This window comes from Macaca fascicularis, chromosome X, assembly GCF_037993035.2.
Source record: "Macaca fascicularis isolate 582-1 chromosome X, T2T-MFA8v1.1".
In the NCBI taxonomy this organism is placed as follows: domain Eukaryota; kingdom Metazoa; phylum Chordata; class Mammalia; order Primates; family Cercopithecidae; genus Macaca; species Macaca fascicularis.
Window position 1 is genome coordinate 101,390,814 of NC_088395.1, and position 72,089 is coordinate 101,462,902.

The 72,089-nt window shown below is 43.0% G+C and overlaps 2 pseudogenes across 1 annotated transcript; both read left to right on the plus strand.

Moving 5' to 3' along the window:
• Positions 1 to 12,277: 12,277 nt before the first annotated feature.
• LOC123571178 (homeobox protein NANOG-like) lies at positions 12,278 to 60,525 on the plus strand (annotated as a pseudogene). Its single transcript, XR_010584097.2, has 5 exons — positions 12,278 to 12,403; positions 54,239 to 54,387; positions 57,530 to 57,792; positions 59,053 to 59,139; positions 59,273 to 60,525. The product of XR_010584097.2 is annotated as a homeobox protein NANOG-like (transcript).
• Positions 60,526 to 70,359: 9,834 nt separating this feature from the next.
• Positions 70,360 to 72,089, plus strand: part of LOC135969107 (uncharacterized) — a 5,519-nt pseudogene continuing 3,789 nt past the window's right edge.

Consider the following 72,089-nt stretch of genomic DNA (forward strand, 5'->3'; position numbering starts at 1 on the left):
CTCAGACAAAGGTGGAAAGGCTGATGGCAGCATGGCTCAGGGAGGGAATGTTGCTACTACTTGGGATGAGGAAGCTGCTTCTTCTGTCCAAAATGTTCATCAGAGTTTACAAGATCAGTGTCTCCAGCTTCATCAAGATCCCCCCCACATATCCCCATACCAAGTTGCAGGGTCCTATAATTTTCCCATCAATGCTGTCACTTTAACAGTAGACACCTGACGAGGCTGTACATGCATGTTTCATTTCGGGTCAGCCAATTGCATGATCAGAGCTTGTGTCTGTTTTTCCACAATTTCAGTTCTTTCTCTACAAAAGATAAGACTCTCACTCAGGGCAGTCTGAGCAGATTTGATGCTCAGTATCTGCTTCTGATGCCGGGAGTTAGAATCCCTGAGTTCATCATTTTCTTTCATCACTTTGTCCACTGAACTTAGGAGCAACCAACCAACTTCATTATGTTTCTTGGTTCTTCGCATGTAGTCAAAGGTATTATGTATAGAGTCACTAAACTCCTTGCAACTCACGAGCGGTGAATCAGGAGTTCCAAATGCATTAATTTTGCCTAGCTTTCTAAACAGTTCACACCAAGGTCTCTCAGTGTTCTCCGTACTATTAGAAGTAGAGACCTTAGCATTTTTTAGTCTAACAATATTAAACAGCCAACTCCAGAAACCCCAAAATGAAACAACTCTATCCTTAATATTCTCTTCCTCTAGTCCCACTCCTGGTACCAAAATCCATATTAGTCAGAGTTCGCTAGAGGGACAGAACTAATAGGATACACACACACACACACACATACACATATATGTTTATTATATATATATAATATATATATCATATATTATATAGAATGAGTTTATTATATATATATCTAGATATATATTTTATATATATATATGAGTTTATTAACTATTAACTCACACAATCGTAAGGTCCCACAATAGGCTGCCTGCAGGCTGAGAAGCAAAGAGAGCCAGTCCAAGTCCCCAAACTGAAGAACTTGGAGTTGGATGTTCGAGGCCAGGAAGCATCTAGCATGGGAGAAAGATGTAGACTTTGAGGCTAGGCCAGTCTTGTCTTTTCAGATTTTTCTGCTTGCTTTGTATTCTAGCCACACTGGCAGCTGATTAGATGGTGCCCACCCAGATTAAGGGTGGGTCTGCCTTTCCCAGCCCACTGATTCAAATGTGAATCTCCTTCGGCAACACCCTCACAGACACACCTAGGATCAATACTTTGCATCCTTCAATCCAAGCAAGTTCACACTCAATATTAACCATCACAAACATGATAAAACAAAGATAATTGAATTTCAGTGAAACAAGTAGTTTTAAAAATTTGTCAATTGTTTGAATCATTTTTTTCATCATTTTTTATCATTTTTTTCTATTGTAATCTTACTTTTAATTTTGTGCATTCAGAACTAATATGAGTAAAATTACCCTAAATTTATCAGACATTTGGGGGAGAAAAATATGTATTCATTTAAGTAATTCAATTGTAGCTGTTTTTATGTGTAGGTCAGTAACTACAAATGAAGAACTCTGATCGAATGGAGGAGAAAAAGATTAGTTTTGAGTAGTATTGATTAAAAAATATTTCATGGAACAAATACACTTTGAACTGAAAATTTGGGTAACATTTATGACTAGGTCTTTTGTCTTAAAGTTGAAGATATTGGGTAAAATCCTAAATGGATATACCAGATCTCACAGTGCCAGCTCTTTTACAGTAAATAATTTGTCTGTTTTATGTTCCTGGTTCCTAAAACAGAACCTCTAATACTTTTGGATTTCCTAAGTGATAGAAATATCTTTGTTATTCCCGGTAGGTCACTCAGACCACACCTGAATTTATGTTAATGAGATGACTCATGATGGACCCGTAGGTCGTTGCAAGATGGGTGCTGGCCATGCTGAAAAGACCAAACATATGATTTGAAGACTGGATTTCTGAGCCATGTGATATTGGTCTGACCTCCCAACCTCCAGAAAAAAGAGAGGAGTGGAGATTGAGTTCAATCACATGGCCAACAATTCAACCAATCATGCTGAAGTAATAAGACCCTTTAAAAACTCTGGACTCCTGCCATTTGGTGAGCTTCCTGATGGGTGACACAAATCGATGTGCCAAGAAGGTAGTAAATTCTGAGATTACAGAAACCTTTCATTTTGGATCCTTCCGGACCTTGTATATGTTTCTTAATTTGATTAATCCTAATGTGTATCCTTTTCTTTCTTTCTTTTCTTTCTTTTTTTTTTTTTTTTTTTTTTGAGACAAGGTTTCACTTTGTCACACAGGCTGGAGTGCAATGGGTGATAGTAGAACACTGCAACCTTGAATCCCCTGGACTCAAGTAATCCTGTTGCCTCAACCTCCTTAGCAGCTAGGACTGCAGACACACACCACTACACCTGCCAATTTCTTTTACTTTTTACTTTTTTTTTTTTTTTTGTCGAGGCAAGGTTTCAATATGTAGCACAGTCTAGTCTGTAACTTCTGGCCTCAAACTATCCTACAACTTCAGCCTCCTAAACCACAGGAAGTACAAGAATGAGCCACTGTGTTCAACATTTAATTTGATTTCTTTATAATAAAACTGTAATAGTAAGTGTATCACTTGCCAGATTTCTATTTGTTCCAGAAAATTATAGAACCTGGGAGAAGAGCAGAAACCTCTAAATTTGTTGCCAGTTTATCAAAAGTTCAGGTGACCTGGGAAACCCAGAACTAGTGAGTGGTGCCTGAAGTGAGAGGAGTTTGTCAAAGACTGGGTCTTTAAACTGTGAAATTTGACCTAATTCCAAATAGTGTTAGAATTACACTGCAAAATCCATAATTAATTAATTATTATATATTGTACATACTATTCTAGTGCAAAATACTATATGAACAGTAGGTAAGACACCAGCCAATAGAAGCAGAGAGAGAAAATTAGAGAGAGTAAATTTGAATTATCCCTGTAGTTAGATATGAGTAGATACAGGAACTGGTCCCAAAGTGAACTCATCCACAGTCCAGTGATTGCTCCCCTACAAAAACAAACAAACAGACAAACAAACAAAAAACCCACCTAGTGTTAATAGAATATTGCCTTTGTATTAATTAGTTGAGTGACCAATGGTGATACAATCAGCTTCTTAGACCTAATAACAAAATTGTTATCTCTTGGCCCAATAAAATACATGGAGTAAGCAATGATTGACTCCGAAATTATTTTTAAAAAGAATTCAATAAGAATAAAAGACTGAGAGCTATTTCTGCAATGGAAAAGCTACATTATATTTTTCAGTTTCATATAGGCTGGTTGTAAAATTATATATTAGTAGAAGAAAATAATAAAACAAGTTTTGGGTGTCTATATATACCTTTATCCAGAGCTTATCATTTAATTAATTCAACTGTTGCATCAATGATATATTTTTAAAAGCTTTAAGGCTTCAAATCACAGACCTAGAACTGCTGAATACTGAATGTAAAAATATGCAGCAGTATATTGTAAAAGCTGAATAAAATAAAATTTCCTTCCAGGATAACTAATAAGAGTCATTTTCAAGCCATATAACAAACATAGAGATCTGTTTCTCTGAAATACATCATCTACAACAACAATTTTTCATTTTTAATTTCTATATACTTTAGCTTTTCTCTGAAATCCTATGAAAAGGAATATGGAAATAGCATGATAAACAGATTTACCAATGCATACTCAATCTCTTCAAAAGCATTTCTTTAACAGATTGTGTTAGTCTGATGAGTTGTTCCAGTACTGGCAAACTATTGATATTCTGAAGTATTTGTTACCAACAATTTCAACATATGAAATTGGAGATTTTGGCCGGGCGCGGTGGCTCAAGCCTGTAATCCCAGCACTTTGGGAGGCCGAGGCGGGCGGATCACAAGGTCAGGAGATCGAGACCACAGTGAAACCCCGTCTCTACTAAAAATACAAAAAATTAGCCGGGCGCGGTGGCGGGCGCCTGTAGTCCCAGCTACTCAGGAGGCTGAGGCAGGAGAATGGCGGGAACCGGGGAGGCGGAGCTTGCAGTGAGCCGAGATCGCGCCACTGCACTCCAGCCTGGGCAACAGCGTGAGACTCCGTCTCAAAAAAAAAAAAAAAAAAAAAAAAAAAAGAAATTGGAGATTTTTTTATTATGAATTTTGGCTTCACTATTACGTAAAGTAGTTTCTTTTGAGTTGAATTTAGGACTATATAAAACAGATATTTTAAAATGCAAAATGTGACTAATTCAGACATTGAAAATAAATATCCTTTATATTTTTATCTAATACTTCAAGATACATTGCTTATTTTGGATTGGATTTTACTATTTTATAACAGGGGGTGCAATGAGAATATTGTGTAATGTTTGGTAGTTTTCAGTTACTGAAACGTTTTAATACAATTTCTCCCTCAATGGAACAATTTGTGTCTGAATGATATTATCCATAAGCTAGAGACCTGGGAAGCCTATTAAATATTAATCAATAAGTAAGTTAAACAACTCTAATTTAAAATAATATGCTTAAACATTATTATCATAGTAGTGTAAAAATTAGTAGGCAGGTGAGAAAATTCGTACAAGACAACAGTTGTAATTTTAACATGAAACCAATAGATGACACTAGAGGGTAAGAATTGCAAACTTTCTTTTTAAGTCAGGAAGCTGGATAGTTGCCTTATTATGTTAGTTACTAAACTGATACATGCTAATACCTGCTGATAGGTGAGTATGAGTGGAGAAAAAAGAAACTCCATAAAAAACATTGTTCTAACATATATATGTATATATTTACACATACGCATACATACATATCTATTAGGATTACTTTTGGAGTACAGCCTAAACTAATAGACACAGCGGAACAAGAATTCAGAATAAAATGAAATATATGTTTATTTTTAAAAATTGCCTTTTCCTTCATTTTAGCATATCTATCATCACACAAAATCACAACACAAAAATAAACGTGAATAGTGCATAAGATTAGAAAAGAAAGGAAGTCCATCAAATGCACTAAGTAGAATTCTATTCATATTTGCATTATGAAGAACATTCATTTGTTGACTTAAGATAATTTTAGGTGTTAGAATAAGAAGATAGTAATTAGTCTAAGACATGAGTGTGAAATGTTAACAAAAATAATTTCCTGGAATTCCCTATATATCATTATTTATTGATAGATCCTAATTCCTTGTATGTAGACAAAACACATGTTTAGGTTTAATATGTATAGATATGTTTGTAAGTCACAGATCTATAAATTCGTGTAAACAAAAATGGAAAGGAGACAGGAAAGGAGTAGTAAAAAGTGAACTTAAACTTACTGACAATTCCGTACCAAACACTGTGCTAGGCAATTTTATATATTTAATTTATTTCTCAAAACAGTTTGATTTTGAAGATGAGATAATTGTCCCCATTTTCCAGATGAGTAAAACGAACCTGAGACAGGTTAAGCATTGTGCCTAAATGATAAAGCTAGTAAATGGTAGAATTGGGACTCAAACACATTAGGATTTATTGGAGACAGGAGTTTATATTCCTTTTGCTTTACTAACATGCATCTCAAAACTCACAGCCATACATAAGAGTCTATAGATTTCATTGGTTGAAAACACGAGGAGTCATGATTGCTTCATTTTGCATATTCACGTGCCTCTTAACTCATTTTATTAACTATAGAACCACAATTAGATCAACTTAAGAAGTAAGTACTACTTTATTTCTGGGTAAAGTAGCGATCCTGAAATTGCTAGGGGTCAGATTATTTATATTCTAGTCCTGGCTCTGACACTAATTAGATGTGTGCCCTTATTCATGTAATTTAGCCTCACTGAAACTCAGTTTTCTTGTCATTAAAATAATGACAGTTAAAATAGAGCAGCATTTCAAAAATCTTTAATTACTAAATTTTTTTTTTATTAAAAAAATTAAGGGAAATTCCAACTTATAAAATAGATAAAAGTAGAATTTGGATGGGGAACGACTTCCAATGTTGGGATCCCAAAATTCTGCTTTATCGGCCTTTTCCTCTCAATTCCGCTCAGTAATCCCTGAGGCAAATCTATCAAGTTAGAAAATCATTGTACTAAACCGAATCTAGAGTTAATTTCAGCTTGAAAATTTTATGATTCTTCGATACTTGATTTTACTAATCCAAAAACATTTCCATCTGATATTGGTAGAATTAGTAGACTTTATAAATGTTATTTTTATAAAATATAATTGCAAAAGAGTCACACTCCAAAAAGTTTACTTGTCTATAAATATGTTTATTTTTTTAAAAAATCCTTTTGAACTGCTACTATGACAACAACTATGTTGTATGCACTTAAGTTATGATGGTGAATAAAAGCAGATTATTCTGTGATCTTCAATTTTATAATCTGGTTAATGAAGTAGACATTATTAAAATAATCAAAATCACCAACAGATGATAATTATAAATTTTAACACAATGTATAAAAATAAGAGTAATATAGAGTTAGGATATCAAACTTATTTGATCAAAGTGACCTCTCTAGAAAGATATGGAAATATTTCCTGGAGAAATTTATACTTGAGTTCAGGAGTGTAATATAAACAAGAGTTAAAGTAGGAAGGGAGACAGAGAGGTTCTTTATGAGAGGGAGATTAGTGAGTTAAAGTCACTGAAGGAAGGCCAGAATGGCTGGAATGCAGATAATGAATGGGATCATGAGATCAGATGTGACTAAAGAAGTTGAGAAGGACCAAACCATATAGAGTAAGGTGTACTCTTTTAAAGAGTTTTAAATTTATCCAGTAAGATTTGGAACCTGCTAAAGGGATCTGGAGTAAAAAAAAAAAAACTTGAGATAACCCAATAAAATAAAGAAAAATAAGCCACCCGAGAAATTAAACTTTTCTGTCTAATCATTATGTCAAAATAAGTTCTGTGGTCTTCTGGAAAACAAACGGAAGATGAATAAAGCCAGGCCATATAAACAATACAGGAAGAGTTTCTCAATGTAGTAAACTTGACCTTTCACCACTTTCAAAATTCTGTGAGAAAAGAGTTTTAAGGGTTTAATCTATAAGCAATACTCAAATAAATAAGGTATCATTAGCTAAGACCAAGTGTGTCAGTTCCTCTAGGTATCATCATTCTGCGTTCCACTTAGGGATATGAACCTCACAGAACCTTTATCATTGTAATCTGTGAGTTAGAATACTATGGCTCTCACTACTAGTCTTGACTCATCTCCTGTGCCCTTGTTAACCTTTCAACAATGTGCTCTCCTGCAATCCTAACATCATTGAAGATTTACCACATTAGCAGTTGCCCATGAAGAGAATAATTTCAAACTATGTGGTCTATAAAGCACATATGGTTTTAATTACATGCCATGTACAGTATATTTATTTGTCAGGGCCTATGTAACAAAATACTACAAACCACATAGCTTAAACAACAGAAATTTATTGGCTCACAGTTCTGGAAGCCGTAAGTCTGTAATCAAGGTGTAGGCCTAATTAGTGCCTTCTGAAGGCTATAAAGAAAAGATCTGTTCCAGGCCTCTTTGTTCATAGATGACCATCTTTTTCCTTTGGTCCTTCACATAATCTTACATTTATGTGTGTTTATGTCTGTCTCTGTGTCCAAATTTTCTTTTTTTCTAAGAGTAACAGTCATATCGGACTACGGTCCTTCCTACTGACCTAATCTTAACTAATTACATCTGCAATGACCCCATTTCCAAATATGGTCACATTTTGTGGTACTGGAAGTTCGGAGTTCAATAAACAAATTTTGTGGAGACACGATTCAATCAACAGCATATAGTAAGTATATTTTATGTGTATTGTTTAACTCCAATGTATATTTCTAGTAAAATATTTTATGTTTCAAATGAGTTCAAAGTTTTAGTGTTATTATCCAGCATGTTTCCAAGTTTCATATAACTGTCATTGTGTGAAAGAATTTAGTTACCTAAGGACTCTCATGGAAAATGCAAGATGGATAAGATGCTCAGAACAGCATGTATTCATGCATACCGTAACTTTCTGCGTAGCATGTATGCCCATAGTAAAGACAAGGTAACTTACTTCACACAGAAAATGATCACAGTTGCAAAATAAGATATACATTATTCTAAAATTGGTATACCTACTAATTGTAGACATTAGCAAAATTGCACTATTTTATAAAAAGTTGTATTATGGCTTATAATTCAAAAAAATATTAGCTGGGAATAAGAAGTCACCACTATTTTGTATTAAATTCTATACATTTTTTATTAAGACATTCTTAGACAGAATTTTTGTTTATATTTTATGAGTTTATTATGGTTTTAAGACAGGCACAGTTTTTTTGTATACTAATCTTGTACATAGTTAACTTGCTAAGAGTCCTAATACTTGTTTATTTTTTGTTTTTAATTTTTAATTTTTGTGGGTACATAGTAGGTGTATGTGTTTATGAGATACATGAGATGCTTTGATACAGGGATGTAATGTGAAATAAGCACATCATGAAGCATGGGGTGTCCATCCTCTTCAGGATTTATCTATTGACTTGCAAACAATTGAATTACATTACTTAAAGTATTTAAAAATGTATAGATATGTTCTTATTGACGATAGTCACCCTGGTGTGCTATCAAATAGTAGGTTTTATTCATTCTTTTTATTTTTTTTTTTACCCATTAGCCACTCCCAAGCCCCACCACCAGCCCCCACTACCCTTCCCAGCCTCTGGTAACCATCCTTCTACTCTCTAGGCCCATGATTTCATTGTTTTGATTTTTAGATCCCACAAATAAGTGAGTACATGTGATGTTTGTCTTTCTATGTCTGGCTTATTTCACCTATCATAATAATCTCAAGTTCCATTCATGTCATTGCAAATGACTGGACCTCATTTATTTTTATGGCTGAATAGCAATCCATTGTGTGTATGTACCACATTTTCTTTATACATTAATCTGTTGATGAACACTTAGGTTGCGTCCATATCCTAGCTATTATAAACAGTGCTGCAACAAACATGGGAGTGCAGATATCTCTTCGATACACTGATTTTCTTTATTTTGGGTATATACTCAGCAGTGGTATTGCTGGATCATATGGTAGTGCTATTTTTAGTTTTTTTGTAGAACTTCAAAACTCTTCTCCACAGTGATTGTACTAATTTACATTCCCACCAACAGGGTACAATGGTTCCCTTTTCTCCACATCTTCATCAGCATTTGTTATTGCCTGTCTTTTAAATGTAAGCCATTTTAACTCAGGAGAGATGATAGCTCGTTGTACTTTTGATATGCACTATTCTGATAATCAGTGATGTTGAGCACCTTTTTGTAGGCCTATTTACCATTTGTGTGTCTTCTTTTGAGAAATGTCTATTCGAATCTGTTGCCCATTTTTTATCAGATTGTTAGATTTTTTTTCCCTATAGAGTTGTTTGAGGTTCTTATATATTCTTGTTATTAATGCCTTGTCAGATGGGTAGCTTCCCAATATTTTCTTCAATTCTGTGGGTTGTCTCTTCACTTTGTTGATTGTATTCTTTGCTGTCCAAAAGCTTTCTAACTTGATGTGATCACAGTTGTCTGCTTTTGCTTTGGTTGCCTGTGCTTTTGGAGTATTGCTCAAAAAATTTTTGCCCAAACCAATGTCTTAGAGATTTTCCCCAATGTTTCTTGTGGTAGTTTCATGCTGTGAGGTCTTAGATTTAAGTCTTTAATCAATTTTTATTTGATTTGATTTTTGTATATGATGAGAGATAGGGGTCTAGTTTTATTCTTTTGCATATGGATATCCAGTTTCCCAGCATCATTTATTAAAGATAATGTGTTTTCCCCAGTGTATGTTCTTGGCATATTTGTTGGAAATGAGTTCACTGTAGGTGTGTGGATTTCCATTCAATTGGTCCATATGTCTGTTTCTATGCCAGTACCATGCTGTTTTGGTTGCTATATCTCTGTAGTATAATTTGAAGTCAGGTAATGGGATTCCTCTTGTTTTCTCTTTTTATTTTTTAAAAATTTTGTGGGTATACAGTAGGTGTAAAAATTTATAAGGTAGATGAGATGTTTTGATACAGGCATGCAATGTGAAATAAGCACATCATGGTGAATAGGATATCAATCACCTCAAGCATTTATTCTTTGAGTTACAAACAATCCAATTACACTCTTATTTTAAGTTATTTTAAAATGTACATTATTATTGACTGTAGTCAACCTATAGTGCTATCACATAGTAGATCTTATTTATTCTTTCTTATTTTTTTTTTAATCCATCAACCATCCCTACCTCCCACCCCAATGCCCTCACTACCCTTCCCAACCTCTGGTAACCATTCCCTCAGTTTTGTTCTTTTTGCTCAGAATAGCTTTGTCTATTCTGGGTCTTTCATGGTTCTATATAAATTTTAGAATTTTTTTTCTATTACTGTAAGAATGTCATGGGTATTTTGATAGGGATTTCATTAAACCTCTAAACTGCTTTTGGTAGTATGAATATTTTAACAATATTAATTTTTCTAATTCATAAACATGGAGTATTTTATTTATTTTTTTGGTGTTCTCTTTAATTTCTTTCATGAGTGTTTTATAGATTTCATTATAGAAATGTTTCCCTTTGGTAAGTTAATTCCAAGGTATTGGATTTTATGTGTGGCTATTGTAAATGATGGGATTATTGTTTTATTTTTTCCACACTGTCACCTTTGGTATATAAAAATGCTACTGATTTTTGTACATTATTTTGTATCCTACAGTTTTACTGAATTTGTTCATCAGTTCTAATAGTTTTCTTGTGGACTCTTGAGGTTTTTCCAAATACAAAATTGTATCCTCTACAAGGAAGGATAATTTGAGGGCTTCCTTCCCAATTTGGAAGCCCTTTATATCTTTCTCCTTTCTGATTGCTCTAGCTAGGACTTCCAGTATGTTGAATAACAATGGTGACAGTGGATATCCTTGTAGTGTTCTAGATCATGGAGGAAAGGCTTTCAGTTTTCTTCATTCAGCGTAATACTAGCTGTGGGTCTGCCATATATGGCTTTTATTATGTTGAGTTATGTTCCTTCTATACCTAGTTTTTAAAGGGTTTTTTTTATCATGAAGGGATGTTAAATTTTATCAAATGCTTTTTCAGCATTAGGTTAAATGATCATATGGCATTTCATATTGTTGATATGATTCATCACATCAACTTGAGTGTGTTGAACCAAACTTGTATCCCATGGGTAAATTCTATTTTATCATGAAGAATGATCTTTCTAATGTATTGCTAAATTCAGTTTGTATTTTTGAGTATTTTTGCATTAATATTCATCAGAGATATTGCCCTGCAGGTATTTCATTTGTTTCTTTGTTTTGATGCCTCTTTGTTTGGTTTTAGTATCAGGGTAATACCGGCCTCTAAGAGTGAGCATTGAAGTATTCCCTCCTCTTCTATTTATTTGAATATTTTGAGTAGGATTGCTATTAATTCTTCTTCAAATGTTTATTAGAATTTAGCAGTGAAGTCATCAGATCCCGAACTTTTATTTACTAGGAGACGTTTTATTATGGCTTCAATATCATTACTTGTTATTGATCTGTTCAGGTTTTGGATTTTTTCCTGGTTCAGTTCTTGGCAGATCATATGTGTCATGGAATTTGTTCATGTATTCTAGATTTTCCAATTTATTGGCATATAGTTGCTCATAGTAGCGACTAATGATCTTTTGAATTGTTTCAGTGTCAGTTGTAATGTCTCTTTTTTATTTCTGATTTCATTTCTTTGGATCTTCTCTCTTATTTTCTTAGTCTGCTAAAGGTTTGTGAATTTTGTTTAACTTCCAGAAGGCAAACGTTTTGGTTCATTGGTCTTTTTATTTTTTTTTTCCATTTACATTTTATTTATTTTGCTATTATCTTTATGATTTGTTTTCTTCTAATTTTTGGTTCTGTTTGGTTTTGATTTTCTTTAATACGCATCATTAGATTGTTTATTTTTAGTTGTTCCCTGTAGAGGACTACGTGCTTGCAAACAGGGTGTTCCCGATAAGTCCTGCTCTTGCAAACGAAGCAGGGCGTTCCCAATAAGTCCTGCTCTTGCAAACGAAGCAGGGCGTTCCCCATAAGTCCTGCTCTTGCAAACGAAGCAGGGCGTTCCCCATAAGTCTTGCTCTCGCAAACGAAGTCAGGGAAAGGTCAGAAAAACAACAATGTGTCTTGTGACTTGGTAACATTCCACAAACGACTGTATAAAATAAAGCAGAGCCCGCGATTCGAGGCGGCCGCCATGTTTGTCTTGTCTTGTGTTGTCTTGTGTGTTCATTCCTTTGTTTAGGAAACACGCGGACCCCAACATCTGGCACAGCGAGCAGGGTCCGTGGCTCCACGAGAGCAAGGAACCGGAGGGGGAACACCCCGGGCAGGTAAATAAAGAAAGGGGGACCCATGGGAAAATTATGGGGAATTCCACCTCTCTGGCCTCTGAATATTTGTGGTTACTGCAGGGACTGTTGATGTCTATAGGAGTAAAAGTTAGTTAAGGAACATAAGACTTTGAAGTGATTGTTTGCCCATGTTGAACAACATTGTTATTGGTTTCAATATCAAACCAAAGTGCAGTTAAATCGAAAGGAATGGTTACAAGTGGTTAAAGTACTGCGTCGAGCTCATCAGCGAGGGCAAATGATGCCTCTGACTTTGTGGACTTTGTGTGTAGTTCCATTATTCAGGCATTAGAGTTACTTGAAACTGACTCAGAGCATGGTGATACTGCCACAGGAGGTGAGGCATCTGAAGCTTTAGAGAAAAATAATCTTAGAGAGGAACATGTTTATGCCCCGGTTGTTGAGGACAAGGAATTGGAAAAAGAGCTAATGCCTCCTTCATCTGAAGGAAATTCTGATTTGCAGCACATTTTAGAGATGTTACAACAGTTGTTAAAATTGCAATATACCGCTGCTCCTGTTTCTCCTATCTCTCCGCCATGAGCCTTCCCTGTTACCTTCCCTTCTGCTAAAAGGATTTCCCTTTGCCTCCACCTCCAACCTCTTTGCCTATGTCAGGTCAGGTTTTCTCTGTGCCTCTTCCTCCTGTAGGAGAAAAGAAGGAATCGAAGGAAAAGGATGATTTCGAGGAATTAGATTTATTCCCAATAACACGGGCTGCTTTTGGCCCCAATGCTCAGTTCCCAAACGGTGGCCAGAATGTGACTTTTACAGCCCTACAATTTAAATTTTTGAAAGAAATGAAAGCTACAATTTCTAATTATGGACCTCAATCACCGTTTGTCCTTGGCCTTCTCGATTCCTTCTCTTCAGAACATATGATGATCCCTATTGACTGAGAAACGTTGGGACAGGCTGTCCTTGATCGTTCGCAATGGCTTCAATTAAAAAGTTGGTGGTGGGAGGAAGCAAAAGTACAAACTAAAAAAAATGCTACGCGAAATCCCCCAGGGCTACTGAAGAGCAGCTTACGGGTTCAGGACAATACGCCACTCTTAATGCTCAGGCAGGCCTAGATGATATTGCTCTCACTCAGATTAAAGCCTTGTTTATAAAAGCGTGGACTAAGGTTGGAATAGTGGGTAAAACTTCTTTATCTTTTGTAAAGATCCTACAAGGAGCCACTGAGCCGTATCCAAATTTTGTAGCCCGTCTTCAAGATGCTGTATTAAAGACTGTAGGTTCAGGCCTTGCTGCTAAAATTCTTTTGAATACTCTGGCTTTTGAGAGTGCTAATCCTGAGTGCCAAAAATTGCTGCGTTCTCTAAAAGCTAGTGGAGCTGATTTAGCTGAATACATTCGGGCTTGTGCAGGTGTTGGAGGAGCTATTTACAATGCTCAATTGTTTGCTGGGGCACTTTCTAAGGCTTTAAAAGGCAATTCTAAACAAGGTATATGCTATCAATGTGGGAAACCCGGTCATTTTAAAAAGGAATGCCGGAAAAAATTAGGCTCTTCTGCTCTAAAAGAAAAAAGGCTACCATCTGATATGTGTAAACGATGTGGCAAGGGTCGACATTGGACCAATGAATGCCGTTCAAAAACTGATAAAAGTGGGAATGTACTGTCACCCCTCTCGGGAAACGGGAGCCGGGGCCCGCAGGCTTGGGGCCCCAACAACTACAATGCAGGCCTACCCCAGTACCCAGTAAGCAGTGGCTTACAACATCAAGGAATGACCTCGAGTCCTCCTTAAAGACATCTTACCCTACCCTAGTTTCTCAGCTTTATGCTGCCACTAAGCAGAGTGCCGCTGCTGACCTAGCTATTGTCCAACCTTATACTTTATCTCCTAATAGAGGAATATATAAGCTGGCTACCGGAGTGTGTGGTCCTTTGCCAAAGGGACATGTAGGACTTTTACTAGGTTAAAGCAGCAACGCTATGCGGGGGTTAATGGTGGTCCCAGGAATTATTGATCCTGATTTTACTGATAAAATCCTTATTATGGTACAAGTCTCACAACTTATGCACCTAGAGGCAGGGAAATGTATTGCATAATTGCTTTTATTGCCTTTTTTTCCTTTCTTATCTAGAGATGTGTCTCGTCAAGGAGGTTTCGGTAGTACTGGGAAAACTGTTTTCTGAGAAACTTTAGTTTCTGATCAAAAATCTTTATGTTCATTGCAAATTAATTGAATACTTTTTGAGGGGTTAGTCGACACAGGAGCGGATGTATATAATAATGTTTGGCTCAATGGCCTGATCATTGGAAAAAGAAACAAGTATCGGTTACTCTATCCAGCCTAGGTACTGCTTCTATAGTCTACCAAAATGTCGAGCCCCTGAGCTGTGTAGGACCTGAAGGACAACAAGGAAAAGTGTTCTTTTATATTGTTCCCATTAATATTAACCTTTAGGGCCGTGATCTTTTACAACAATTTGGTGCCTTTTTAAGCATTCCTCATATTTCTTCAGCTGCCAAAAATATGATGTTCAAAATGGGCTACAATCCTTTAAACTCTTAGCCACTGTCCACAAGCCTCAAACTTTACAATTGAAGTGGAAAACTACAACTCCTGTTCGGGTGGAACAGTGGCCATTATCTAAAGAAAGACTTAAGGCTTTAAAGAATTTAGTTAAGGAACAATTGGCCGAGGGGCATATTGAACCAAGTACTTCTGCATGAAATTCCCCTGTGTTTGTCTTGTCAAAAAAAAAAAAAGGAAAATGGCACTTATTAACTGATCTTAAAGCTGTAAATACTTGTATTCAACCTATGGGGACTTTATCCCCTGTAGCAGAAGAAGAATTGTCATTTGTAGAAAATAGAATTAGTGAAGCTCACCTTGATTATATTGCACCCAATCTTCCACTTTCGTTGTGTCTTTTTCATACTCCCCATTCGCCAAGGGCCGTTTTACACCAAGATAATAATATTCTGGAGTGGCTGTTTTTGGCTAATAAAGCCATTAAGAAAATTCACCCATATATTGATAAATTGGCTGAATTAATTATTAAAGGACGACATCGAGCTCGTCAGTTGCTTGGTGCTGACCCTGTAAAAATTATTACCCGATTATCTAATCAATACATTGAATCTCTGCTGGAAACTCATGAGGGTTGGCAAGTGGCTTGCACTGAGTATACTGGTTCTTTTTCTCAGCATTATCCTAGTAATAAATTGTTTGCTTTTCTGCAACAATATTCTTTACTGCCATATAATCCTATCTCTTACACTCCAGCTAAAGGTCCCACCTTTTTTACTGATGCTTCAAGCAATGGAAAGGCTGGATACTGGACTTCAGACAATTCAAAAATTTCTCACTATCCATTTAAATCAGTACAACAAGGAGAACTTTTTGCCATTCTTATAGTTCTACAAGACTGGCCTCAAACCCCTTGTAATCCAATATGCTGTATATGTAACTAAATATATTTCTCAGACTTCTTTACCATTATTTCCTCAAACTCCTTTACAAAAATTATTTTCTTTATTATTTGTAACTCTTACTTCCCACACTGCCCCCCTTTTTATCACTCATATTCGTTCTCATTCAGCTTTGCCAGGACCTTTATCTTTTGGCAATAGTCAGATTGATTCTTTACTTATTGGCAGTGTCCAACGGGCTCAGGATGAGCACCAACTACATCATACTAATAGTTTTCTATAACACGCCGTCAAGCCCAAGCTATTGTCAGAGCCTGCCCATCTTGTGCTCCTATTATTGCACCTTTTTTAAGTCCAGGTATTAATCCTCGAGGCATTCAACGAAATCACATTTGGCAAATGGATGTAACTTATGTTCCTTCCTTTGGTCGTTTAAAATATGTTCATCATACTATTGATACGTGGTCACATTTCCAGTGGGCTACGCCATACCCTCTAAAAAGGCTGACTCTGTTATTACTCATTTACTTACTTGCTTTGCAGTTATGGGAGTCCCTACTGAATTAAAAACTGATAATGCCCCTGCTTATTGCTCTCGAAAATTGGCTGCCTTCCTCTCTTTATACCATACTCATCATTCCACTGGTATTCCATTTAACAGTCAAGGTCAAGCAATTATTGAAAGAGCCAATGCTACCTTAAAATTACAACTTTTAAAGCAAAAAGGGGGAAATGGGCGAGATTCCCCAAAACATCAAATTCTGAAAGCCCTTTTTACTTTAAATTTTCTCAACCATTGGCGCCAATTACAGCAGTCTGCAGAGGTAAAACATTTTCAACAGCCTTTAGAAAAGCCACAAAACAGAAATCTGTGGGTGTATTATCCTTCTTTACAAGGGAAATATTTAAAAGGAAACGTTTTACAATGGGGCCGAGGCTATGCTCTTGTCCGTACAGGTGCCGGAGACGATTGGTTTCCATCTCGACGGTTGAAACAGTGCCATGGCGAAGAGAAGCTGATCCAAAGAGTTCCTGAAGGAATTCCAGGAGCCAAATCTGAGCGCTCAGAGAACATTCACCTTCGGAACTCGACGTGCGGAGCCCCCAACAGGGGGACAACTGAAACAGTGAAGAAGCTGAAGGGGTTGTTCAACAAGCTGGGCAACCCAAAACCCCACTGACTTTATTCCTGGCTATGCTGGCCGTAGTAAATTGTCAGGTAACAGCTGGAAAATTTACATACTGGGCTTATATTCCTTTTCCAACCTTATATCAAGGTGTGGCCTGGGGAGACAGAGAAGTCCCAGTATTTACTAATGATACTGCTTGGATGCCATCGCCTTTTTTAAACCAAGATCCTGAATTAGACACTGGCACAGTAAATAGTTCATATCAATTTGGGGTTGAAGGGTTACCTATATGTCTTGGGGGTAGTCCGCATTGTCTGCATCTTTCTCATGAGGCTTGGGCTGTTCGCTAAAACCATAGTCATATCTCTGCCTTTACTATGATTGTTGTGGCTCAAAGTTTCAAGTATAATCATACTGCAGTACTTGATGAAACTCTGCCAAGTACATTATCTTTATGCCCTATCCCTGATGTGTCCGGAGGTGTTTCCCAACTAGAGTGGACTAGATGTAGAAGTAGTGGGCCACGATTGTTGTTAAAAGTAAAAGGGAAGAGTCGTAAATACCTTGTTACAGATTGGAGTGTACATGATTTTCAGACTAAATTCAACCATGTCAACCTGCGTTGGCATATAGGTAATCACAACATCGCTGCAGATGGCAATGAAACTATTATTTGGCATGATGGTGGTCTATCACCCCCTATGCCACATTTGGCTAATACCTCACAAATACAAGGTCATATTTGGAAGTTGCTAGCTGCTGGTAAACCAATGTTCACTTTTGTGGGAAACATGTCCTTAAATCTTACTAATATTGCTAACCCTTTCCATATATCTTTGCATCGAAATAGTTCTAGATATGTTATTGCATGTGTAAGAAAGCCTTACTTGTTGTTGACAGGAATTTTTAAATGGGATAATAATACAGGGGTGGTTAACTGTACAAACAATTGTACATTCTTAAGTTGTATAAATACTACTTGGTGGAATAATAATTGGAATGAGTCTCATTCCGATTTATATATACTAAGAGCCAGAAAAGAAACCTGGCTACCTGTAAACTTAACACGTACTTGGAGTGAATCTGCTGGGGTTACTCAAATTTACAAGGTTATGCAAGATCTTGTCCACCGCAGTCGGAGGATGGTTGGAATCGTCATGACCGCGGTGATAGGCCTTGTAGCAATTGCTTCCACCGCCGCTGTTGCTGGATTAGCTCTACACCAAAGTATACAAAATGCAGAATTTGTGCAACAATGGCATGAACAATCACATTTGTTGCGGCAGCAGCAACGAGACATAGATGCTCATTTGACTGAACGAGTAGATAATCTGGAACAAGTGGTTTCTTGGTTGGGATATCAGCTAACAGTGTTGAATACCCGAGTTTTGTTGAAATGTGATTGGAACACTACCCAATTTTGTATTACTCCTGTTCCTTTTAACAGCACTGTACATAATTAGACTGAGATAAAGAGACTTTTAATTGGTCACAATAATCTTTCCCTAGAAATACAAGAATTAACACAGAACATTTCTGAAACATTTTGTAATCAGTTACCGTTGCTGACTTGTGCAGATTTGATGACTGGTATTGCACACAGTTTGACGTCTTTGAACCCTATGAGTCCTGTAAAAACTTTGCTGACCTCTGTTTCTAATAATGTATTCATTGTTGTTCTTGCCTTTGTCATTTTCACAGTCTGCTGGAGACGGTGCCAAAGGGCAAACACCGAATCCCAGCGAGCCCAACATGTAATGATGGTTTTAAAAGAAATTCAAACTTGTAAATAAGGAAAGGGGAAATGTAGAGGACTACGTGCTTGCAAACAGGGTGTTCCCGATAAGTCCTGCTCTTGCAAACGAAGCAGGGCGTTCCCAATAAGTCCTGCTCTTGCAAACGAAGCAGGGCGTTCCCCATAAGTCCTGCTCTTGCAAACGAAGTCAGGGAAAGGTCAGAAAAACAACAATGTGTCTTGTGACTTGGTAACATTCCACAAACGACTGTATAAAATAAAGCAGAGCCCGCGATTCGAGGCGGCCGCCATGTTTGTCTTGTCTTGTGTTGTCTTGTGTGTTCATTCCTTTGTTTAGGAAACACGCGGACCCCAACAGTTCCTCTTTTTTAATGTTCTTATTTTGGATTAAGTTTACAGCTATAAACATCCTCCTTTGAACTGTTTTTGCTGTATCCCATAGATTTTGGTATGTTGTGCTTCCGTTATGATTTGTTTCCAAAAATTTTAAATTTCAATCTTAATTTCTTCATTAATATACTGGTCAATTGGGAGCATAGGGTTTATTTTCCATGTGTTTGCAGAGTTTTAAAAGTTCCTCTTGTTATTAATTTCTAGTTTTATTTCATTGTGTTCCAAGAAGTTGCTTCATATTATTTTACCTTTTTTGCATGTTTTTTTATATATACTTTAAGTTCTGGGATATATGTGCAGAACGTCCAGGTTTGTTACATAGGTATACATGTGCCATGGTGGTTGGCTGCACCCATCAACCCGTCATCTATATTAGGTATTTCTCTTAATGCTATCCCTTCCCTAGCTCCCCACGCCCTGACAGGCCCCAGTGTGTGATATTTCCCTCCCTGTGTCCATGTGTTCTTGTTGTTCAACTCCCACTTATGAGTGAGAACATGCAGTGTTTGGTTTTCTGTTCCTGTGTTACTTTGCTGAGAATGATGGTTTCCAGCTTCATCCATCTCCTTGCAAAGGACATAAACTCATCTTTTATTTTTATGACTGCATAGTATTCCATGGTGTATATGTGCCACATTTTCTTTACCGAGTGTATCATTGATGGGCACTTGGGTTGGTTCCAAGTCGTTGCTATTGTGAATAGTGCTACAGTAAACATGCATGTGCATTTGTCTTAAGAGTAGAATGATTTATCATCTTTGGGGTATACACCCAGTAATGGGATTATTGGGCCAAATGGTATTTCTGTTTCCAGATCCTTGAGGAATCGCCTTACTGTCTTCCCAATGCTTAAACTAAATTATACTCCTACCAACAGTGTAAAAGTGTTCCTATTACTCCACCCTCTCCATCATCTGTTGTTTCCTGACTTTTTAAGGATCACCATTCTAACTGGTGTGAGATGGTATCTCATTGTGGTTTTGATTTGCATTTCTCGAATGACCAGTGATGATGAGCTTTTTTTTCATATGTTTGTTGGCCGCATAAATGTCTTCCTTTGAGAAGTGTCTGTTCATATCCTTTGTCCACTTTTTGATGGGGTTGTTTTTTTCTTGTAAATTTGTTTAAGTTCCTTGTAGATTCTGGATATTAGCCCTTTGTCAGATGGATAGATTGCAAAAATTTGCTCCCATTCTGTAGGTGGCCTGCTCACTCTGATAGTAGTTTCTTTTGCTTTGCAGAAGCTCTTTAGTGTAATTAGACCCAATTTGTCAATTTTGGCTTTTGTTGCCATTGCTTTTGGTGTTTTAATCATAAAGTCTTTGCCCATGCCTATGTCCTGAATGATATTGCTTCGGTTTTCTTTTAGGGTTTTTATGGTTTTAGGTCTTACATTTAAATCTTTAATCCATCTTGAGTTGATTTTTATATAAGGTGAAAGGAAGGGGTCTAGTTTCAGTCTTCTGCATATGGCTAGCCGGTTTTCCCAACACCATTTATTAAATAGGGAATCCTATCCCCATTGCTTGTTTTTGTCAGGTTTGCCAAAGAGCAGATGGTTGTAGAAGTGTGGCATTATTTCTGAGGTCTCTGTTCTGTTCCATTGGTCTATATATTTGTTTTGGTACCAGTACCATGCTGCTTTGGTTATTGTAGCCTTGTAGTATAGTTTGAAGTCAGATAGTGTGATGTTTCCAGTTTTGTTCCTTTGTTCTTTTTACTTAGGATTGTCTTGGTTATACAGGCTATTTTTTGGTTCAGTATGAAATTTAAAGTAGGTTTTCCTAATTCTATGGGGAAAGTCAATGGTAGCTTGATGGGAATAGCATTGAATCTATGAATTACTTTGGGCAGTATTTTCATGATACTGATTCTTCCTATCCATGAGCATGGAAGGTTTTTCCATTTGTTTGTGTCCTGTCTTATTTCCTTGAGCATTGGTATATAGTTCTCATTGAAGAGGTCCTTCACATCCCTTATAAGTTAGATTCCTAGGTATTTTATTCTTTTTGTAGCAATCGTGAATGGGAGTTCACTCATGATTTGGCTTTCTGTTTGTCTATTATTGTTGTATAGGAATGCTTATGATTTTTGCACATTGATTTTGTATCCTGAGACTTTGCTGAAGTTGTTTATCAGTTTAAGGGGATTTGGGGCTGAGAAAATAGGTTTTCTAAATATACAATCATGGCATCTGCAAACAGAAACAATTTGACTTTCTCTCTTCCTATATGAATACCATTTATTTCTTTCTCTTACCTGATTGCCCTGGCCAGAACTTCCAATATTTATTGAATAAGAGTGGTGAGAGAGAGCATTCTTGTCCTGTGTTGGTTTTCAAAGGGAATGCTTCCAGCTTTTGCCCATTCAGTATGATGTTGGCTGTGGTTTTCTCATAAATAGCTCTTAGTATTTTGAGATATGTTTCATCAATACCACGTTTAATAAGTTTTTAGCATGAAGGGGTTGTGAATTTTATCGAAGGCCTTTTCTGCATCTATTGAATCATGTGTTTTTTTGTCAATAGTTTTGTTTATGTGATGAATTACGTTTATTGATTTCTGTATGTTGAATCAGCCTTGCATCCCAGGGATTAAGCTGACTTGATCATGGTGGATAAGCTTCTTGATGTGCTGCTGGATTCAGTTTTCCAGTATTCTATTGAAGATTTTTGCATCGATGTTCATCAGGGATATTGTCCTGAGATTTTCTTTTTTGTTGTTGATGTGTCTCTGCCAGGTTTTGGAATCAGGATGATGCTGGCCTCATAAAATGAGTTAAGGAGGAGTCCCTCTTTTTCTATTGTTTGGAATATTTTCATAAGGAATGGTACCAGCTCCTCTTTATACCTCTGGTAGAATTCAGCTGTGAATCTGTCTGTTCCTGGACCTTTATTGGTTGCTAGGCTATTAACTACTGCCTCATTTTCAGAGCTTGTCATTGGTCTATTCAGGGATTTGACTTCTTTCTGGTTTAGTTTTGGGTGGATGTATGTGTCCAGGAATTTATCAATTTCTTGTGGAGTTTCTAGTTTGTTTGTGTAGAGGTATTTATAGTATTCTCTGATGGTAGTTTGTATTTCTGTGAGATCAGTGGTGATATCTTCTTTATCATTTTTTATTGTGTCTATTTGATTCTTTTCAATGTTCTTTTTAATTACTCTGGCTAGCAGTCTATCCATTTGGTTAATCTTTTCACAAAACCAGCTCCTGGATTCATTGATTTTTTTGAAGGGCTTTTCATGTCTTGATCTCCTTCAGTCCTGCTCTGATCTTAGTTATTTCTTGTCTTCTACTAGCTTTTGAATTTGTTTGCTCTTGCTTCTCTAGTTCTATTAATTCTGATGTTAGGGTGTCAATTTTGGATCTGTCCTGCTTTCTCCTGTGGGCATTTAGTGCTATAAATTTCCCTATGAAAACTGCTTTAGCTGTGTTCCAGGGATACTGGTATGTTGTGTCTTTGTTCTAATAGGTTTCAAATAACTTATTTATTTCTGCCTTAATTTTATTATTTACCCAGTAGTCATTCAGGATCAGGTTGTTCAGTTTCCATGTAGTTGTGTGATTTTGAGTGAGTTTCTTAGTTCTGAGTTCTAATTTGTTTGAACTGTCATCTGATCTGAGAGGTAGTTTTTTTTTATGATTTCTGTTCTTTTGTATTTGCTGAGGAGTGTTTTACTTCCAATTATGTAGTCAATTTTAGAATAAGTGCAATGTGGTGCTGAGGAGAATGTATATTCTGTTGATTTGGGGTGGAGAGTTCTGTAGATGTCTATTAGGTCCGCTTGGTCCAGAGCTGAGTTCAAGTCCTGAATATCCTTGTTAATTTTCTGTCTCATTGATCTGTCCAATATTGACAGTGTGGTGTTAAAACCTACCACTATTATTGTGTGGAAATCTAAGTCTCTCTGTAGGTCTGTAAGAACTTGCTTTATGAATCTGAGTGCTCCTGTATTGGGTGCATAGATATTTGGGATAACTAACTCTTCCACTTGCATTCATCTCTTTACCATTGTGTAATGCTCTTCTTTGTCTTTTTTTAATCTTTGTTGGTTCAAAGTCTGTTTTACCAGAGTCTATATTGCAACTCCTGCATTTTTTATTTTTTCTTTCCATTTGCTTGGTAAATCTTTTTCCATCCCTTTATTTTGAGCTTATGTGTGTCTTTGCACATGAAATGGGTCTCCTGAATACAGCACACCAGTGGGTCTTGACTCTTAATCCAATTTGCCAGTCTGTATCTTTTAATTGGGGCACTTAGTCATTTACATTTAAGGTTAATATTCCTATGTGTCAATTTGATCCTGTCATTATGATGCTAGCTGGTTATTTTGCCCATTAGTTGATACAGTTTCTTCATAGTGTCAATGGTCTTTACAGTTTGGTATGTTTCTGCAGTGGCTGGTACTGGTTTTTTTCTTTCCAAATTTAGTGCTTACTTCAGGAGCTCTTGTAAGGCAGGCCTGGTCATGACAAAATCTCTCAGCATTTGCTTGTCTGCAAAATATATTATTTCTCCTTCACTTATGAAGCTTAGTTTGGCTGGATATTAAATTCTACGTTGAAAAATCTTTTCTTTAAGAATGTTGATTCTTGTCCCCTCTCTCTTCTGTCTTGTAGGGTTTCTGCAGAGAGCTCTGCTGCTAGTCTAATGGGCTTGCCTTTGTGGGTAACCTGATGTTTGTCTTCAGCTGTCCTTAACATTTTTTCTTTCATTTCAACCTTGAAGAATCTGATGATTATGTGTCTTGGGGTTGCTCTTCTGTGTTCTCTGCATTTCCTGAATTTGAATGTTGGCCTGTCTTTCTAGGTTGGGGAAGTTCTCCTGGATAATATCTTGAAGAGTGTTTTCCAAATAGGTTCCATTCTCCCTGTCACTTTCAGGTACACCAATCAAATGTAAGTGTGTTGTTTTCACATAGTCCTGTATTTCTTGAAGACTTTGTTCATTGCTTTTCATTCTTTTTTCTAATCTTGTCTTCATGCTTTATTTCACGAAGTTGGTCTTCAATCTCTGTTATCCTCTCTTCTGCTTGATCAATTTGGCTATTGATACTTGTGTATGCTTCATGAAGTTCTCGTGCTGTGTTTTTCAGCTCCATTAGGTCATTTGTGTTCTTCTCTAAACTGGTTATTCTAGTTAGCAATTCCTCTAACCTTTCATCAAGGTCCTTAACTTCCTTGCATTGGGTTAGAATATGCTCTGTTCACTCAGAAGAGTTTGTTGTATTACCCATCTTCTGAAGCCTACTTCTGTCAATTTGTCAAACTCATTCTCTGTCCAGTTTTGTTTCCTTGCTGACGAAGAGTTGTGATCCTTTGGAGGAGAAGAGGCATCCTTGTTTTTGGAATTTTCAGCCTTTTTATGCTGGTTTTTCCTCATCTTCATGGATTTATCTACCTTTGATCTTTGATGTTGGTGACCTTCAAATGGGGTTTCTGTGTGGACGTCCTTTGTGCTGATGTTGATGCTATTCCTTTCTGTTTGTTAGTTTTCCTTCTAACAGTCAGGCCCCTCTGCTGCAGGTCTGCTGGAGTTTGCTGGAGGTCCACTTCAGACTCTGTTTGCCTGGGTATCACCAGTGGAGGCTACAGAATAGTAAAGATTTCTGCCTGTTTCTTCCTCTGGAAACTTCATCCCAGAGGGGCACCTGCCAGATGCCAGCTAGCGTTTTCATATATGAGGTGTCTGTCGAACCCTGCTGGGAGGTGTCTCCCAGTCAGGAGGCATGGGGGTCAGGGAATCACTTGAGGAGGCAGTCTGTCCCTTGGCAGAGAATGAGCACTGTGCTGGGAGATACACTGCTCTCTTCAGAGCCAACAGGCAGAGAAGTTTAAGTCTGCTGAAGCTGCGCCCACAGTTGCTCATTCCCCCAGATGCTCTGTCCCAGGGAGATGGGGGTTTTATCTATAAGCCCCTGATTGGGGCTGCTGCCCTTCTTTCGGAGATGCCCTGCCCAGAGAGGAGGAATCTAGAGTGGCAGTCTGGCTACAGTGGCTTTGCAGAGCTCTGGTGGGCTCTGCCTAGTTCAAACTTCCCTGCAGCTCTGTTAAACTGTGAGGGGAAAATTGCCTACTCAAGCCTCAGTAATAGTGGATGCCTCTCCCCTCACCAGCTCAAGCATCCCAGGTCAACTTCAGACTGCTGTGGTGGCAGCGAGAATTTCAAGCCAGTGGATCTTAGCTTGCTGAGCTTTGTAGGGATGGAAACCACTGAACTAGACCACTTGGCTACCTGGCTTCAGCCCCCTTTGCAGGGGAGTGAATGACTCTGTCTCACTGGCATTCCGGGTGCCACTGGGGTATGGAAAAAACTCCTGCAGTTAGTCCAGTGTCTGCCCAAATGGCTGCCAGGTTTGTGCTTGAAACCCAGGACCCTGGTGGCATAGGCACCCAAGGGAATCTGCTGGTCTGCAGGTTGCGAAGACTGTGGGAAAAGCATAGTATCTGGGCCGAAGTGCACCATTTCTCAGGGCACTGTCCCTCGTGGCTTCCCTTGGCTAGAGGAGGGAGTTCCCTGACCCCTTGTTCTTCCCAGGTGAGGTGATGCCCCACCCTGCTTTGGGTCAACCTCCATGGGCTGCACCCACTGTCTAACCAGTCCCAATGAGATAAGCCAGGTGCCTTAGTTGGAAATGCAGAAATCACCCGCCTTCTGCACTGATCTTGCTGGGAGCTGCAGACCGGAGCTGTTCCTATTTGGCCATCTTGCCAGCCACTGCCTTTATTTGAATGTTTTAAGATTTGTTATCTGACCTAATATGTGGTCTATCCTTGAGAGTGATCCATGTGCTGAGAAAAAGAATATGTATTTTGCAGCTATTTGATAAAATGTTCTGTAAATATGTATTAAATCTATTTGGTCTGTAGTGAAGATTAAATCTGATGTTTCTCTGTTGATTTTTTGTCTGGAATATCTGCCCAATGTTGAAAGTGGGGTTACTGAAGTCTCCAGCTATTATTGTATTGGGTCTTACATTTCTATTTCTACTATTCCTATTAACATTTTAACATTTGCTTTATATATCTGGGTGCTGTAGTGTTGGGTGCATACATGTATATATGTTTTTAAAATTATTTTTTACTCTTGCTGAGTTAACCCCTTTATTATTATATAGTGACCTTCTTTATCTTTTCTTATAGGTTTTGTCTTGAATTTTGTTTTGTCTAAATATAGCAGCTCCTGTTTTGTTGTTGTTGTTTTCATTGTCATAAAATATCTTTTTCAGCCCTTTATTTTATTTATATTTGTATCTTTATGGGAGAAATGTGTTTCTTATAAAAAACAAATCAGTGGGTCTTGTTTTATTAACCACTCAGCTAGTCTTTTGTTTGAAGAGTTTAGTCCATTTACATTCAATGTTATTGGTAAGTAAGGACTTACTCCTGTCAGGTTATTATTTGTTTTCTGGTTGTTTTGTGTTCTTCACTTTCTTATTTCATTTCATCTTGTCTTTCTTTAGTAAATGTGATTTTTTTATTGGGATATGTTTTTGTTTCTGGCTTTTGACTTTTTGTGTATCCATGGTATGTTCATTTTTTTTAGTGGTTACCATGAGACTTGCAAATACTATCTTGTAACTCATTATTTTAACCTGAAAACAATTTAACATTGTTTTCTTAAACAAATAAACAAGCAAAAAGAAAACTAATAAAAGCTACCTTAACTTTGTTGATGTATTTTTTAATTTTTTTTTCTATTTATACTTTATTTTGCTATGTCTTGAAAAGTTGTAGCTATTATTTTTGCTCGCTTCTTTATTTAGTCTTTCATTTAGGATAAGAGTAGTTTACACACTACAGTTACAGTGTTATAATGTTCTGGGGTTTTTTTCTGTGTACTTAGTATTACTAGTGCATTTTGTACCTTCAGATGATTATTGCTCACTGTGTTGGAACCGAACTGTCGATTCCTTCCTGGGCAGGGGTTGCCACGAAGGATCACCGACACGAGATTCACAGCAGAGAGTTATTTATTACTAGCGCGCTAGGGTCCTAAGCTCTAAGTTGGCCCTGGGACCCCGAGTGCTTGTTACAGGTTGTTTATATAGGCAAACACAAGTTCAAACACAGCTTAGGGCGCGAAATTCAAACAAAGCTTTAGGCGCGTGGTAATTGGGTCTGTCTATGGCCTGAGCAAGGTATCTTGTTCTGATTGGTTGGGGCGGGACCTTAGGAGGTTCTTTCCTGGAATTGCTGATTCCGGGAACATCGGGGACATTGAGTCAGGGTGGGACCCCATGAGGTTATCAGGGTGGGACCTCATGAGGCTATCAGGATGGGACCTCATGAGGCTATTTCCCGGAATTGTCTTTCTGTTTGGGTTCTGGGAACATCGGGGGGCTATCCGTGGCCATCTGGGGTTTAAGTTTCATGATGGCCAAGCTTTCTAAATTTTATGAGGCTTAGGAATTATGAGGCCTAGTTTCATTCCCTCCTCTTTTTGTGTTAGAGGCTCAATCTTGAGCCTCTTCTTCAGTCCTGAGGGTCTGGTATTGTTGGGTCAGAACCATAGCATGTACTATGTTTAATTTATTTTTAATAAGGGCGAGTAAACGGTTAAGTATGCACGGCCCGAAAGTCAAGATGAGTGTGAGCAGGATGAGGGGTCCTAAGATGGTGGAGAATAGGGTGCTAAACCAAGGGGATCGGTTGTACTAATTTTCAAACCAACTTTGCTGAGATTCTCTCTCTTTTTTTTTCTTGTCTAATCTTTCTCTTAGTTTTGCCATAGAATCTTTAACTACTCCTGAATGATCTGCATAAAAACAACATTGCTCTTTCAGGGCTGCACAGAGCCCACCCTTTTTCAGAAAGACAATTTCTAGTCCTCGTCGGTTTTGTAATACAACTTCAGACAGAGAAGTCAAGGACTCTTCAAGTTTTGTGATAGATTGTTCTATGGCTCTAAGGTCTTCATCTATGGCTACTCTAAGTTGTTGCAGATGATGGTTACTATGCACTAGGGCTGCTGTCCCGGTCCTAACTCCAGCCGCTACCTTAATTTCTAACATGACGGCGAGGGTGAGGGAGATAGGTTCTCTCTTTGGTCTAGTATGAGTTTTTTGCTCATACCGGAGATCAAAGGAGTCTCCAGAGTGATAGTATACTCGGGGAACAACTTGTACTAATACGCAAATAGTGGGTGCCGCTGCTAAAAACGGCTGTGGATACACAGGGGGTGAGCCCAGTGTTGCAAGCCCACCAGTCCGTCTCGGAGGGGACCAAATAGTGATTGGAGCTGGGTACTGTCAAGGTTACATTACAAAGATGCTGATGACTAGGGGGCACTTGACCTATGCAGGTTCCTGACCTAGAAACCTCAGCCAGGGTTAGTTTTCTTTGTTGTTCCTACGCGCATCCAGTAGGATTGGCGGAGTTAGTGAAATTATTAGTGGAGGCGATGCCTTCATAGTAAGGGGGGCCTGTTGCCAGACATAGCCAGTAAGAGGAGGTAAATTCTGGCTTTGTCTGGTTTAAAGCGAAATAGGAGCCCTTTATGAGATTTAGGAGCCTGTCACCTATTTCTAGGTCAAGGGGCCTGCGGGTGACGTTTTGGGCTGAGGGTGTGTATTTAGAGGAGGTGGAGATTAAGGGCGGGGAAGTGCTTTTAGGAGCTCTTGGTTGGGGCTCTCTCGGTGCAGGAACCAGGGGCTTCCTTGTTTCTGATAAAACTTGGTTTGGTCCTACTGTGACAGGGGCTGTGATAGGGTTGACTATTAATTTGATTTGGATAGGGATTCCATACAGTGGCTTTTGGTATAAATATAGGCCTTATGTTAACCTGGATATCTAACGGTTATCAGATTTTGCTGTATCTTCAAACTTGATGCGGACCAGATTGCAAGTTTTTGAATATCGGGTTCTGGTGCAGCGCTGGACAAAGGACATGGTTATGTACCAGGGTTTCGTGGCCTATTTTTATTTTTCATCATTAGTAGTTATACAGGACCAACTAGAGCAAAACAGGGCATTTATTTTTCTACAAGTTTTTCTCATTTCTCCTGTCCTGAATCCAGGACAGGCATAGAACCCGTTCCGGCTTACGGACACCTTTCTAGCCTGTTTTTTCCATTCTCCCCTTTCCATGTCATCTATTCTTGCTATTTTGTCTAGATTGAAATAGAGGTCAGGGAACTAAGTCCTCATAGGAGCAATTTTTGAGGTTTTACCTAAGACCTCATGAGTACTAAAATCAGTTACCTGCCAGGTCAGGTTATATGGCCGGTGGGGGTTATTACTGCCAGCGACGCAGGGAAGGAGGGCTAGTAATAAGCAAGGGGCTAGATACGAGAGAGTCTTATCTTGAGCGGGTCCTCGGAGCGTCGGAGTCTCCATGTCTCAGGTGGTGTTGCTCCAGGCGTCCCTGGAGCGACCTTGGCGTGGGATGCGTGGATCTAAGTGGAGATTCCGTCAACCTTTATGGCTGTGGGCGTGGTCAGGAGAACAATGTAAGGGTCCTTTCCATCGAGGCTCTAGTCCTTGAGTGCAGTGCCATCTAACGTAGACAGAGTCTCCTACCTGGAAGGGGTGACTGGTCTGTGGATGTCCTGGTTGGTACAGTTCTGCCAAGGGGGCCCAGATTTGGGCCTGTACTGCTTGGAGTCTTTTTAGCCGGGCCTGTAGGTCAGTCTTAGGATCGGAGGGGGAGAAGGAGTTAAGTAAGGTTGACAAAGGGGGAGGTCCTCCGTAGAGGATTTCATATTGAGTGAGCCTAAAACGGTTAGGCGTATTTCGGGCCTTTAACAGAGCTAAGGATAGGAGGCGTCTCCAATCTTTTAAACCAGTCTCTAAGGTCAATTTAGTAAGGGTCTCTTTTATTGTTCTATTTATTCTTTTTACCTGTCCTGAGCTCTGGGGTCTATAGGCACAATGTAATTTCCAATTAATCCTTAATATCCTGGCGAGCCCTTGACTTACCTGAGAAACGAAGGCCAGCCCGTTATGTGACCTAATTACCTTGGGATGTCCGAATCTAGGAAAGATTTTTTCCAGAATTTTCTTGGCTACTATGTGTGCCATTTCTTGCCGGGTGGGGTAGGCTTCTACCTATCCTGAAAAGGTATCTACAAACACCAGTAAGTACTTATATCCAGCATAGTGAGGTTTTACTTCAGTGAAGTCTATTTCCTAATAGACTCCTGGGCGGTTACCACGAGTTCGTTTCCCTCCTGGCACTCGGGTAGCCCTAGGGTTTACCTGTTGACAGACCTTACAGGCAGATGTCACTTGTTCTACGAGGGTACTTGCCTTTGGGATTAGAAAGTCAGTTTTTTCAATCAGTAATTTTAGCTTTCAATTACTCAAGTGTGTCCAGGCATGCATCTGCTGGATCATTGCCAGGGCCTCCTTTTGGGGAAGGACTATTTTTCCTCCTTTTTCCCAGTTTTTAGTGTCTTTGTTTTCTATAGCCCTTATGGCTTTTGCTTCTTCCTGGTCTTCTGGGGTATAAGTATGTTTAATAGTTATGTGGCTGGTTTCGTCAGGTTCTGTGGCTAGGGTCAGTACTTCCGCTATGGCGGCTTGCCTGGCCACTTGGTCAGCCTGTCTGTTTCTTACTGCGACTGGATCCTGTCCTTTCTGATGCCCGGGGCAGTGAATTATAGCCACTTCTTGAGGAAGAAAAAGGGCTTTTAATAAGGCAATTATTTTAGTTTTGTTCTTGATTTCTTTTCCTTCTGAGGTTAGGAGACCTCTTTTTTTATAAATACTTCTATGAGTATGAGCCGTTGCAAAGGCATACTGGCTATCAGTATAAATGTTAGCTTTCTTATCCTTGGACAGCTCTAGGGCCTTGGTTAGTGCTATTAACTCAGCCGTCTGCGCAGACGTGCCAGGAGGTAGTGATTGTGCCTAAATGGTGTTGTGGCCATCTACTACCGCCGCTCCCGCCCTCCGGGTACCTGAGTCAAGGTAACTGCTGCCGTCTGTGTACCAAGTGTGATCCGCGTCTGGGAGTTCTTGGTCTTTAAGGTCTTCCCGCGTTCCATGGGTCTTAGCCAGTATTTGCCAACAATCGTGTGGGCTTAGTTGGTCTTCTGGTACCGGCAGCAGTGTGGCAGGGTTTAAGGTGACCGGAGGGCCAAACTGGACACGGTCCGCGTCCAGTAGGAGGGCCTGGTAGTGAGTTAGGCGTGCGTTGGTTATCTACCGGTCCGGGGGCTGCCGCACTGTGGCCTCTAGGGCATGTGGGGTAATAACAGTTAGTGGCTGCCCAAGGGTTAACTTAGCAGAGTCCTTGACCAGCATAGCGGTGGCTGCCATGATGCGAAGACACGGGGTCTAGCCGGCTGCCACAGGGTCTAGCTTTTTAGACAGGTACGCTACCGGTCTTTTCCAAGGCCTTAATTTTTGGATCAGGACTCTTTTGGCAATCCCTTGCCTCTCATCTAGGAAGAGGGTAAAGGGTTTTGAGGTGTCTGGTAACCTAAGGGCTGGAGCAGACAAGAGGGCCTTTTTTAGTGCCTCAAAAGCCAATTGATGCTCTGCCCGCCAGGTGAAAGGGGTGCTCTCCTTGGTGAGTGCATAAAGGGGGGCGGCCAGTTCAGCAAAACCGGGTATCTACAAGTGACAGAATTAGCAGTTCCTAAGAATTCACGTACCTCCCTGGGATTTCGTGGTGGTGGAAGGTGAGCCACTGTCTCTATGCGCCCAGGGGTGAGCCACCTTTTTCCTTTACTCAGGATATACCTCAGATATGTTACCTTGGTCTGACAGAGCTGTGCCTTCTTGGCGGATGCCCGGTATTCTTTTTCACCCAGTGCCTGGAGTAGATGCCTGGTACCTTGTATACAGGTTTCTTTTGTAGGAGCAGCCAAGAGGAGGTTATCTACATACTGGAGTAGGGTCACTTCTGGATTTTGGGTCCGGATGTCGGTCAGGTCTCGATGAAGAACCTCATCGAAGAGAGTGGGAGAGTTCTTGAATCCTTGGGGAAGCCGGGTCCAGGTCAATTGGCCTGAAATTCCTTTCTCAGGATTCTTCCACTTAAAGGCAGAGTTCTTGGCTTTGGGGGGCCAGAGGTAAACAGAAGAAAGTATCTTTTAAATCTAATACTGTATACCAGTTATAGCCTGGGTTTAAGGTGCTGAGTAAGTTGTAAGGATTGGGGACCGTGGGATGGATGTCCATGGTTCTTTTGTTAATTTCTCTCAAGTCTTGGACAGGCCTGTAATCCTGAGTACCAGGCTTTTTTACTGGCAGAAGAGGAGTGTTCCAGGGCGAGCGACAAGGTCGCAACACTCCGAGTTCTAGAAATTTGTTAATGTGCTGCCGAATTTCTATATGAGCCTCTCGGCTTATGGGATATTGCTTGATAGACACGGGCACCGCCGTGGGCTTTAAATCAATTATGATTGGGGCTTGATACTTGGCCTGCCTGAGTCCTCCCGTTTCCGCCTAAGCTTGGGGAAAATCTTGCAACCAAACATCGGGGAGGCTAGTGATGACCGGAGCGTCGAAAAGCCGATATTCATCTTGCAGAGACACAGTTAAGATTTGGATGGGCTGACCATCCCGATCTAATACTTGGGCCCCTGTCTCGGAGAAATGGATTTGGGCTCCGAGCTTGGTCAGAAGATCTCGCCCTAGGAGGGGGTACGGGCATTCAGGTACTACCAAGAAGGAATGTGTCACCATTCCTCGTCCAAGATTAACTGTCCGGTGGTTAGTCCACTTGTGCAATTTTCCCCCTGTTGCCCCCTGGACCTAGGATGTGCGGGAAGACAGGGGCCTGTCTGCCTTTGTCAAAACTGAATGTTGGGCCCCTGTGTCCACTAAGAAGGTGGTGGGGTGCCCCCCTACAGAGAGAGTTAGCCGGGGCTCGGGGGGGGCTCCAGAGGCTTGACACCTCTATTCGCTATCTTCACCTAGGGTGAGGACAGCGGCAGGTTTCTTTTGGTCTTTAGGACGCTTGGGGCAATCTTTGATCCAATGTCCCCGTTCTTTGCAGTAGGCACACTGGTCTTTTTCTGCTTTTGGCCGCCTCCGCTTCTCTCCTTCTCTCCTTGGTCCTTTTTTTTTCACAACTGCCGCCAGGATTTTTGTTAAATGCTTTTTCCTCACTCGGTCCTTACGATCCTCTCGCTCTATCTGTTCCTTCGCTAACCTGGCTTCCTTTTTCTCAGGGGTTTCTCTCTTATTATACACTTTTTCTGCCTCCTTAACCAATTCCTGTAATCTATAGCTTTGGATCCTATCTAGCCTTTGGAGTTTTCCTTTGATATCTAATGCAGCTTGGTCTATGAATGTCATAGCTATGGTAGCCTTATGTTCTAGGGCCTCTGGATTGAATGGGGTATACATTCGGAACCTTTCCAGAAGCCTTTCTATGAAGGCTGCCGGGCTTTCGTCCTTTTCCTGAGTTATGGTCCTTACCTTGGCCAAATTTGTGGGGCGTTTTCCTGCCCTCTTGAGACCCGCCAACAGAGCCTGGCGATAGATTCAGAGACTCTTCTTACCTGGTGCCATTTCATAGTCCCAGTCTGGGCGGGTGAGGGGAAATCCCTCGTCTATTTTATTGGGAAGTTGTGTTGGGAGGCCTCCTGGTCCTGGCACATTTTTCCGGGCCTCCAGGAGGACTCGCTGCCTTTCTTCAGTGGTTAGGAGGACCTGCAAAAGTTGCTGGCAATCATCCTAAGTGGGCTGGTGAGTGAGGAGAATGGATTCTATCAATGAGGTTAGGGCCTGGGGGTCTTGGGAAAAGGAAGGGTTATGGGTTTTCCAGTTGTAGAGGTCAGAGGCAGAGAAGGGCCAGTACTGGACCGTGCGATTGACGGTACGGAGGGGAAAAAGGGAGGATTGCCAAGTGGAAGGGCCATCTGGGTCCTCAGTCCGCCGCAAGCGGAGACGAGGAGGTGTCGGTGGCGGCGTCTGAGGGGTGAGTTTGGGCGGGGCTGGAGAAGGAGACGGGGTGGAGGGAGGGGCCGAGGGAGAAGTTGGAGAAAGGGTAGGGGCCGAGGCAGTAGAGGAAAGAGCTGGGGACAAGACAGGGGGCAAGGGTGAAGCGTAAGGTGGAGGTCCCAGAAGGGGATTTTGAGGTGGAGGAGGCAGGGGGTCAAGAAGGAGGAGATCCCTCTGGGGTTCATCTGGGAGGACTGGCTTACGCGGGTCTGGATTCCGATTTTTCAGGGCTTCTAAGGCAAGGAGGGTAGATTGGGATGGGGAAGGGGAATGGAGGAAGGGTTTCACCTAAGAGGGAGGACTTCGGACCAGATCCTCCCAAGTAATTATGTAGGCCACCTGGTCTGGGTATCCGAGTGGCCCAGGATCCATCACTTTTGCTTTAATCTGCAAGATAATTGAGAGGTTAAATGTTCCGTCCCGGGGCCACTCTCCGTGGAGGGTTGGCCATTCGGACGAGCAGAATGTTTTCCATTGTCCTTTACGGACTTCTACAGAGAGGTGGTGGGCTCGAGCCCGGACGTCAGGGAAGTGAGTCAGGGTTAGAGACAAAGGAGTCGTCAACGTTTGTCCTATTTCGTCCACGTATAACAAGGACAAAACGAAAGTAACAAAAACAAAGACCAGACAAGTAAGGAGAAGCCGCGCGGCCAGAGAGTGGCGCCACAAGATTACAAAATATTCAGACGGCAGGGGCGACCTGCCTACAGATTTAGGGAGGCTGACTGAGTCGTCAGCCTTCTCCTAGACTACCGCCAGGGCGTCCCCCAGGGCGTAAGTGGGAAGGTGCCGGACACGTCTGTCCCCCTTCCCCACTTAATTCAGAAGGAGTACTCCCTAGAGTTCAGAGTTAGCCGGCAAGACAGACAGAACAAAACGAAAGTACCTGGTGGGTCCGTTCAGTCAGCAGTCCGTGGCCCGGGCCAGATGGGTCTCCGCCGGATGGGTCGGGGGTCCTCGGACGACCCCACTTCCCGGCCAATGCACCAAATGTTGGAACCGAACTGTCGATTCCCTCCTGGGCAGGGGTCGCCACGAAGGATCACCGACACGAGATTCACAGCAGAGAGTTATTTATTACTAGCACGCTAGGGTCCTAAGCTCTAAGTTGGCCCTGGGACCCCGAGTGCTTGTTACAGGTTGTTTATATAGGCAAACACAAGTTCAAACACAGCTTAGGGCGCGAAATTCAAACAAAGCTTTAGGCGCGTGGTAATTGGGTCTGTCTATGGCCTGAGCAAGGTATCTTGTTCTGATTGGTTGGGGCGGGACCTTAGGAGGTTCTTTCCTGGAATTGCTGATTCCGGGAACATCGGGGACATTGAGTCAGGGTGGGACCCCCATGAGGTTATCAGGGTAGGACCTCATGAGGCTATCAAGGTAGGACCTCATGAGGCTATTTCCCGGAATTGTCTTTCTGTTTAGGTTCTGGGAACATCGGGGGGCTATCCGTGGCCATCTGGGGTTTAAGTTTCATGATGGCCAAGCTTTCTAAATTTTATAAGGCTTAGGAATTATGAGGCCTAGTTTCAACTCATGTCCTTATATTTCTGTTATTGTGGGAGAGAAATGTTCAGTGGAGCTTTCTATTCCACCATCTTGCTATGCCTCTCTTTTTTTCTGCTTTTAATTTTAGGTTTTCTCAGCAAAAATATCTATATATTCTGGATATTCAGTGAAGGAATGGAAAGTCTTTCCAAAATATTGTAATGAAATATATTACTAATCATTTGGGAAAAATGAACTTAATGCAGTTTTTTACTATATAAAAATAATTCAAAATTCAGGATGAATCCTATTCACCGTTAATCTTCTACAGGAACATATAAAAGCACATTTTTGATTCTACAAGTGGGTGAAAGTTCCATAGATGATGCAAAAACTAACAACTATACAGAAAAATGTATAAAGTATAATAATCAAAAGTTATTGGTAAAAAATAAAAGGCATGTCATAAATATTTGCTTAAATATTTTGTATTTGTGCATGAGAGAGATTCTTAACACTCAATAACAAAAGACAATTCAATAAAACTTGACAAAATAATTTAAAAGGCATGATTTATACATGAACCCTAGTAAGCATGGATAAAGTATTCAATATCTCTAGTTATCAGGGAAATGAAAATTAAATTCACAATAAAATTCTACTACTCACCTATCAGAATACCTAAAGAACAAAAACAAAACCAAAGCAGAATGACATACCAAATGCTTTTGGCAGAGAATCTGGACTCTCATATATCATTAGTCAGAATGTAAAATGGTTGAACCATTTCAAGGTAACATTTTGCAATTTCTCATAAAGTTACTATATACACCTACACAGCAATTCCACTTCTACGAATGTATCTAAGAGAAATAAGAATACATGATCACCCAAAGACTTGTAAAGCGTTTTTAAAAAGCTTCATTCACAACAGGGAAACATCTGAAATATCCCAAGTGCTCATCTGCGAGGGAATGGAGAGACAAATTGTGATATTTTCATATAAGGAAATACTACTCAAGAAAACAACACAATCTACTAAAAATGCAACAACATAAATGACTCTCACAGACATGTTGAATGAAAGAAAAAGCTAGACATAAACTAACCTACATTGTATGTGTCCATTTATATCAAATTCTAGAACAGGTAAACTAATTTAGAGTGATAGAAATCAGAAGAATGCTTTCCTATGGTTGAGGGGAAATTGACTAAAAAGGACAAGTAGAAACTCTGAGGTGATTGAAACGTCCTGTATTTTGAGGGGGTGTTGCTGGTTACATGAAAGTACACATTAGCAAAAGCTCATAAATGTATATGGTTTGAATCGGTTCATTTGACATTTATTGTAAATGAGCAATACTTGGTCGATAATTCAATCTGGAAAATTCTGTTCTTATTTTTTATCTTTCTCTCTCTTTATCATAAATACATTTATCTTATTTATGTTGAGTTAAAATAATCATTTAATAGTGAAGGTGAACTAAGTGCATTTTCACAGTTCAGTGAAAAATCATTAGATAATGGATTTTCATAAGAAGAAATATAAACATGAAGGAAAGGATGGCTTTAAAAGGCTATAGTAACCAAAGCAAATTCTAAAACAAGTTGGTAAACTTTAATAATAGTAATTACAAATATAGTTACAAATATACATACAAAAGCACACACACAGTCATGCATACATATGTGTGTGTATGTGTATATATATGTATACATTATTTTGTTAACAAAGTGGGGCTAAAAGAATATAAAAGAGTGTGAAAGACAAGAGTAATGGAAACTTAAAACTTTCCCAAATTTCTTATAAAGGTCTAGCAGATATTAAAATACTGATGTAATGGAGACTTTTTAAGAAAAAAAGCAAAAAGATTGTTATGTATACCTGCTGTATATTAAGAATTGCAAAATAATAGAATCATGATATCTGAATTAAAAAAATTGTAGGGAGAGAGTGGTAAGAAACAAGTTGAGAAACAAAGCAAAATCATTTAAGAAAAAGAGAAAACACTGTTATGTAAACATAATAGATATAAACACAGTAGACTCACATTAAAATACAGAGACTCAGATTAGATTTTAAAACTCAAATATAGGATATTTACAATAAACACACCTGAAATGCAATATATAGGAGAAAGGTAGAAAAAGGTATATAAATACAAACAAAGGAAAGTTGTTACAGCAGTATTAATATGAGACAAAATGTAAGGAAGATGAAAATCAATGGCAGAAAGAAAATTATAGGCATGGGCCATCGTGCTGTTATGCCCAGACCGTTTATTCCCCGAAGAAGACCACCAGAGTCCAGAGTCAAAGCTAAGCAGCAAGGATCTTTATTACAGGTTCGAACCTGGAGCTCTCACTTGCTCGTGAAACGAGACGGGCAGGAGAGCTCCCCTACTGAGCTCCGAACAATGTTATATAGTCTAAGGAAAGTAGGCATAGAGTCATTATACAAATTAGAGGTATGATTGGCTGGAGTTTGAACAAAGCGATTTGGCAAACTATGATTGGTTCCCGCCATTTCTGATATTTCAGTACAACCCTTGAGGCAGAAGAGCAGTTTTACACAAAGGCAGTTAATTATATTGCATCAGGTTGCACGACCAGTTTATGGCTATCTTGCTTAAACACACCTTGTGACCTGGCTATCTTACTTAAACATTCCTTGTGACCTGGCCTCAGAAAGAGAAACATGTACTTACAGAACTTACAAAACCTCTGGTACGTGCAAAGATTAGAGAGCAGAACAAGGGTGTCGCGGGTGGGGGGCGGGTACACATCTATCTTTGTGTCCTTTCATTTCTCCCTTCTCATAAGTAACTGGATGTCCAATCTTGGATTTCCAGAGTCTTATAATATAGCCTCACTTTCTGGGTGCAGGAGAGGCTGGTGATGGCTACGGAGGACCATTAGTTGGATGGTATCAAACCTTTCTCTGACAAATTGTAAAATTTTATTTACCACACAGGGGCCTATAGTGAATAGAAGTAGTAAAGACATTAGGGGGCCTAAAAGGGGTGCCAGAAGGGAAAACATTGAAGAGCTCCACCAATTGTTAGCGGCTGTAGTGAATTGTTGCTTTTTCATTTCTAAGCTTAGTTCGTGTAGGCGTTGGACTCTTTCCTCAACTAACCTTGACTCATTTATATAGAAACAGCATTCTTCTTTGAGGAACATACAGGTACCTCCTTTCTCAGCCGTGAGTAAGTCTAAGGCTCTGCGGTTTTGAAGGGTGACCTGTGCTAGGGAGGTGAGCTGCCGCTGAAGGGAGGCTAGGGAATAGGCGGAGTCTTCCATAGCAACAGAGAATTGTTGTAACAGCTTGTCGTTTTCTATCATGGAGTGTTGTAGGGCCCCTCCTGCTAACCCCGCTGCGACGACAGAGGTGGTTAAGGATATTCCGGCAATTAGTGGTAGAAAAACTGCTCGTCTATGTCGCGCAGTTTTAGTTGGGGCGGTCCCTGCCCAGCCTATGAACTCTGCCGGGGTTAGCAGTGTCAGTCGGGGAACTAGGGTAACAGGGATACACAACTGTCCGTCAGAGATGCTTTTGGACAGAATTTTTAACAGAGTCATATTACACCAGAAGAACACACCAGGGGGAGCATATATGGGACTATTAGGGTATGTAGCCGATTGGTTACAGAGGCTGTTGCTAAATGCTGAATAACAATAGGGGTATTTCTCTTGGTATGGGTCACGGTACAGGGCTACATCGGGTATCGTGACTATCGATGAGTTAAAACCTGTATAGTTTGTGGGAGGGGAGGATAGAGGAACAGCCGTTAATGGTGGTCTTCCTAGGGTTGCACACATAAAGCAAGAGGACAGGTCGCCTAAACCAGTGAGGTTGGCGAATGCTAGCCCTTCCCGTAATAGAGTTAGCCAGGAGAAGGGCTGCAAGTCTTGTGATAACTTGGTTTCTTGCCTGTGGATTTGTGTGTGGATTAAGGGTTGAATCTGGACTAGACTTCTCCACAGATATAAATGGCTACTGGGCCAGGTACTAGTTGATGAGTAATATACTCCCCCATGTTGTGGGGTTGTCCACCGAGAGTCCCATGGGTCTCTAATTATCCAAGTGTAAGTGACGGGAGACTCAGTTTTGTAAAAATACCACCCTTGTCGTTCTCTCCAGTATCGGACAGAGTGCGTCTTACAGTAGCTATATGGGCAACCTGCACTCTGGTGCCACCAATAATTTTTACAATTATATTCAGTTTGATCATATTCAAAACAGATCATGGGTGTTGCTGGTTGGGCAATCTGGAACCTAGTGAAATTGAGGTAAACTATAGTATTACACCCTGAGGGGGGGCAGTCTGCGCTAGCTAGCAGTTTACCCGCTTGGGGGGTTTCCCCGGGGTGAGTTTTGTTTTCATAGAGCCAGAACCTCCAGACATAGGGATTAGACGGCGCAGCAGTGAGGAGAGTCAGATGCATAAGGCATAAAAGCATAGGTAAGCTAGACATGGTTACGGCTATGGGGATGACGGCGCAGGGTTAGCTTTAAGGGATTGTTCTTAGCTTTGTCTACAGTCCATGTAACCGGTGCTCCAGACGGCTCGAGAAGGTCGGATGTTGGGTCCACTGGTTTGACGTGTGTGTAGTGGATCCACGAAGCGATGCCTTCTACTTTGAGAGCGGTGGGAGTAGTCAGGAGTACTTGCAGTGGTCCTTTCCACCTGGGTTGAAGAGTTTCTTGCCGGTGGCGCTTGACTAGGACCCAGTCTCCCGGCTGGAACGGATGAGGCGTCGGCGGAGGTCCTGCCTCGTACAGTTCTCGTAGTCTGGGCCAAATTTCCTGGTGAATTTTCTGTAAGGCTTGTAAGGAGAACAGGAGCTCAGAGACATTTTCAGTTTCAGGTTTGAGTAAGTCATCTTTTAGACTGGGGACCAGGGGTGGGGGTCTGCCATACATGATTTCATATGGTGTGAGGCCTAGTCTGTAAGGGGTATTTCGGGCCTGGAACAGAGCGTAGGGGAGAAGTACTACCCAATTAGCGCCAGTCTCCATGGTCAATTTAGTTAAGGTCTCCTTCAGAGTCTGATTCATCCTTTCTACCTGTCCTGAGCTTTGGGGCCTATAAGCACAATGTAATTTCCAATTTGCCCCCAGAATGGAAGCCAAATCCTGACTTACCTTAGCAACGAAGGCTGGTCCATTGTCTGACCCTATTTGGACGGGAAAGCCATACCTGGGGAGGATTTCTTCCAAAATTTTCTTTGCTACAACCTGAGCAGTTTCTCTCTTAGTTGGGAACGCTTCTGTCCATCCTGAAAAAGTATCTACAAAGACAAGTAAGTACTGATACCCATATTTTCCAGGCTTTATCTCAGTAAAGTCTATTTCCCAATAGATACCAGGCCTAGTTCCTCTACACCTAATTCCTGTGGCGGTCTGGGTTTGGGGGCAAGCGTTGTTTAGTTGGCAGGCTTTGCAATTTGTTGTGACATCGCTGGCCAGTTCAGCTATGCGCCTGATTCTAAACTTGGCGTGCCTGATTAAGTCCATCATTCGCCGGGCACCCAGGTGGGTTGTCCGGTGGATGTGTTCCAACACCTGCCGTCCTAATTTTTCTGGTAGGATGGTTTGGTCATTTATATCAGTCCACCACCCATTTTTAACCTGTTTTAGGGGAAGCGTGTTCATCCATTCGCGATCCTGTTCGGTATAGTCGGGAAAACATGGCAAATTTCGCGGGCCAGGATCGGGGAGCTGGAGCGCGAGGAGCTGACTGGGAGCTTTTGCTATGCTCCTTGCGGTTTGGTCGGCTAAGAAGTTGCCTCGAGCAATTGGCGTAGTTGGTTTCTGATGCCCAGGGCAATGTACAATAGCCAATTTCTTTGGTTTCCACAAAGCAGTTAATAGAGCTAGGATCTCTTGCTTGTTTTTTATTTCTTTGCCTTCGGCTGTTAATAGTCCCCTTTCTCTGTAGATGGCCCCATGTATGTGCGCAGTAGCGAAAGCATAGCGGCTATCCGTGTATACTGTTAGTTTTTTCTCTGCCCCTAGGGTGAGGGCCTGTGTAAGGGCTATCAGTTCGGCTCTTTGGGCCGATGTCCCTGGAGGCAAGGGTTCCGCCCAGATTACCTCAGTCTCTGACGTTACAGCCGCTCCTGCATACCGCTGGCCTTGGTGGACATAGCTGCTGCCATCAGTGAACCAGGTGAGTTCTGTGTCGGGGAGCAGACGATCTTGCAGGTCCTCCCGCACCCCATGCACCTGAGCCAGTATCTCAGTGCACTCATGGGACGGGGCGTCCAAGTCTGGATTTGGCAGCAGTGAAGCAGGGTTTAAAGAGGTTGGGGGCAGAAAAGTTATTCTGAGGGGGTTTAACAGCAGTCCTTGATAGTGGGTGAGCCGGGCGTTACTCATCCATCGGTCCGGAGGCTGCCGGAGGACGCCTTCAATGGCATGCGGGGTTATAACGCGCAACTCTTGCCCCATGATAAGTTTATCAGCGTCTCGGACCATTAGGGCGGTCGCCGCGATTATCCGGAGGCAGGGTGGCCAGCCAGCAGCCACTGAATCTAATTTTTTTGACAAATAGGCAACTGGCCTCTGCCAGGGGCCTAGGTACTGTGTTAACACGGCTTTTGCAACACCCTTACTTTCATCCACGTATAAGTGGAAGGGTTTGGAGACATCAGGGAGCCCCAGCGCGGGGGCTGATAACAAGGCAGTTTTGATTTGCTGAAAGGCCAGCTCAGCCTCTTCCGTCCAATTGAAGGGCTGCCGTTCCTTTGTTGCCTGGTATAGGGGCTTGGCTAACTCAGCAAATCCGGGTATCCATAACCTACAGAACCCTGCCGACCCCAGGAATTCTCTCACTTGCCGTGTTGACTGGGGTCTAGGGATGCGTAGGACTGTTTCCTTTCGGGCTTTGGTTAGCCAGCGTTGCCCCCCTTTTAATAGGTACCCCAGATAAGTTACCTCCGACTTGCAGATCTGAGCCTTTGTTGCTGAGGCTCGGTAGCCTAGCTCCCCCAGAGTCTTCAGGAGGTCCTCAGTCCCTCGAACACAAGTTTCCGGGGACCTGGCCGCTATTAAGAGATCATCAACATATTGCAAAAGAGTTATTTCAGGGTGTTGCCGCCGGTACTCACCCAGATCTTCATGAAGGGCTTCATCGAACAGAGTTGGCGAGTTCTTGAACCCTTGTGGCAGTCTGGTCCATGTTAGCTGACCGTTGATGCCCCTCTCAGGATCCGTCCATTGAAATGCAAAGAGTTCTTGACTTTTGGGAGCCAGAGGAAGGCTGAAGAAAGCGTCTTTTAGATCAAGAACGGTATACCACTGTTTTTTGGGATGTAAGGCACTCAGAAGGGTGTATGGATTGGGCACAGTGGGATGTATGTCCATGACCCTTTTATTAACTTCTCTTAAATCCTGTACTGGCCTGTAGTCCGTACTGTTGGGTTTACGAACAGGTAACAGTGGAGTATTCCAGGATGAGTGGCAAGCCCGTAGGACTCCCTGGTCTAGGAGTCGGCGGATATGGGGCGTAATTCCTTCTCTTGCCTCCAGGGGCATAGGATATTGCCGAACCCGAACGGGGTCCGTCCCTGGCTTAACTTCCACAAATATGGCAGGTCGATGTTTAGCTAGCCCCAAGCCCCCAGTTTCTGCCCACGCTTCAGGGAAACGCTGGAGCCAAGAGTCAATTCCTTGATCGGGGGGCTTTTGCTCTTGATGGAGTCGGTACTCATCTTCTAAGGTGACAGTCAGGATAGATATTGGCCTGTTTTGGGAATCAGTTATCTTGGGCCCTTCTGGCTCAAAGTGGATTTGGGCCCCCATCTTTGTCAGCAAGTCCTTCCCTAGTAGAGGGCAGGGGCTCTCTGGGATGACTAGGAAGGAATGGGAGACTTTTCCCGTTCCTAAGTCTACAGTCCTCTGGGTTGTCCAGGGGTATTTTTTGATGCCTGTGGCCCCGTGCACCCAGGATGTTTTCTTAGACATTTTTCCAATTGGTTTGGTTAGGACTGAGCGTTCCGCCCTAGTATCGACCAAGAAGCGAACTGGGGACCCCTCCACTTGCAAAGTTACCCTGGGTTCGGGGAGGGGGTCCGAACCCCGTCCTCCTTAGTCAGAGTCCTGGGTAACGAGTACGGAGGTAGGGTTAGCTGGTCTCCGTTTCTTTGGGCAGTCTTTAATCCAGTGGCCACGTTCCTTGCAATAAGCACACTGATCTTTTTCTAATCCTTGCCTAGGGCCTTGCTTTTTCTGCTTTCTGTTTTGGCCATTTCCTGCCTGGGGGAAAGCTGCTACTAAGACTTTGGTCATTTCTTTGGTTGCCTTGAACTGTTTTTCTTCTGGAGTATCCCTATTATTATAAACTCGCTGGGCCATCTGAAGGAGGTCCTGAATCTGCTTTCCCTCTAAACCTTCTAATTTCTGGAGTTTTCTTTTAATATCTGGTGTTGCCTGGTTTACAAAGGACATTACTACCGCTGCCTGATTTTCCGGTGCTTCCGGGTCCATAGGGGTAAACTGTCTGAAGGCTTCCATTAATCTCTCTAAATACACAGCGGGGCTTTCTGTCTTACCTTGTAACACAGAATATACTTTAGCCAAATTGGTGGGCTTGCGAACTGCAGCCCGGAGACCCGCCATTAGAGTCTGGCGATAAATGAGCAGTCGTCCTCTACCTTCTGCCGTGTTGTAGTCCCATCTGGGCCGGGTCAAAGGGAAAGCCGCATTAATGAGGTCAGGATTTGCAGTTGGCTGGCCGTCATCTCCTGGAACCAGTTTTCTGGCCTCAACTTGGATTCTTTCCCGCTCCTCCGTTGTGAACAGGATTCGGAGGAGCTGTTGACAGTCATCCTAGGTCGGCTGGTGAGTAAACATGACACTGTCTAACAACGAGGTTAGATCTTTGGGATTATCTGAGAACCGAGCATTTTGGGACTTCCAATTGTATAAATCACTGGTGGAAAAAGGCCAATACATGAGACGGGAGAGCCCGGTATCATCGAGCGATCCTATTTCTCTGAGAGGCAGGGCTACAGTGGAGTCAGGGAGTCAGGAAGCTTGGTCCCGCTGTACGCGGCCTCGTGTTCGGCCGGCCGGCCCCCCCAGGTTACTTTCACTCTCGGCTGCTTCCGCTTCTCGGTTTCCCTCTACGGAAGCACCACCCTGGGGGACTGGGTCCTGCGGGATAAGGTGCTGATATGGTGGGGGAAATGTGGGTTCTAACGTTAGGGGGTCCTGGCTGTCCGGCAGCACAGGGGCCGAGGGAGCAGAGGGAGTCTTTTGTCTTGTAGGTCGCGTTACTAGGACTTTGCAGGGCTCAAGGATGAATGGAGTTATCCAGGGTGGTGGGTTTTCCACAAGATCCTGCCACACTAGAATATAAGGAATTTGATCAGGATGTCCTGACTGCCCTGGCAGGAAAATCTTAGTTTTTACCTTAGTAATAATAGAGAGACAGAAAGTTCCTTCAGAGGGCCACCCTACGCCGAAAGAGGGCCACTCCGAACGGCAGAAAGTAACTAGCTTTCCCTTCTTTAGTTCTACGCTTAAGTTACGCCCCCGAGCCTTCACATCCTTAAAATTGGTAACAAGGAGTGAGAGCGGCGTGCTCTGGTTGTTGCCCATCTTTGGACTGCTTCTACAAAGAGAAGGGGGGACGAAAATGAGTGTGAAGCAGAGGGGAGTATCCGACAGGTCCGGTCCTGGAGGGGGAAGAAAAGGTTTTATGTTTCGTTTTGGGCTTACACTTAACACTTAACAATAACGGACAGACAGTAATAACGATGAGCATTCGCGAGCGCGTGTCGGACTTCCGACCTGAGTCAGACGGGGCAACCAAGGATGGAGGCCCCCAGATGGGCACTGGGGAACGTCTCCCACCAGTCCCGAGTGGCTGTCTTCTAGCGCGTCCGCCAAGACCGTGCCACTTACAGAACAGACCAATACAGATTACAGATTACGGATTTCGCGAAATTTCAGGGAGACAGACAGAGACAAAGACAGAGACAGTGACAAAGCCGGCTTACCTACAGATTAAGATCCGTTGACTTGGGGGTCTGGTGGGCTTGGGGGAAATCCCGGACGAGCCCCCATTTGTTATGCCCAGACCGTTTATTCCCCGAAGAAGACCACCAGAGTCCAGAGTCAAAGCTAAGCAGCAAGGATCTTTATTACAGGTTCGAACCTGGAGCTCTCACTTGCTCGTGAAACGAGACGGGCAGGAGAGCTCCCCTACTGAGCTCCGAACAATGTTATATAGTCTAAGGAAAGTAGGCATAGAATCATTATACAAATTAGAGGTATGATTGGCTGGAGTTTGAACAAAGCGATTTGGCAAACTATGATTGGTTCCCGCCATTTCTGATATTTCAGTACAACCCTTGAGGCAGAAGAGCAGTTTTACACAAAGGCAGTTAATTATATTGCATCAGGTTGCACGACCAGTTTATGGCTATCTTGCTTAAACACACCTTGTGACCTGGCTATCTTACTTAAACATTCCTTGTGACCTGGCCTCAGAAAGAGAAACATGTACTTACAGAACTTACAAAACCTCTGGTACGTGCAAAGATTAGAGAGCAGAACAAGGGTGTCGCGGGTGGGGGGCGGGTACACATCTATCTTTGTGTCCTTTCAGTGCCTGGCTTCTAATATTCTTTAAATACTTTGAGAACCAGAAAATTGAGGCATTGCTTTATGATAAAAGAAAAATCTACTAAGAAAATGATAAGTCTCCAATCTCATCTGACCACATTCCCTGACTTGTTCGTTACATGTCAACCACACCCTCTTTTGTTTTCTTTTGTTTCTCAGAGACACTTCGTTTCTTACCATCTCCAGACTTATGCTCTTGCTGTTCCCACAGCTTAGAATGGTCTGCTTCCAGATTTGAGAGTGGCTGCCTCCTTTGCAACATTCAGATCTCACCTCTAATGTCACCTATTCAAAAATGTTTTCTGTGACTAGCTATCTGAAGTAGCCCTACACATACTCAGTCACTCCTGGTCACATTATTTACTTTTATTTACTTTACAGTACTCAACATCATCTAAAATTACCATATTTATATATTCCTTCATCTCTCTACCCCCACCATAATGAGAACTCTCTTAGTGCTGGAAACTTGTTGATCTCATTCATTGTCATAATCACCCGTATTTCAACTAGTCTCTGATATACAGTAGGTGCTCAATAAATATTATTGAATAACTCTGAGGGCCAGGCGCGGTGGCTCAAGCCTGTAATCCCAGCACTTTGGGAGGCCGAGACGGGCGGATCACGAGGTCAGGAGATCGAGACCATCCTGGCTAACACGGTGAAACCCCGTCTCTACTAAAAAATACAAAAAACTAGCCAGGCGCGGTGGCGGGCGCCTGTAGTCCCAGCCACTCGGGAGGCTGAGGCAGGAGAATGGTGGGAACCTGGGAGGCGGAGCTTGCAGTGAGCCGAGATCTGGCCACTGCACTCCAGCCTGGGCGACAGAGCGAGATTCCGTCTCAAAAAAAAAAAAAGAATGAATAACTATGAAATAAAAATTTATCGGCCTGGCGTGGTGGCTCATGCCTGTAATCCTAGCACTTTGGAAGGCCGAGGCTGGCGGATCACTCGAGGTCAGGAGTTCAAAACCAGCCTGGCCAACTTGGTGAAACCCAATCTCTACTAAAAATCCAAGAAAATTAGCTGAACGTGTTGGCAGGCGCCTATAGTCCCAGCTACTTGGGAGACTGAGGCAGGAGAATTGCTCGAACCTGGGAGGCAGATGTTGTAGTGAGCTGAGATGGCATCACTGCAATCCAGCCTGGGTGACACAGTGAAACTCCATCTCAAAATAAATAAATAAATAAAAATAAAGTGTATAATTTAGTAGGGCTTGATACCTTACATTACTCATGGGACATTTAATATATATATATTTTTTGAGATGGAGTTTCCCTCTTGTTGCTCAGGCTGGAGTGCAATGGTGCGATTTCAGCTCACTGTAACCTCCACCTCCCAGCTTCATGCGATTCTCCTGCCTTAGCCTCCCGAGTAGCTGGGATTACAGGCATAATCCATCCTTCCTTCCTTCCTTCCTTCCTTCCTTCCTTCCTTCCTTCCTTCCTTCCTTCTTTCCTTCTTTCCTTCCTTCCTTCCTTCCATCCGTCTTTCCTTCCTTCCTTCCTTCTCTCTCTCTCTTTCTCTCTCTCTCTCTCTTTCTTTCTCTCTCTCTCTTTCTTTCTTTCTTGATGGATTCTCACTCTGTCACACAGGCTGGAGTGCAGTGGTGCGATCTCAGCTCACCACAACCTTCACCTCCCAGTCTCAAGCCATTCTCCTGCTTCAGCCTCCCAAGTACAGGCGCCCACCACCATGCCTGGCTAATTTTTGTATTTTTAGTAGAAATGGGGTTTCACCACACTGTCCAGGCTGGTTTCAAACTCCTGACCTCTCGGTCCTCCCACTTCCACCTCCCAAAGTACTGGGATTACATGTGTGAGTCACTGTGCCTGGCCCTCAAGTACCATATTTTTTTATTTTTTTGAGACATAGTTTTGCTCGTGTTGTCCAGGCTGGAGTACAATGGCACGATCTGATCTTGGCTCACTGCAAACTCCGCCTCCCGGGTTCAACTGATTCTGCTGCCTCAGCCTCCCAAGTAGCTGGGACTACAGGCGCCCACCAACACGCCCAGCTAATTTTTTGTATTTTTAGTAGAGATGGAGTTTCACCGTGTTAGCCAGGATGGTCTTGATCTCCTGACCTCATGATCTACCCGTCGTGGCCTCCCAAAGTGCTGGGATTACAGTCGTGAGCCATTGTGCCCGGCCACCTGTTATGATTCTAAGAAGCAACCACTGGCATTATGTGCACTTTACACTTACAGAAACCGAAACATACTAATGTCAAACTGTAAATTATGAGTGATTATTATTATTACTTTTTAAAATGGAGGGATGGGTGTGAGGATGTGGTGGCTAACGTCCATAATCCCAGTGTTTGGGAGGCCAAGGCAGGAGGATCACTTGAAACCAGGAGTTCCAGATGACCCAACATAGCCAAATCCTGTCTCTACAACACAAAACAAAACAAAACTAAACTAAGCAGGGCATGGTGGTGCGTGCCTGTACTCCAAGCTCCTTAGGAGGCTAAGGCAGGAGGATCTTTTGAGCCCAGAGATTAGAGGCTGCAGTGAGCTATGATTGCTCTACTGCACTCCAACCTGGGCGCTGGAGTGAGACTCTGTCTCAGAAATAAATAAATAAATAAATAAATAAATAAATAAATAAATAGGAAAGAAAAAGGAAAGAGAAAAGAAAAAAAGGAAATATGAAACCATTGGTTGGATGCACTGGCTCACGCCTATAATCCCAGCACTTTGGGAGGCCGAGGCAGGCAGATCACCTGAAATCAGGAGTTAAAGACTAGCCTGACCAATGTGGTGAAACCCTGTCTCTACAAAAAAACAAAAATTAGCCAGGCATGATGGCGGGTGCCTGTAATCCCAGCTACTCAGGAGGCTGAGGCAGGAGAATCGCTTGAACCCGGGAGGCGGAGGTTTCAGTGAGCCAAATCATGCCATTGCACTCCAGCCTGGGTAACTGAGTGAGACTCTGACTCCAAAAAAAGAGGAAACTATTGGTTACATAACTAGTGGGTGGAAATAGGAGGAAATAGAATCCAAATTCAGGTTGTTTGACTCCATGACTGAAACATAAAAGAATTTGAAAAAAGTCTAAGGAACAATTGAATTTTGAGATTCCTGGGCCTTTAACGTCAATGCAAGCTAACCTATTAAGTGCTGGAAATGCCTTCTGTCTTTATCCGGGAGGTTGTACATAAGTAAACATTCATTAAGACATTTATAGGCCAGGCACGGTGGCTTACGCCTGTAATCCCAGCACTTTGGGAGGCTGAGGCAGGCAGATCACAAGGTCAGGAGTTCAAGACCAGCCTGGCCAACATGGGGAAATCCCATCTCTACTTAAAAAATACAAAAATTAGCCGGGCATGGTGGTGTGCACCAGTAATCCCAGCTACTAGGAGGCTGAGGCAAGAGAATTGCTTGAACCCAGGAGGTGGAGGTTGCAGTGAGCATAGATCAGGCCACTGCACTCCAGCCTGGGTGACAAGTGAGGCTCTGTTTCAAAACAAAGATATTTACTTGAGGTTTGTTCACCATATAGAAGTTGTTTCTCAATTCAAATTTAAGAAAACAACTAGTACCATTAGCAAATGATGCTTTCTTTTCATTTCCTTTTTTTTTTTTTTTTTTTTTTAGACATAGTTTTATTCTGTTGCCCAGGCTGGAAGTGCAATGGTACACTCTCTATTCACTGCAGCCTTTGCATCCTAAATTCAAGTGATTTTCCTGCCTCAGCCTCCTGAGTAGCTGGGATTACAGGTGACCGCCATCATGCTCAGCTAATTTTTGTATTTTTAGTAGAGATGGGGTTTCACCATGTTGGCCAGGCTGGTCTCGAGCCCCTGACTTCAGGTGATCTGCCTGTCTTAGGGCTGCCACAGTGCTGGAATTACAGGCCTGAGCCACCGTGCTCGGCCTAGCAAATGCTTTCTTGAAACTGAATTTCCTGAACATTACACTATGTGCCCTAGCTTTGAACTCTGGTTTGTTGTTGTTGTTGTTGTTGTTTTGTGCTTTTTTTTTGAGATGGAGTCTTGCTCTGTTGCTCAGGCTGGAGTGCAGTGGTGTCCTCTGGGCTCACTGCAACCTCTGCCTCCCAGATTCAAGCAATTCTCTCCCTCAGCCTCCCGAGTAGCTGGGATTACAGGCGGCTGCCACCATGCCCGACTAATTTTTGTATTTTCAGTAGAAATGGGGTTTCACCACCTTGGCCAGGCTAGTCTTGAATTCCTGACCTCCTGATCCACCCACCTTGGCCTCCCAAAGTGCTGGGATTACAGGCAGGAGCCACCGCACCTGGCTGAACTCTTTCTTTTACATAATTAAACTTATTTGCTCCTGGTGGCTGGGACCTCTTGCTCCCTCTTCCTCCAACTCCCTCTTCCTCCAACTGAAATACTCTGATGTCCTGCAATAGTCTAGGTATACTATTTATTTATTTTTGTAAAAAGCTTTTAATACTGGTCAATTGCAGTAGTGAGAAGGTGGAAAATTGTAGAACAAGGAGTTTGATCTGTAACTGACCCTGAACAATCAATTGGGATAACTCACTACCTAGATAATTCACTCTTTGGACGCTGTATTAGGGTCAAGAGCTTTATTTTATCCCACATCAGCTAACTGGAGCAACAGCTAAGGTCAAGATAAGAGAATTGTCATAGGTGCTGGACTTTTCTCTCCCCAACATCATCATCACTTCACCTTCCTCAACTCCACCCACATGTTCTTCTTCCTCTTTCTCTAACACTTACTGAGAAATTGAGGAGGCGATTCTCTTCTGGCCAACAATATTATACTGTTCCAGAGCAACGTTCTATGTTTGCTAAACTTTGAAAGGCATTCTTAGATATTCCTCCTCTCCCTGCAGGCTCTAGGGGTGAAAAAGAAATCCCTTTTTACAGTAGGTCAAAGATCCCCTGAGGGTAGGGTGGGAAAGAGGAAGTCATAAATACGCTGGCAACAATAGTGTTGGTCAAGGTCAGGACTATTTTTTTTTTCCTCCTATTTTTCAGGAGCCAAAACCAGTCAGGACTATTTTTGACAATTCGGTTTGATGGTTTAGTCTTCTGAACCCTCCAGTAGACCTTAGAACTTGGTATACACAGTAATTCCGTCCTTGAATATTAAAAGCCTTTAGTTAGAGTAAGATCTGACAAATTCAAAGCTGAGCCATGAGTCAGAAATTGTTTTTCCCAGCACCATAGGAAAAAAAAATTTTAATAAAAAAATTTTTTTAAAGAAATCCTTTTTTTTTTTTGGGACGTAATTTCGCTCTTGTTGCCCAGGCTGGAGTGCAATGATGCCCTGGGACCCCGACTGCTTGTTACAGGCTGTTTATATAGGCAAACACAAGTTCAAACACAGCTTATGGTGCGAAATTCAAACAAAGCTTAAGACGCAAAATGATTGGGTCTAGCTATGGCCTGAGCAAGGTGTCTTATGCTAATTGGTTAGAGCAGGACCTTATGAGGTTTTTTCCTGGAGTTGTTGATTCCGGGAACTTCGAGGCAGGGTGGGACCCCCGGAATTGGCAGGGTGGGACCCCATGAGGTTGTTTCCCGGAATTGGCAGGGTGGGACCCTATCAGGGTGGGTCCCTATCGAGGCAGGGTGGGACCCTATCCAGAGCCACCTGGTGTTAATTTTTTCTATATGAGGCCTAGTTTCTAAGTTTTATGAGGCCTAGTTTCACTATCTGCCTGAAGCATGACGTATCTAGTTCCACTCACCGGCTCCTTGATACCCCTATGGTTAATCTTCTCCCCAGTGGTGGTCTGAGAAGAAAAAAGATTACGCCCAATTTGACTTCCTTGCTTCGCACCCAGCAATACTTTGACTCTCAACAGTTGGAGTCTTTCCATTGTGAACAAAAGTCAGCTTGTGTGGGAGCAAAGCCAGCTGCTTTGGGTGCAGACCTAGGAGCAGAGTGCAGAGGAGAATGAGTCAAAGAGTTGTGTCTTCAAAAATTACATAATCGGGATTTGCTAAGAGTTTACTTTATGGTGTGGGAGATTGGAAAAGAGGAAGAAATCTTAGGTTTTTTGAATGTTGGGTTTGGGAATAGGAAGGAAAATCGAAACCTGTAGACTTTGTCCATGAATGTTAGTGCTGGAACCCCACTCTAAAAACTTTGTTCATTTGGAAAACACCTCCCTGTTTTAATTTAATTTAATTTAATGTAACTTAATTTAGGAGAGCTAAGTAATTAAACATGAGGCCAAAGTACATAAGAAAGTGGCAGTCTTTTATTGCAAATATGCACACACTCTCCGACGAGGTTCTCTGGTCCTCAGGTGTGGGGGGCCAGGGAAGTCGCGCCTGCGCTCTCGGGTGATGTTCTCCGGTCCACAAATGCAGGGCCGAAGAAGTCACACCGGCTACTGCCGGCTGCGGACCTTTAAGCATTGGTACTGGAAGGGGGAGGGCAGTGGGCGGGATAAGGGCATGATAGGGGCATCTCCATAGGTGTTGCCAGGTAAGTTTCGATCTCTTCGGATTGACATCACCTGGTGCATGCTCGGTTGATCTGCATCTTCCCGCGTGGGAAAGTTGGTGAGGAAGAACCCGGAAGCAACATGGATTGTGCCTTCTTGTTCACCTTCCTCCATTTTGTCCCTTCTCCCTCACCCAAACACTCCCTTCGCCCAGAAACACACACACACACACACGATGGGCACTGAGTAGTCTTGAAAGACATGACAATATCACCAGACCTGAGAAGAAGCTAAAGAGCCAGAGGGAAAAAGTCAGAAGTCGACCACCTGGGAGGAGGGATAGACAAGAGACCAAACTAAAGGAAACTAAGGCAGGGGCTGAAAACAAGTACCATTTTCTTTTTTTTTTTTTTTTGAGATGGAGTCTCGCTCTGTCGCCCATGCTGGAGTGCAGTGACGCGATCTTGGCTCACTGCAAGCTCTGCCTCCTGGGTTCAGGCCATTCTCCTGCCTCAACCTCCTGAGTTGCTGGGACTACAGGCACCCGCCACCACACCCGGCTAATTTTTTGTATTTTTAGTAGAGATGGGGTTTCACCGTGTTAGCCAGGATGGTCTCGATCTCCTGACCTCGTGATCCGGCCGCCTCGGCCTCCCAAAGTGCTGGGATTACAGCCGTGAGCCACCGCGCCCGGCACAAGTACCATTTTCAACATTAACTGATACCTTGGCTTCATACCATGATGCTATGTTGTGTTTTACTATGACCTCAAAGTGAATGAAAGAGGAAAATGGAGCTAGTTGAAATTTCTGGCCAAACTAGACAGATTTTGAGACACTAAGTTATCTCAAATCAAGAAATCGCCCTAATGAGAATTTCAGTAACCTCAGATATTGAAGGTACATGCATCCCCACCCCCACCCCCACCCCCTTTTTGAGACATAGTCCCGCTCTGTAGCCCAGGCTGGAGTGCAGTGGTGCGATATCGGCTCATCACAACCTCTGCCTCCCAGGTTCAAGGGATTCTCCCGCCTCAGCTTCCGGAGTAGCTGGGACTGCAGGCGCCCACCACCACGCTGGGCTAATTTTTGTATTTTTAGTAGAGACGGGGTTTCGCCATGTTGTACAGGCTGGTTTCGAACTCCTGACCTCAGGTGATCCACCCGCCATGGCCTCCCAAAGTGCTGGGATTACAGGGGTGAGCCACCGCGCCCGGCCTTTTTCTTTATTTTTAAAGTTTTATCGCATTCCTGTTGAACCATTCCTGATTTAAAAGTTGGAAACGTGATGAACCTGGAAGTATTTATTGCTGGGTTTGTCTTCAGGTTCTGTTACCCGGTTTTCTAGTTCCCGACCTCGTCTGGGTTACTCCACAGTTACTTTTGCATTACAATGGCCTTGGTGAGACTGGCAGACGGGATTAACTGAGAATTCACAAGGGTGGGCCGGTGGGGGTGTGCCCACCAGGAGGGGTGGGTCTAAGGGTGATAGAGCCTTCATTATAAATCTAGAGACTCCAGGATTTTAACGTTCTGCTGGACTGAGCTGGTTGTCTCCTGTTACTGTGTAGGCGACTCTCTTTATCCCAACTTCTTGATACTTCTGCTTCTGGAGGTCATATTTCTCTAACATCTTCCAGAAAAGTCTTGAAGCTGCCTTAACCTTTTTTCCAGTCTACCTCTTAAATTTTTTTCTCCTCTTCCTCAATACTAACAGGAGTGTGGATCCAGCTTGTCCCCAAAGCTTGCCTTGCTTGGAAGCATCCGACGGTAAAGAATCTTCACCTATGCCTGTGATTTGTGGGCCTGAAGAAAACCATCCATCCTTGCAAATGTCTTCTGCTGAGATGCCTCACACGGAGACTGGTAAGAAAAAAATTTATCCTTGAAAGGCCAAGTTACTTAAGGGAAAAGAGAAGGAGAGAGGGTTGAGGGATCATTTCCCTCTTGAGCAATGATAGACCATTATTATAAGCAAGTGTTATTATCAACTAATCCTCTGGAAACCCCTCTTTCAATTGTAACTTGGTGGCACCTGCCCTTTGACCATGTCCCAAGTCTCAGGAGTGTGCACTGAGTTGAAGGACACAGAATTTGGCAGTTGAACAGTATGTAGTAAATTTGAGAACCTATGGGCTTAGGCATGGTGGAAACAAAAAAGTATCATTATAGTTAAATGAAGGTGATGCGTACACCTTCTCATAGCACTGGACACGCAGCTATAGAAGATGTTACTGCTAATTAACCAGAAGACCTAACATCATAGCTCAGGGACGAGCATGATGTTTTTGTTTTGCCAAAAATGGCATGGCAGATCACAATGAGATTTCTGTAATTAATATATAATTTGTGTAATTCTTTCTACGTCACTAACGGCTGGCTCTTCTCCATTCTCTGGGTTTGTGGATGTTACTGGGCAGCTCTGAGTTTGGGAGCACCTCCCATGTTGACTTCTAAGTCCTGGGAAGTGTTGACCCAACTTTACGGTAAAGATAATTCTAGAAAGTTTAATCTACTGACAGTCAAACAGAACGTAGCTAGAAGTCCAGTTTGCCTCCAAAACCTGTGCTAGTACTCAGGCTTCTGACTGGCAGCTGCAAGGAGTGAGGGATACTTGGGATACTCATTAAGCCGCTACCACTTTTTTGAAAAATCAATTTTTCAGTAGTTTTCAAAAACTTAAGAATGAACCAACTTTACCAAGAATGCCATTGGTAACACTGACACTGTAAAATAGCTTAAAAAGTGCATTTATATTTTGACTACTGTTGTAAAGAGTAGGTTGTGGAAAAGGAATAAGTAAACACGATTGCTATATTTGAACCTTAGATTTGAATATCACCCTGCTTTTCTCTTTTTGAGAATCACGGACTCGCTCTGTCACCCAGGCTGGAGTGCAATGGTATGACCATGGATCACTGCAGCCTCTACCCTGGGCTCAAGTGATCCTCTTGCCTCAGCCTCCCAAGTACTAGGATGAGAGGCGTGTGTCACTATACCCAGCTAATTTAAAAATTCTTTTTGTAGAGACAGCGTCTCACTTTGTAGATGGTCTTGAACTCCTGACCTCAAGCGATCCTCCACCCTCAGCTTCCCAAGTCACTGGGATTACAGGCATTGACCCACCCCGTGTTGCTATTCACCCAGTTTTTCAAAACTTTGCATTAATGTTCTTGTCTTTATAATTTTTTTCTTTTTTTTTTGAGACAAGGTCTTACTGTTGCCCAGGCTGGAGTGCAGTGGCGTGATCTCGGCTCACTGCGACCTCCGCCTCCCAGATTCAAGTGATTCTCCTGTCTCAGTCTCTCGAGTAGCATGGATTACAGGCACATGCCACCACGCCCGGCTAATTTTTGTATTTTTTAGTAGGGACGTGGTTTCGCTATGTTGGCCAGGCTGGTCTCAAACTCCTTACCCCAACTGATCCATCTGCCTCGGCCTCCCAAAGTGCTGGAATTACAGGCATGAGCCACCGTGCCTGGCCACCTTTATAATTTCAGATGTTAAAAATAACAGTGCTGGGTTTGGGAATGAGCAAGTGGGCGTGTTTTCTTTAGCACACATCAAGTGACAGTTTATATAGCTAGCTAATATTTAGGATTTTCCCCAATTCTAATCATTAGTTGAAAGGCTTCCTCTGCTTTTCAGAGCTCCTTGCAAGAGATTGTGAATTTTGCTGTTTTAGAGCCTGTCCATTTGTTCTGTGACTACAGGTTAGAATTGAGAGATAAACACTGGGAAAACTAGGTATTCATTTCTAGTTACAAAATCAGTATATGCCAGGCCCTATGTTAGAGAATTTCAGTTGGTTACCTCATTTAAATAAATAAATAAAAATTTTTGGAGATGAGGTCAGAGCTGGTAAACGGAAGGCCTGGATGGAAACAGAAACTTATCTAAATTCACATATCATGCTGGTCGTAGCATTAAGAACTGGGCAGTCAGTCACTGGGTTTTTATTTTTTTGAGACAGAGTCTCACTCTGTCACCCAGGCTAGAGTGCAGTGGCAAGATCTCGGCTCACTGCAATCACCGCCTCCCGGGTTCAAGTGATTCTTCTGCCTCAGCCTCCCCAGTAGTTGGGATTACAGGCATGTGCCACCACTCCTGGCTAATTTTTGTAATTTTTAGTCGACATGGGGTTTCACCATGTTGGCACACTGGTCTTGAACTCTTGATCTCAAGTGATCTGCCCACCTTGGCCTCCCAACGTGTTGGGATTACAGGCGTGAGCCATCACACGTGGCTGAGGTGCTGGTTTTATAGAATCCCCAGAATCATGTCATTTAAGCAATCATGTAGGTGTTGATGAAGACCATAAACAGAGAGTGATTTAGGGTGAGATACAATAGGTGAAAATTGGTGGATCTCTATTCTGACCTATTAACACCCAGTGTAGGGGCTTTTGAGCATCAGTTTAAAGTAAAAAGTGGTAGCGCCGGCCCGGTGCGGTGGCTCACGCCTGTAATCTCAGCACTTTGGGAGGCCGTGGCAGGTGGATCACGAGGTCAGGAGTTCGAGACCAGCCTGACCAACATTGAGAAACCCTGTCTCTACTAAAAATACAAAATTAGCCAGGCGTGATGGTGCATGCCTGTAATCCCAGCCCCTCCGGAGGCTGAAGCAGGAGAATTGCTTGAACCTGGGAGGTGGAGGTTGTGGTGAGCAGAGATTGTGCCATTGCACTTCAGCCTGGGCAACAAGAGCGAAACTCCATCTTAAAAAAAAAAAAAAGTGGTATTGCCGCTTAGCAATGCATTGGCCACCGTTGTAGATCTCTCCCAACGCAGTCTATTATATACAAAATGGAGATACTGATAAGACTTCTTGGATTAATACTGTATAAAGCTTGCAAAAGTGCCAGGGCTGGTTAAGAAGTTGCTTCTTATTACTTAGATCTGGGTTTCTGGGAATTATCAAAGTACTTTGAAAACACTTTTTTTAACAGGATATTTTAATATTTGAAAAAAGTTTTAGACAAAAGTGTCCTTTTATTTGTTCCCAACAGTCTCTCCTCTTCCTTCCTCCATGGATCTTCTTATTCAGGACAGCCCCGATTCTTCCACCAGTCCCAAAGGCAAACAACCTACTGCTGCAGAGAATAGTGCCACAAAAAAGGAAGACAAGGTCCCGGTCAAGAAACAGAAGGCCAGAACTGTGTTCTCTTCCGCCCAGCTGTGTGTACTCAATGATAGATTTCAGAGACAGAAATACCTCAGCCTCCAGCAGATGCAAGAACTTTCCAACATCCTGAACCTCAGCTACAAACAGGTAGGCTTGTTTTGTTGTTGCAATGAGGTGAACAAAAATTAGACTGATTTGTATGGCTAAGATCTCTGTGGATGCACATAGATAGATGTGTGTTCTATGTGTCAGCACATCGCCTTCTGCAAATAATTTAAGTATGACGATGAAATGCTTTTGTAACTTTCTTCACCTCTTTCTTTCCTTAAATATTCTATTATGTGAATGTGTCATTTAACCACTTTCCTGCACAGACCAATATTGTGAAAATCTTTCCAACGTTTCCTTAAGAAAAAAAGAAGTATATAACTCCACTTTCCAGGTTAGGAGGAGAATCCCTAACTCACACTTGTTCTCATTAAAATACAAACTTTTTTTTTCCTTTTTTTTCTTTCTGCCAGCAACCTCCAGCTTGTTTTGTTTTTATCTGTGTGCATTTGCTTACTAATAAGTCTCATCATTGTTCATTATTTATTGGCCATTTTCTTTCATTAATTGGCTTATCCTCTTCCAGCCTTTATTTCCTTTTTTTCTCTTGTTTATTTTTGAGATGGAGTCTCATTCTGTCACCCAGACTGGAGTGCAGTGGCCTCATAATGAGACATCATAATGACATTAGCATTACTTTGGCTGGTTTAAGTACAAATGAATGAAACCTCCACCTCCTGGGTTCAAGGGATTCTCCTGCCTCAGCCTCCCAAGTAGCTGGGATTACAGGTGTCCGCCACGACCTGGCTAATTTTACTGTATTTTTTAGTAGAAATGGGGCTTCACCATGTTGGCCAGGCTGGTTTTCAACTCCTGACCTCAAGTGATCCACCTGCCTCGGCCTCCTAAAGTGCTAGGATTACAGGCGTGAGCCACTACACTTGGCCCTTGCCTTTATTTTCTATCCAAAATGTTCATTTCTCTCTTTTTTTCTGAAACACTCTGGTTCTGTTGTCGCCCAGCTGGAGTGCAGTGATGCAATCTCAGCTCACTGCAACCTTAACTTCTCAGGTGCAAGCGATCCTCCCACCTCAGCCTCCTGAGAAGCTGGGACCACAGACGTGCAGCATTACACCTAGCTAATTTTTTGTATTTTTGTAGAGATGGTGTTTCCTCATGTTGGCCATCCTGTACCGAACTCCTGGGCTCAAGCAATCTGCCCGCCTTGGCCTTCCAAAGTGTTGGGATTACAGGTGTGAGACATGGCGCCTAGCCAGGAATAAAAGTTAGCAATATACTTTGATTCAAAATACATCTGTATTACTAATATTTTACAATTTCTGTCATTTTTCCCTGCAGGTGAAGACCTGGTTCCAGAACCAGAGAATGAAATCTAAGAGGTGGCAGAAAAACAACTGGCCAAAGAATAGCAATGGTGTGACTTAGGTAACAGGAAACTTTATTCTGTTCTTTCCTTTCAGTGATCCTTCAATCTTGTCCATCTCTGAAACACAACTCCAGTCACAGACAGTTCTGGTTGCCCTTGTACCCTTTCTGTTAATCCCTCCTTCTCTTTCAGAAGGCCTCAGCACCTACCTACCCCAGCCTCTACTCTTCCTGCCACCAGGGATGCCTGGTGAACCCGACTGGGAACCTTCCGACATGGAGCAACCAGACCTGGAACAATTCATCCTGGAGCAACCAGACCCAGAACATCCAGTCCTGGAGCAACCACTCCTGGAACGCTCAGACCTGGTGCACCCAGTCCTGGAACAATCAGGCCTGGAACAGTCCCTTCCTATGTATAACTGTGGAGAGGAATCTCTGCAGTTCTGCTTGCAGTTCCAGCCAAATTCTCCTGCCAGTGACTTGGAAGCTGCTGGGGAAGGCCTTAATGTAATACAGTAGCCGACTAGGTATTGTAGTACTCCACAAACCGTGGATTTATTCCTAAACTACTCCATGAACATGCAACCTGAAGTTGTGTGAAGATGAGTGAAATTGATATTACTCAATTTCAGTCTGGGCACTTGCTGAACCTTCTCCCCCCCTCCCCTCCCTGATATAATTTTTCTTGTTTGGAAACCACATGGGCTGGGTTCCACTATGCCTATCCAGCCTAATCAGAGAGGTTTCTTTCTTTCTTTTTTTTTTTTTTTCCTATTGGATCTTCCTGGAAAAAAGGCATTTTAATAGCCTTGGCTGCTAAAGACAACTTGATACTAGCTGTCTCTGGCTATAGATAACTAGATCTAATACTAGTTTGGGTACTTTTAGGGTTTAGAATCTAACCTCAAGAATAAGGAAAAAAAAAAAAAATAAGAAATGAAAGTACAAATTGGTGTGATGAAAATATATTCCTATTGTTTGGAATTGGGAGGCTTTGCTTATTTTTTAAAAAACTCTACTGAGGCCGGGCGCGGTGGCTCATTCCTGTAATCCCAGCTCTTTGGGAGGCCAAGGGAGGTAGATCACCTCTGGTTAGGAGTTCGAGACCAGTCTGGCCAACATGGTGAAACCCTGTCTCTACTAAAATACAAAGATTAGCTGGGCGTGGTGGCAGGCGCCTGTAATCCCAGCTACTTAGGAGGCTGAGCCCAGATGGTGCCACAGGAATCCAGCCCGGATGACAGAGCCAGATCCATGTCAAAATAAAATAAAATAAAACCTTATTGAGGCGAAGGGTGAAGGGTTAAGCTGTAACATACTTCATTGATTTCCTCAGCCCTTTTTGGCTCTGTTTTACTATAGCCCCTATTTTGTTGATTATGCTAATATTTGTGGAAAGAGGTCTTGTGTTTGCTGCATTATGACATCAGTACTACTTTGGCTGGTTTAAGTACTAAGGAATAAAACAACCATTTTTCCTTTAGTTGACTTTGGCCTGAATTCTCCTAGTGTTTCAATCAGTAAAAATACAGCTTAAACAAAAATCTTTGTTAAATTTTTGGTTGGGGTGAGGGAGTAAATTAGCTGAGAAGACGGTATCTTAGAAGTAAAGAGAAAAAGCTGAACGTGGAGGCCCATGGTAGTCCCAGCTACTCGGGAGGCAGGAATATCGCTTGAGTCCTGGAGGGCTCACTCCAGCCTGGGCAGCAGTGAGTCCCCTGCCTCAAAAAATGGATAGAATTGAGTAAGTGGCTGGGCAAGGTGGCTCATGCCTATAATCCCAGCACTTTGGGAGGCTGAGCTGGGTGGATCACACAAGGTCAGGAGTTCGAGACCAGCCTGGCCAACATAGCGAAACACCGTCTCTACTAAAAATACAACAATTTGTTGCAGGAGGTTGCAGTGAGCTGAGATCGCAACAGATTGAAATTCCTGACTTCGAGTGATCTGCCTGCCATAGCCTCCCAAAGTGCTGGGATTACAGGTGTGAGCCACTGCGCTCCAGCTTTTTTGTTTTTTAAGATGGTGTGTCACTAACATTTTAATAAAATTATTGATTCTTACAAAGGACAGATAATGAAGCTCTAATAAATTTGAGGAAATATTAAATGGTAATTCAGAGCCTAGAAATTTTGGAAAAAAATATCTGGCTTCTCTTTGCTTCAGATTAAGTTCAGCTACAAAACATGGGAGTAGTTTATATTTCTATTATCCTGATGAGAAATCTGATGTGGCAGATACCACCCTCCACCTGCTGAAAGGATAATCTTTTTTTATTTTTTTTGAGACGGAGTTTCACTCTGTTGCCAGGCTGGAGTGCAGTGGCACAATCTTGGCTCACTGCAAGCTCCGCCTCCTGGGTTCACACCATTCTCCTGCCTCAGTCTCCTGAGTAACTAGGACTACAAGTGCCCGCCACCTCGCCCAGCTAATTTTTTGTATTTTTGGTACAGACGAGGTTTCACCATGGTCTCGATCTCCTGACCTCGTAATCCACCTGCCTCTGCCTCCCAAAATGCTGGGATTACAGGCATGAGCCACCGTGCCTGGCCGAAAGGATAATCTTGAGTAGATAATGGAGCCAGTTTTACTGACCTAATGAGCACAGGAATTGTTCAGGGACCCGGTGAGAGTTAACAAGTGTGTGATGGCTGTGTGGGCAGCACTGATGGAATCTACAGGGCCTTCCCCGGTTTGGGGGATATTAAGTATGACTGTAGGGTTACTGAGAGGCTGAGGAAAGATACCTGGCTTGAGGTCTGGGATCTGAGAGAGGGAAGATTTTGTGTTGCACATAGGCCTGAAGCATCTCTTATGATGAAAGCATCAAGCTGGGGGCTGAAGAAAGGAAGTGAGAGATGAGAGAAAAAAGGAGATTGGTGTCTGGTTTTCACTGTTTAATTTGCTTTTGGAAATTAACTATTAATGGAAATAACGACTTGTTTCCTATATCCAATAGGTCAATATTCAAGTTGAGGTGAAGACCTAGGGCAGAAGGTAGTAAAACCCACAGTCACCAAGAAACCAAAGAAAGGCCGCGTGCAGCAGTTGACACCTGCAATCCCAGCACTTCGGGAGACTGAGGTAGGCGGATCACTTGAGGTCGGGAGTTCAAGACCAGCCTGGCCAAACATGGCGAAACCCCATTTCGACTAAAAATACAAAAATTAGCCGGATGTGGTAGCTCACACCTGTAATCTCAGCTACTTAGGAGGCAGAGGCAAGAGAATCACTTAAACTCTGGAGGTGGAAATGGCAGTTAGCTGAAATGGCACCACCACACTCCAGCCTGGTGGAGAGTGAGACTCCTTAGAGAAAGAAAAAAGAAAACAAAGAAAATCTTGATTTTCTTTCTTTCTTTCTTTCTTTTTTTTTTCTGAGACAGACTATCGCTCTGTCACCCAGGCTGGAGTGCAGTGGCACAATCTTGGCTCACTGCAACCTCCACCTCCCAGGTTCCAGGGATTCTCCTGCCTCAGCCTCCCAAGTAGCTGAGATTATAGGCGCGTGCCACCAGGCCCAGCTAATTTTTGTATTTTTAGTGGAGACGGGGTTTCACCATGTTGGCCAGGATGGACTCCATCTCTTGACCTAGTGATCTGCCCACCTCAGCCTCTCAAGGTGCTGCGATCACAGGCGTGAGCCGCCGCGCTCTGCCCTGATTTTCTTTTTTTTGAAGAATCAGGGGTTTTGGTTGCAAGTCTAAAATAAATTTGCTCTTAAAAATGAATTTAAGCAATAGAAAAATATATAATGAAGTTGATCTAGTAATTACACCTATTCAGATATAAACGCTAAATAATTCAGCATATGTTCTTACAGATTTTCAGTCAAAGATATTTTAGTACATATAGTGTAGGTGTTAATGGGTGGTTTTGTAAATTACAACACTATTATATTTTCTGGGGGTTTTTTTGAGACGGAGTTTCACACTTGTTGCCCAGTGTAATGGTGCAGTCTTGGCTCACTCCAACCTCCGTCTCCCAGGTTCAAGCGATTTTCCTGACTCAGACTCTGGAAAGCTGGGATTATAGACATGTGCCACCATGCCCAGATAATGCCGTATTTTTAGTAGACACGGAGTTTCTCTGGATAATACTGTGTTTTTAGTAGACACGGAGTTTCTCCATGTTGGTCAGGCTGGTCTCAAACTCCCGACCTCAGATGATCTGCCTGCTTTGGCCTCCCAAAGTGCTAGGATTACAGGCGTGAGCCACTGCACCCGGCCTTCTTTTTTTTTTTTTTTTTTTTTTTTTTTTTTTTTTTTTTGAGACGACGTTTTCCTCTGTCACCCAGATGGCTGGAGTATACTGTGCGATCTCATCTCACTGTAACCTTCGCATCCCCGGTTCAAGCCAATTCTCCTGCCTGAGCCTCCCGAGTAGCTGGGATTATAGGTGCCCACCACCACGCCCGGCTAATTTTTGTAATTTTAGTAGACACAAGGTTTCACCATGTTGGCCTGACTGGTCTTGAACTCCTGACCTCAGGTGATCCACCCACCTCAGCCTCCCAAAGCGCTGGGATTACAGGTGTGAACCACTGTACCCAGCCTGACTAGTCTATTAAAAACTTACAGAGCTTTAGAGTCTTAACACACAAATGGTAATCTCAGAGTATAGCTTACAGTTCAAGTGAAGTACAGTTTATTTTTTATTTATTTATTTTGTGAAGTGCAGTTTATAAATATTTTCTATGTAATTGTGTGCTGTGTAAATCTAAAGTACTCTTAAAGGTATTTACCTCCAAATTGGAACTCACTTTATTTTTCACTATTCTTTTTGTCTTTTTTTTAGAGACAGAGTCTTGCTCTGTCGCCCAAGCTGGAGTGCAGTGGTAGGATCTTGGCTCACTGCAACCTCTGCCTCCCAGGTTCAAGTGATTCTCCTGCCTCAGCCTCCAGAGTAGTTGGGATTACAGGCACATGCCACCACATCCAGCTAATGTTTGTATTTATTTATTTATTTATTATTATTTTTTGAAACAGAGTCTCACTCTGTTGCCCAGGCTGGAGTGCAGTGGCGCCATCTCAGCTTACTGCAACCTCTGATTCTCAGGTTCAAGTGATTCTCCTCCTGCCTCAGCCTCTCAAATAGCTGGGATTAGTCATGTGCTACCACGCCCGGCTAATGATTGTATTTTTATTAGAGATGGGGTTTCTCCATGTTGGCCAGACCGATCTCAAACACTTGACCTCAGGTGATCCACCCACCTTGGCCTCCCAAAGGGCTGGGATTACAAGTGTGAGTCAACACACCCGGCCTGTTTTTTACTATTCTTTTGGAAGATGTGAGTGACATAAGAGGCAGAGTAGGTCTGCTGTGGTGGCTCATGCCTGGAATTCCAGCACTTTAGGAGGCTGAGGCAGGCGGATCACCTGAGGTCAGGAGTTGGGGAGCAGCCTGGCCAACATGGCGAAACCCCATCTCTATTAAAAATACAAAAATTAGCTGGGAGTGGTGGCAGGCATGTATAATTCCAGCTGCTCAGAAAGCTGAGGAAGAACAATCGCTTGAACCCGGGAGGCAGAGGTTGCAGCGAGCCGAGATTGTGCCACTGCACTCCATCCTGGGCGACAAAGCAAGACTCCGTCTCAAAAAAAAAATAAAAAGAGGCAGATGATTCTGACCTATAGAGCTGTAAAAAAAAAAAAAAGGAAAAACATGTTTTTTAAAAAAGGCATAATAAAAAGACATTGCTAAGTTAAGAATAATGATCATCTCTCTTATCCTGGCAAAGACTGATGTGGCCAGGAGTGGTGGCACACGCCTGTAATTCCAGCACTTTGGGAGGCCGAGACAGGTGGATCACGAGGTCAGGAGTCTGAGACCAGCCTGACCAACATGGTGAAACCCCATCTCTACTAAAAATACAAAAATTAGCAGGGTATGGTGGGCACACACCTGTAATCCCAGCCACTCAGGAGCCTGAGGCAAGAGAACTGCTTGAACCCGGGAGGCAGAGGTTACAGTGAGCTGGGTGACAGAGGGAGACTCCAACTCAAAAACAAACAAACAAACAAAACTGACATGGCAGATACTTAAAACATGGTCTTTTTCCCCCGATAGAGGGGCAGCAACTCTGAGTAAAAAGGAGTCATTTTTATTGTCCTAATGAGATAGGAATTGATCAGGAAGCAATTGAGCAGGATCCGTGTGTGACAGTTGTGTGGATGGCACTGAAGGAACCTACAGAGGCTTACATAGCTTGAGGGCTGAGTATGATTGCTGGCCTGGCACAGGGGCTCACACCTGCAATCCAAGCACTTTTGCAGGCCAAGGTGGGAGGATTCCTCGAGCCCAGGAGTTCGAGACCAACCTAGGCAACATAGTGAGAGCCTGTCTCTACAAAAAATAGAAAAAACAAAATTAGCCTGTGATCCCAGCAACTAGGGAGGGTGAAGCAGGAGGATCTGTTGGACCCAGAAGATCAAAGTAGCAGTGAGCAATGATCGTGCCACTACACTCCAGCTTGAGCAACACAGCAAAATGTTGTCTCAAAACAAAAGTATGACTGTAGGATTACTGAAAGGCTGAGAAAGGACGAGACTGAAGAAATGAGATTTGGGGATGGGCTCAGTGGCTCACACCTGTAATCGCAGCACTTTGGGAGGCCAAGGCGGGCAGATCACGAGGTTGGGAGTTCACGACCAGCATGGCCAATGTGGTGAAACCCCGTCTGTACTAAAAAAACAAAAATTAGCCTGGTGTGGTGGTGTGCGCCTGTAGTCGTAGCCTCTCAGGAGGCTGAGGCAGGAGAATTGCTTGAACCCGGGTGGCGGAGGTTGCAGCGAGCTGAGATTGCACCACTGCACTCCAGCCTGAGTGACAGAGTGAGACTCTGTCTTAAAAAAACAAACAAAACAAAACAAAACAAAATGAGATTTGGGATGTAGGAGAGGCTAAGAATTAGGAGATTCGATTTACAGAAAGGACATAGATTGTATGGCTAATCTGGTGTGATGCACGTTGGCTGTATTGCCTGAAAATGTTCACCTTGACTATGGAAGAAAAACCAAATGACATTTGTATGACTCATAAGACATACTAATTATACATAAGTTGATAAATGGTAAGACAGACTAGATTTAGCTAAGCAGAGCACATGTACACAGAACACAAAAAGGGTAGAAGAAGCAAGAGGAACCTAATACTCTTATTTAGCCTAATGCAAAATATCCTATGGTTACCAGAGGGCATACAACAGGGTAACTCTTGAACTGGCCACCATTGAAGACACCCACTCCAGCCTTACAAGTATGCTGCCCAAAAAATGCAATAAAATTTCAAAGCTGCTCAGTGAGGCCAGGCCTGGTGGCTCAAGCCTGTAATGCTAGCAGTTTGGGAGGCTGAAGCAGACAGATCACAAGGTCAAGAGTTCAAGACCAGCCTGGCCAATATGGTGAAACCCCGTCTCTACTAAAAACACAAAAATTAGCCAGGTGTGGTGGCGTGTGCCTGTAGTCCCAGCTACTCGGGAGGCTGAAGCAGAAGAATGGCTTGAACCCAGAAGGAGGAGGTTGCAGTGGACCAAGATCGTGCCACTGCATTCCAGTCTGGGCAACAGAGTGTGACTCCATCTCAAAAACAACAACAACAAAACCAAAAAACTGCTTAATGAGCCAAGGAGAACTATTTCGGGGCCAGGAATACCTACTCCTTTGTCTCTCTGATAAGAGCACATTCACACCCATGTTCCAGGTACATCTGTTCTGCAGATCCCTGGCCCTAAATGAATCTCAAATTCTCACCCTTGGTTCTTGTCCTTAGCTCTCGTGACTACACCAGTGTATCAGAGGACATATAAACACTGCTACCCTTTCTACTCTGCATGCACCTTATCCTAAATAGATTAACGTATCCCATCTTTTTTGACTGTGTTTTGTGCCATGTATTTAATTGATTTAATACGCTTCTAGCATCTCAATTTGATCGGTGAGCTTTTCTGTTTCTTAATAGCTTGCTTGTTAGCATCATTGGAGGTAGTGCTACCATTCATTACATTGAAGTAATTTTCCAGGTGCTTAACCTTATAAAATTCTCAGGGACATTTTATTCAAGGACCACAGAGTTTATACCAACTATCCAGAAGCCAGGAACCCTTAAGGAGAGACTCACCACCAGCAGCTTCTTTTCATTCAAGTTTCACTTCAACCTCACACCCAGGAACCCATTCAAATTCCCTACATTTCAGTATCCTTAGTCAAACTAACTTCCTGTGCCAGAAGCTTTTGTCTGTCCCAGTGACTTCTTTCTTTAACAAATACCCTTCATCTCCCCCTTGAGTCAAAGCCCATGGGGGCCCCAGAAGGCATGCGATATTTACCAAGGGTCCTCCCCCACTTTCCTGCCTCTGTCTGGCAGTTGTTTGCCTTTACTTTCAGGTTTGTAGTCACAGCCGGTTTTTTTTTTTTTTTTTTTTTTCCTGTAGACACACCAGGTTTTCTGAATGGTAGGATTATTTAGAGTAGAATTAACCTTGTCCTTCACCCTGAGAAATGGGTGCTTGAAATTCACTAATCAAAGCCTGCATTCCTACCACTTCTGAGCTTCGAATTTATATTACGATATTCAGAAAACCCAGGCAAATTCAATCCATGCTTCTCTCCTTCAGGTACAAACTGAAATGGAAATGGAATCTGAAAAATCAAGAAAATGAATTTTAAAAACTAAAATATGGTAAAGTTACTACAGTATAATGTTGGAAATAACACACACCTCCTTTTGGGAAAAGAACAAAGAAAGCAAAATTTTCTAGGGTAAAGGAAGAGATGTAAAAAGGAGAGCCTGACATGTGAACTTATAATTTCCTTTTTACTTAATCTTCTATTATTACATTTGTTTATATATTTGGTGATCCTGTGACCCAAAAAGGATAAGTTGAAAAGCCTTAAATTAGGTTGGCACATCTCCAAGTTCTTATTGGCAACTTTTCAAGCCTCTTCTTTTTTTTTTTTTTTTTTTTTTTTGAGACGGAGTCTCGCTCTGCCGCCCAGGCTGGAGTGCAGTGGCCGGATCTCAGCTCACTGCAAGCTCCGCCTCCCGGGTTCACGCCATTCTCCTGCCTCAGCCTCCCAAGTAGCTGGGACTACAGGCGCCCGCCACCTCGCCCGGCTAGTTTTTTGTATTTTTTTAGTAGAGACGGGGTTTCACTGTGTTAGCCAGGATGGTCTCGATCTCCTGACCTCGTGATCCGCCCGTCTCGGCCTCCCAAAGTGCTGGGATTACAGGCTTGAGCCACCGCGCCCGGCCTCAAGCCTCTTCTTGAGGTGTCTTAGGTATCGTGAATTTTGCTTTAATGTTTATTTGCTGATCTTTCACCTTCTTAGGCATTAAGTTTTTGGACCATAAAGACAACATAGAGCTTACATTTTTTATCTTTTAATCACTTGGCTAACAGTAGTTAGTGATTAGTTCTCATTTAGCCATGAAGTGCGCAGGAACATAAAGAATGGCATCTTTTAATTTTTAAAAACATATCGGCTGGGCGTGGTGGCTCACGCCTGTAATCCCAGCACTTTGGGAGACCAAGGTGGGTGGATCATAAGGTCAGGAGTTCAAGACCAGTCTGGCCAAGATGGTGAAACCCTGTCTCTACTAAATATACAAAAGATTAGCAGGACATGGCGGTGGGTGCCTGTAATCCCAGCTACTTGGGAGGCTGAGGCAGAAGAATTGCTCGAACCCAGGAGGCGCAGGTTGCAGTGAGCCCAGATCGCACCACTGTACTCCAGCCTGGGCGACAGAGGGAGACTCTATCTAAATATATATATCTTCAGGCATGGTGGCTCATGCCAGTAATCCCAGCACTTTGGGAGGCCGATGAGGGCAGATCACCTGAGGTCAGGAGTTCACGACCAGCCTGACCAACATGGAGAAACCTGGGGACAGGGTACGGAGGGTAACACCAGGGACAGGGGGACGGAGGGTAACGCCAGGAATGGGGATGGAGGGTAACACCGGGGACAGGGGATGGAGGGATAGAGGGTAACACTACTCCTCCAGGTGCCTTTAGGGGATGCTGCCGCCTCTGGAACCCCAGAGTGAAGTCAACAGGATTCTGTCCCCAGGAGCCTCAGAGCCTGGCAGCTGGGATTGACGCAGTATGAACTACCGTTCACTGGCTCTCCACCCTGGGACAGGCTCCCTGGTGTTTCCACCCTGGTTTCCCATCTGGACAGTGGGACCCTGAGTGTCCCCGTCACAGCTGCGCCCGGAGCCCTGGACTCCAGCGTGTCATAGGCACTCGTTAGCGTTTCTTTTGTCGTGGTCCACGGACGAAGTGGCTCTTTCTTTCTGTGTTCACAGCCCTCCTGCTCACTTTACCTTTTTAACATAATTTCGTATGTGGGGAGGACTCGAGTGATTAATCGAATGTTTCATCAGTGCGGTTCTTCTGTTTCCCAGTTTTGACACAACATTTGGTCCAATTTCCAGGGACTCCTGTGGTCAGCCTCAGGGTTTCACTCTGTCATTTTCTAATGAGGTATTCTTTGGGAGTCTTTTAAATTAAGCGCCGTCATTTAAAAATAAGTTTTATAATATGCAGTTTCAGGTTAATTCTTTACCTTTGTGTCTCAGGCAGTGGCTCCCCACCTGTGAGTAGTCAGAAAGGTTCAGGCAGTTGTCCAGGGCGGCCTTTGCATTTACTGGAACTATTAAGAGCTCGTTCCCGCTTCCGTGGTGATTGACACGCAGTGCGCGGTGAGGCCGTGCGTGGCTTAGCGTCTTCTGCAGGTTTAGAGGTCACTTTCTGTTCTTCCCCAAGCCTGCTCCGCTGTGCCCAGTGTTCACTGCGGGCGACGGTCACACTGGCACAGGCCACCGAGGCCACAGGGCAGACTCCACCTGGCGGAGCCTGCAGAATGGCAGAGCCCGGCCTCCTCGCCGCCCTTCACAGGGAGCAGAAAGCTAAGCCTGTGATCAGAGCTGTGCTAGCCCAGAAAGCCTCCGAGCAGGTTTAATTTAGGAATCGGCTCCTACCAACTGCCCATGTTTAGGATGTGTTTGAGTTTTTGTGATTTTTCCTGCACTGAAGCTACTGGGCTGGCTCTGAGTCACTGTCATGGGACTTCACGTTGCCCCGAGGGGAAGCGGCAGGAGAGGAGGGCCGCACAGAGTCTTGAGGCGGTGATAATGAAGGGCTTGTTGCCTCTTGGGACAGCGAGTTCAAACTCTTTGTAATTGTCAGTGTAAATAGTTACCTGCTGAGGACACGGCTGTAATTCAGGGTGGCATGGTTGATTGTCATCGTTGGTATCAGGTACCTGCCTGTAAAATGACGGTACCCCTAGTGCGGCTCCAGGAGGGCAGCTCCTGCCAAACACACGTGCTCCTGGGCCCCTGCAGCCAAGGTCCTGCTGCCAGCCAGGCCTGCAGCTGTGGGTGCAGCGGGTCTTCATGGCACTGAGTGCCTCCCTCGTTTGCTTGTGGGGCCCAGCCCTCCATCCCTCCCGGTCCCCAGTGCGGCTCCTCCCTGGGTTCTCCCAGCCCTGTGCACACCTCCGTCTTCACAGCTTCCCTAGTTTTCTCGTGTGCGCCCTAGGTGGGTGCCTAGGCAGGGTTCATGTGTTAGTCGAGTTCTCTCCAGCCTTCCCTGGCTCCTGGTTCAGCAGGTCCCTTCAGATGAGTCAGCCAGCTGTGTGCCTGCGTGTTCAGGATACTTGTCAGGGGCCTTCCTCAGGTCAGAGCAAGACCGACGCTCACCTCCTCCGGGGGACTTTGGAGCCCGCCCTGGAGAGACTCCAGCCACCTCCAGAGGGGCCGCCCGGGTCCCCGCAGGCTGGTGGAAGTGACTTCTGAGCCACACGAGGCCCCACTTTGTGTTCCTACACCCCACAAAGCCACTTGAAGCACCAGGTTCTGGTGCTGTGTGCCTCTGGAGTGTGGCACACAAGCCTGGACAGGGATCTGAGCGGGCGCTGCCTTCCTCAGGCTGCGCTTGTGTTTTGGGGCCCCTGGAGCACTCGTGGCTGTGATTCTCGCCGCTGTCTGGGCTCCCCTAGACGGTCTCACCCGCAGCCTGAGGGCCACCTCGGCAGCCACCGAGGAGCCGGCAGGTCTGGCGTTGGTCCCACTCAGTCCTTCTCGACTTTGGTGACAGAGGAGACAGCAAAACTTCAGCTGGGAGCCCCAGGCCTTCTCTGCTTGGGGCCCTGGGACTGAGATAGCACAGATCCTGCCATCCACTGCTGGGGGCCGCGCCCTGCGGCTCCCTCCTCTGGTCAGGGACCGCACCCTTGAGCTGGGCAGCTCCAGGTCCTCGCAGTCAGGGGCTCAGGGCGGGTCCTGGATGCAGAGAGAAGGAGAAGGGCGGCGGTTTGAGCCCAACTGTGTTGGCTTCATCTTCTGCCTCTTGTCCCTATATACCTTTGCAAAGTTTTCCAGATGAAAACTCAGAAGGGATTTTTAATGACTGGCATCTCTGAATTCCATGGAAGCTAATCTGTCCACCTGTTTCACCCACCTCACTTCTCCCTGTTGGGGCTGATTTTGGCAGCGTTCATAGGGGCATGGACGAAAGGGGTGGTGGCCAGCCCTCAGCCCTGCGTCCCTCCCCTCCTGCCCTCAGCGCCACAGCATTTCGGTGTCATCCCCTACCCTGCACGCATCCTCATGAAAACCAAGTGCGGCTGGAGGGAGACGCCTGCGCCCGCTCCCGTGACCTTCCTGGCCAGCCCGACTGCAGCGGCCCCTGGGCAGGCATCTGTCTGGTGCTGCCTCTGTGTCCCTCCCACCACCTGATGCTCCTGCTCCTGAATCTTCACGCATGTGCTCTGTGCAGCCACCTCAGGGGCTCCCCAGGAACAGAGACAGTGTCTCACGCCGGTCAGAATGCTCTTCTCTGTCCACGGAATAGTCCAACACAGAATCATTCCTCTGTGATTATTTATGCTTTGTTATGTAGAACTGGAATAAAGAAAAAGTGAATCTAGACATTACAGCCATCAGGTTGAAGCTAGGTAATTGCATTAGGGAATTAAATGAAAGCATTTGAGCTTCTCCAGC